This window comes from Gracilinanus agilis, chromosome 2, assembly GCF_016433145.1.
Source record: "Gracilinanus agilis isolate LMUSP501 chromosome 2, AgileGrace, whole genome shotgun sequence".
Taxonomy (NCBI): Eukaryota; Metazoa; Chordata; class Mammalia; order Didelphimorphia; family Didelphidae; genus Gracilinanus; species Gracilinanus agilis.
Window position 1 is genome coordinate 285,838,274 of NC_058131.1, and position 64,056 is coordinate 285,902,329.

General features: G+C 40.5%; 3 protein-coding genes across 3 annotated transcripts in view; 1 reads left to right on the forward strand and 2 right to left on the reverse strand.

Moving 5' to 3' along the window:
* Positions 1-6,356, reverse strand: part of WDR31 (WD repeat domain 31) — an 18,580-nt gene extending 12,224 nt beyond the window's left edge. Inside the window, exons 1-3 of the mRNA XM_044661370.1 lie at positions 6,304-6,356; positions 5,693-5,822; positions 3,244-3,318 (exon numbers count right to left, since the gene is read on the reverse strand). Coding sequence (XP_044517305.1) covers positions 3,244-3,318; positions 5,693-5,822; positions 6,304-6,350 — 252 coding nt within the window. The 5' untranslated portion in view covers positions 6,351-6,356. The remainder of the gene's footprint in view (positions 1-3,243; positions 3,319-5,692; positions 5,823-6,303) is intronic.
* Positions 6,357-23,416: 17,060 nt separating this feature from the next.
* On the forward strand, positions 23,417-39,340 carry BSPRY (B-box and SPRY domain containing). The gene is made up of 6 exons (XM_044661371.1): positions 23,417-23,611; positions 30,047-30,145; positions 31,317-31,547; positions 33,806-33,831; positions 36,698-36,822; positions 37,787-39,340. Exons 1-6 carry the CDS (start codon positions 23,417-23,419, stop codon positions 38,311-38,313), a joined length of 1,203 nt encoding a protein of 400 aa, XP_044517306.1. The 3' UTR covers positions 38,314-39,340.
* Positions 39,341-41,507: 2,167 nt separating this feature from the next.
* Positions 41,508-43,710, reverse strand: HDHD3 (haloacid dehalogenase like hydrolase domain containing 3). The gene is made up of 2 exons (XM_044661372.1): positions 43,641-43,710; positions 41,508-42,460 (listed from the first exon to the last, which is right to left on the reverse strand). The coding sequence occupies exon 2, from the start codon at positions 42,454-42,456 to the stop codon at positions 41,710-41,712; it is 747 nt and encodes a 248-aa protein (XP_044517307.1). The 5' UTR covers positions 42,457-42,460; positions 43,641-43,710; the 3' UTR covers positions 41,508-41,709.
* Between the last annotated feature and the right edge of the window lie 20,346 nt (positions 43,711-64,056).

The window sequence follows — 64,056 nt, forward strand, 5'->3', positions numbered from 1 at the left end:
ATTTTCACAGATAATTGCCATCTAATCCTTCACAATCATAGTTAATTGAGAGGTGCAGAGAATAAGATCCCACTGTGTTGGTTGTTGGTTATGAAAAACGTTCAACATGGTAACAAAACACAGCCTTAAAGGGTCTCCTCTAACAAGGCATTTCCTTTGCACACTTAAAACCCTATTAAGATTTCTGATTGATGAAAACATAGAGATAACTGTCCAACAATCTTCTGATTATTGATATCAAGAAGCATGAAACAGGGACATATATGTATATATATGCATATGTACATTTAATATACACACACATATACAAATAAGTGTGTGCATATGTGCTTCCCAAAGATATTTCCCACAATCATGGAAGATATGATTATGTTGATTATGTAAAGGCCAAATATAAGAAGGATCCCCTATGAGTAGTGAAACCCTCCAAATATGCCTGTCCTCGGATGAAACTGATCTGATTGCATCAAGTCCCAAAATACCACAAAGTTTACATTTAATAAGATTCATAATCATTCAAAAGAGATTGGCCTGGTAATTCATATAAACCCCCCAAAGTGTACAAAGAATGCTTATAGCCAGAGTTGGATGAGCAGGCCATTAATCATTCATCAGCATATGTATGTTGGCTGAGTACTGCAGTTGGATAATGAGCTAGGCACAGAACTGAATGGGAAGAAGAGAGAGGACTAAATTATATCTGGGAAATTGCAAAATGTTTTCATTAATCTGAAGCTATTCCTTGAGACAAAAACCCATCTTCTTGATCCATGAAATCAAAATCACAGATGGAAAAAGGTTGATATAAGTAGCCTATAACATATAGTCTACAATGAATTATGCCCAAGAAGGGGAGTATATCATTAAGGAAATATTTTTATTAGAAAAGTATGTTGGCTATGAAGCAAGAATGAAAGATAACAGATGAAAAACAGAATTCATTAAGAGATGAATAATAGAGTTGCTATAGCAATGTCCATGAAATGTTAAAAAAAAAAAAAGTTCTGGAGGAAGGTCTTTTATGGTTTACTGCAGACTTGGATGGGGACAGGGAACATGAGCAAGAATTGTACAAGATGAGAACACATAGAGGAATTGATATTTGTGCCAACAGAATATCAAACTCCTAAGAGATAAACTGGGAACTTGTTAAGAGACCAGAGGGTCAGTTTTATTCCCTGTCTCTGTATCTTTGTTGACATTGCTCCCTATCTCTCTGCCTGCTGAGATCCTACCAATCCATCCAGATGCATCTGAAATCCTACCTACTTTGTGAAACTTTCTGTTTTTATGCTCTCTTATTTACTTTATTGTATGATGCTTTTAGACATCTCTTGTATTGTTCTCATTTTTAAAATTAAAATTTAAAATTAAAACTCTGTGACCATGTGAATAATGTCAGCTGATTCAGGAAGAATTTCCTCTGTACTTTGATTTGAGAGAGAGTTGGCTCTGTTCTCTCTTGCCCATCACCTGAGCTACTATGAATACAAACAGAAGTCAAATGTTTTATACTTAGCAAAAATAATGGGATGAGTACTATGCTCTTCTGTTCCTGGAAAAGGGACTCACTGTATCAACAAATTTAGAATCTTCCATTATGATTAAACAATCAATTAAGTGGAGGGCTGAGAATTAGCATTTATTAAGTGCCAGGCACTGTGCTAAGTGCTTTACAAATATAATTCCATTTGTCTCTCACGATAACTCTGGAGATCTCCATTTTAGAGATGAGGACACTGAGGTAGACAGAAATTAAGTGATTTGTCCAGGGTTACACAACTAGTGTCTGAGGTTGGATTTGATCTCTGACTTTTGCCCAGCACTCTATCCACTGGACCACTTAGCTGCAAATAAATGCCAATAAACATTTATTAGGTACCCATGATATATCAGGCATTGTCCTGGATCATGGAGATATAAAAAAAAACCCTAAACAGCCCTTGTTCTCTAGGAGCTTATATCCTATTGGAGAAACCACATATACAGATGTGGGAAAGGGATATAGATTTAGATATAGATATACATACATTTAAATGTATACACAATAAATAAATACAAGGTCATTTGTAGGGAGAGGTACTAGCAGCTGGAGGAATCAAGAAAGAAGGTGGTACTTAGGAGAACGTTTAGAAGAAAAACAGATTCTAAAAGTAGAAAGTAAAAAAGGCTGGTATACTTGCAGGAATTGGGGAGAGCCATAGAAAGGCATGGAGATAAGAAAGGACATGTCATGGGGCAGGAACACTAAGATGGTGTTTTGACTGGATAGTGGAGTGAAGAGAAGTAATATATAATAAGACTGGAATGGTTGGTTGGAGACAGGTTATAAGGAACTTTAAATGACAAATGACTACAAGTAATATGGACCTACTAATTCTCTAGTACTAACTAATCTTCTATTAGTTCAGGTATTTTGTTTTTGGCTGAGTTTGGACAAACTCTCATATACAATGACAATTCATCACCACCCACCTGGACTATTTTAATAGTTCACTGGTCCCCCTGCTTCTGTTATCTCTTCTCTAATCCAGTCTCCACACAGCTGCCAAATTGATATTCATAAAACATCTGACCACATATATCACTCTCCTAGGTGAAAATCTTCATTTGTCAGGGTTGGGGGGGGGGAAGGTGTGAGAAAATTTAGAACTCAAAATTGTAAACAATGAAGGTTAAAATTTGTTTTTATATGTAATTGGAAAAAACTTTTAAATTTAAAAAATCTTCATCTGCTTCCTAATTATAACCTATAGGATAAAATGCAAAAATCCTCAGGCTGGTATTTAAAGCCTTTTATATGGTCCCTGCCTGCCTCTCCAGTCTTACTTTCCATTACTTCCTTTCAAAGACTCTACTCTGGTCAAATGGGGCCTGCTAGCTATTTGCTCTATACAACATTCCATCTTTTGCCTCTTCCTTCGCATTTGTGCCTCTGCCAGGGGGTTGTTCATATGTCTAACATATATTCCCTGCCTCCTTCCCTCTGCTGAGCATTCTTCAAAGCATGGCTCAGATCCAACTTCTTTTTCTGATCCCCTCAGCTGATAGTGCTCTCTCTCTCCATCTTAAAAATTATTTTCTGTCTTTATTTATTTGGGTATATAGTGCATGTCCCCCAGGAGAATATAAATTGCAAATACTTTGGAGACAGAGATGGTTTGGTTTTTGCCTTTGTCTCCTCAGAGTCCAGATAGCATCTTGTACATAGTGGGTATTTTTAAATGTTGAAACTGAATATACCTTGGTGATTTCCCCTTCATGTCCTTTGAATTTTTTCAGTAAATCTCCAGATTTCCAGTTGTAGGCTACAACCATCTGCAGAGAGAGTGGTTAGAAATATTTACCTTGACCACAATATTTTAGTTCAAATGAATATAACTATAGTTCACAGGCCTCCAGCCCCTGCCCTTGCATTACTTCTTCTCAGTATCCTTCAACCTCATACCTCTACACTGTGAGTGGTTTCATCCTTTCCTTTGGCACATCATATCACCCTGACTGATTCCATTTAATTTATTTCGCTGTCCTTTCATCACCTTCATTATGATCTCCTATTCATCTCTTCTCTCTGTAGAGGCTAAGCTCAAATATAAAGATCTAATAAAGTAAATTCAAAAGTATTTACAGAAGTTGAGGTTTAATGCATTGGTCTTAAAGAAAATTACTGACATGTCTTGTTTTCACATTCTGGTTTATTATGGATATACTCGCCCCCTCATTCCTACCTGATATTGAATCTCCTTCATAAAAAGCAAAAATAAACAAAATAATGATCATGTTTAATGATGTATATAACATTCTGAACTCTATAGTCTCTCACTTCTCTGCCACAGTTATCTAAAACTGAGATTGGGTATTGTAATTATTAGGGTATAGCTTCCTTTTATTGTTCTTTTCATTTATTTTACTGTAGTTGTTATGTATATTTCTGTCCTAGTTCTTCAAATTCATAATTTTTTCCTAAACAATAACACTATATCATATCTGTAGACCCCAGTTTGTTCAGCCATTCCCTAATGAATGGGCCCCTCCTTTGGATCAACTTCTTTGCTGATACAAAGCAAAATGGTTCAATGCATATTTTTCTTTCTAACTTTATCCTTCTGAGGGCATATACTCAGAAGGTCAAAAGATATAAACAATTTAGTTACTTTTCTTGAAAAAGCCCACATTGTTTTCCAGAAAAATTGTTCATTGAACTTTATTTTTCCTAAACTCTAACTTCTGTCTTAGTATCAATTCTAAGACAGAAGAGTGGCAAGGACTAAGTCCGTGGTGGTGAACCTATGGTAATCATGCCAAAAAGGGCATGCAGAGCCCTCTCTGTGGGCATGCCTACAGACACATGCCAGAATTTCTTATTAGAAAGCCTGAGGGACTTGGGGCAGAGCTATTCCCCTCTCCCTCGCCATGTGCCTGAGGACAGTCCTCACTTCCCTCACCCCTCTGCCCAGCAGCCAATCCCTTCCCCGTCTGGGGTAAGATGCTGGGGGAGGGGCTCACATGCTGCCTGAGGGAGCAGAGCAGTCAGCAGTCTGTTGAGTCTGTGGTAAAGACAATTCCAGTGGTGGGGTTGTAGAGGTGCTAGGTGTGAAGGGAGCCTAGCTCATAGCTTAGCACATAGTTGGAGGGGAACAGAGCTAGAGGGAGCAGAGTGTTTGGGTCACTCTCTTCCTCCTCTCCACATCTGCCTCTCATCATCTGACCCCCTAACCAGCAGACCAATGGGAGCACTTCCTCCCTCCGCCGTCTAGGGTGTAAGTGGGGGGCAGGGCACTCAGCCTCTAGGGGTGGGGAATGGGGCCCAGCACTCCATCTCTAAAAGGCTCACCATCACTGGACTAAGCAATCCGGTGGGATTAAATGATTTGCTTGGGGTCACAAAGCTAGAAAGTATCTGAGGCCATATGTGAATCCAGGTCCCTCTGGAAGTTCACTGGGCTTTTAAGAAAAAGTAAAATTAAGTTGCTAAGGACAACTGTCCTCCATTCATTGTTTAAGAGTAGTAGTCAATCACTTATGCTACAATGGTTGTATGTGTGTACAGGTTGAATGTCTATTAATAAAGTAGTTATGTGCATTAGAAAATAGCAAAAACTATGGAAACAAAGCAGTCACAAGCAAAAAGAAGTAATGGTCCCAGGGGAGTTCTAGAAAAAGGTGTAAATATACTTCCCAAGAGGGAAAGAAGACTATTAATATAGAACAGGTTGAATAATCTAGTTTAGTTAATCAGTGGTTCCTAAATCTAGAACAGCCAATTACGGCTACTTGTTTAAAAATTATTTTTTAAACCTTTACCTTCTGTCATAAAACCAATAATGATATGTACTGTTTCTAAGGCAGAAGAGTGGTAATAGCTAGGCATTGAGGTTAAATAACTTGCCCTGGGTCACACAGCTAGGAAGTGTCAGCAGCCAGATTTGAACCCAAGAACTACTGAGCCATGTAGTTGTACTCTTCCCCCCTCCCCCCCACTTCTTGTGTTTTTTTTTTTAAACCCTTAACTTCTGTGTATTGGCTCATAGGTGGAAGAGTGGTAAGGGTGGGCAATGGGGGTCAAGTGACTTGCCCAGGATCACACAGCCCCCCCACTTCTAATCCTAAACTTTTAAATTCTAATTTTCAGATTATTAACTAGATTTAATCTCAGTCTCAGTCTTGTTACAATTAGTGCAGTTATGTTTACCTTATCTTTTCCTCCTGAAACACAAATAGCTGAATTCAGAGCAGTAATAGAGCTGACAGCATCAGTGTGAGCTGGTTTGTATTCCTGGACCACTTTAATAGAACTATTCTCTTCCAGGTATCCTTCAGTTCTGGCAGAGAGGGGATTCAAATAACAGGGTGAAAAATTTCAGGACAGAGGAAGAAGCTACTGAGACTAAGGGAGTAGCACGGGGAAAGGAATGGTCCAAGATGGGGTGGGGATCCCAGACCAACTAATATAGGAGTACTGAAGCACCAAAAATCTTGGGGGCAGTCAGACACTAAAAGGCTTGCTAGCAACTGGGAATTGTTATTACTCTGTAAATGCCCAGAGAAGCTGAATAAAGAGAAACTTATTAACCCTCAGACAATTTCCCACAAACATTTGCAAGTTCTACTGGCTTAGAAATAGGCACTAGCTATGTCAGACTTACAGGACATTTCTACCTCAGTGGAAACACACCAGTCAGTCCTTCAAAGGATGGTAATTCAGCCTCACTGTCCATCCTCTCTAAATTCTTTTGTTTAATGAAAGGGTGATGTGGCTCTGGGCTGGAACGTTTATAGAGTTAGGGCAAGATCACACTGTACCTGTATTTGTAGGTGTTGTGTTTGATTTTGCTATGGAGCTTCCCCATGGTTGCAAAGTACACTCAGTCAACACCTGTGTCAATACAGCATGCCACTGTTGATATCCTTGAGCCAGCATCCCTGGAAATAAATAGAAATTATGTCACCTGGATATTATAAAATAATTCCACCAGTGATAAAGAAATAAGAGTAGATGGTCAGAAGGCTCACTACTGGGCATCTAGGTTTGTTACAAAGGGTTATAGTGCCTTTTGATTCTTTTTCCACATCAATGACAGAATGAATGACTAATAAATATTTAAGTATCTATTATATTCCAGGAACTATGGGGATGAAGTACAAAGGATGAAACAATATAATCAGTTTTGTTAAAATGCCTGTTTTGAAGATGCAAATTGGGTGGCAGCTAGATGGCTCAGTGGATAGAGCACCAGGGCTGAAGATGAGTGGTACTAGGTTCAAATCTGACCTTGGGCATTTCCTAGCAGGGTGACTGACCCTGGACAAATCACTTAACCCTAAATGCCTAGCCCTTCCTGCTCCTCTGTCTTGGAACCAATAGATTCTAAGACAGGAAGGTAAGGGTTTAAAAAAAAAGCAAATTTATTTCAGTGCAGCTGATATATTAGGAAACATTTTGAACATAATGCAAATTTTGAGTTTGCCTCTGCCCAATTTCTTCAGTAAGAATGATTGAGAATGCAGAAGACGGCATCATTTCACAATAATTCACAAGTGGCAATCCTTCCAAAGTCCACTTTTTTGAGTAAAATTTAGGTCTCTGTCACAGTAAAGTGCCATATTTTTTGTACTCGTGCAGAAAAGGCTGTGGGTGAAGAAGGGCTGGTCCACACCACTTCTTCTGACATAATCTTAGACAGAGACCCTGACTTGCTCCTTGCATGGCCCTCCAAGGGGTGGGGAAGGCATAAAGGGAGTTTAAACAGAAGCCCATGGAAGTGGCCACTATTATAGTATTTACATGTAATTTATTTAATTAAATTATTTAACATGAACAAAATAGTGTTGTTTTAAGTTCCTTTCTTTTTTTTAATGTATTAGCAACCAATTTTTGAGCATTTTGTCCTTAACCCTATTTTCCTTGTAGAATTTATTAAAGAAATTTCATATAGCATGCATGGTGCCATTTCTGTCCAATAATAGTGAAACTGATTGTACCTGTTCTCTATGAGCTTATATTTTAATAATGTTTATATATGTTATATATAATAATGAATTTACAGTCTAATGATGAGGACTATAAATACATATAAAATATAAATAACAGCATATAGCAAATAGCACATATATATCATAAAGTATAAAAATATACATATAGACAAAATAGTTAAATGCAAAGAAAATTCTAATGGAGGTCATTAGCAGTTGAGAAGCACAGGACAGGTTTCATGAAGAATGAGAAGATGGTGCCTGGATTGTATCCTAAAGGAAGTGGGGGCTGCTCTGAGGATGAGGCAAGAGGGGAGAGTGTCCCAAACATGTGGAACAACCAATGTGGAAGCACAGAGATGGGAGAGGAACAGAGAGAAGTTCAATTTGGCTAGAGAACAGAGGGCAAGAACTGGAATGGGAGCCAATAAAGTTCTACAGAATGGGGTCAGGCTACCTAAGGAAAGGAGGATGCTGTTCTTATAATCTAGGCCAGAGAATACCGATGCAGAGAGAATGGGTCAACAATGTCAAATTTAGATGAAGGACTAGGTCTGAGAAAACACCTTTAGGAGAATATTGGTAACTCTGAAGATAGTAGTTTTAGTTGAGAAAATTCAGAAGCCACTTTGCAAAGAGTTACTGAAAGCTGAGTGAGAGGAGAGAGAGGAATTGGGAAGAGCACAGAAATCTTTTTCAAGGTATTTGATTAAGAAATGCTGCTGCTATTCAGTCATGTCCATCTCTTTATGATCCCATTTAGGGTTTTCTTGCCATTTCCTTTTCCAGCTCATTTGACATATGAGGAAACCAAGACAAAGAGAAAAAGGTGAATTGCCAAGGATTATCCAGCTAGTAAGTGTCTGAGGCTTCATTTGAACTCAGGTCTTTCTAACTCCAGGCCTGGACCTCTATCCATTAAGTCATATAGTTGTCCCAAGCTGGTTGAGAAATAGAGGATATAGGATGAGAACTTTAATGGGGTGATAGCTATAGTGAAAGTTTTTTAAGGGTAGTGAAGGCTTAGGCATGTTTGAAGGCAAAAGAGAAGAACCAGTAGATGGGAAATAATTGAAGATTTGGCAGAAAGAGAAAGGAAAGATTGAGGATGTAATCTTCTAGAGAAGATGGGAAGGGATGGAATTAAAAAACCAGTCACCTACTTTCTGACACTCAGATTTCTTGGGAACTGGGAGAACTAAGTAAGCAAAGATAGGGAAATCCTCTTTATTGGGATCTATTCTACACAGCTAAATAAGAAGAAATTCATGAGTAACAGCCCCAAGAGAAAAATCTCTCCTTTGTGGAGATCTACTTATTTCTTCCAGGAAGGACTGTTTGTGGTTAGGAAGCACTCTGCATGTAGCAGATGTTGCCTAAATATTTGCTGAAGTAGACAAGATGTCAGAGCTCCCAGCCTAGCAATACACAGTATTGGTTCTAAGGCAGAAGGTAAGGTTTTTTTAAAATTAAAAATAAATAAGTTGATTGGCAATTAGCAGGGGAAAATATTTTATTTGTAAAAAGTATTTGTAGTGGACAGCTGTGTAGCTCAGTGGATTGAGAGCCAGGCCTAGAGACGGGAGGTCCTGGGTTCAAATTTGGCCTCAGATACTTCTCAGCTGTGTGACCCTGGGCAAGTCACTTAACCCCCATTGCCTAGCCCAGGGGTTGGCAATGTATGGTTCTCGAGCCATATCTGGCTCACCTCCCAACCCGCCAGTCGGGGCAGAGCCCCAGGGGGCCCTTCAGCCCCTGCCCCAGATTCCAGCGCCTTCCGCTTCCATCCTCCTCCTTCCGCAGGTGTTTATGGCTCTCATGGCCAAAAAAGTTGCCCACCATTGTGACTCTTCTGTCTTAGAACCAACATGTAGTTGGTTCTAAGACAGAAGGTAAGGGTTATTAAAAAAAAAAAAAAAAAGCATTTGTGGGCAACTAGGTGACCCAGTGGATAAAATACTAGGCCTAGAATCTTTTTAAGATCGAGGCTCAAAAGCAGCCTCTCATTTTAAATTATCTTTTTATTGCAAAATTATTCTACATATGCTTTTTTAAAGAAACCCTTAACTTCTGTGTATTGGCTCAGAGGATTATAAGCTTCAGGCATTTAGCTGTGTGACCCTGGGCAAATTAATAAACCCTGTTTGCCTCTGTTTATTTATCTGTCAACTGAATTGGAGAAGAAAATGGCAAACCATTACAGTATCTTTGTCAAGAAAATCCCAAATGAGGTCATGAAGAGTCAGACAAGATTGAAAACTGATTGAATAACAAAATTTGTAGGTTGGCCAATGTGGGAATTTGTTTTTCTTGACAATATACTTTGTAACACATTTTGCTTTTCTTGCTTTCTCTCTCTATTTATTTTAGGGGGGGGGGTAGTAGGAAGAGAATGCAGACTTGAAACTAAAATAAACTTTTTTTAAAAAAGCATATGTAGGGGGCAGCTGGGTAGCTCAGCGGATTGAGAGTCAGACCTAGAGATGGGAGGTCCTAGGTTCAAATCTGGCCTCAGACACTTCCCAGCTGTGTGACCCTGGGCAAGTCACTTGACCCCCATTGCCCACCCTTACCACTCTTCCACCTAGGAGCCAATACACAGAAGTTAAGGGTTTTTTTAAAAAAGCATATGTAGAATAATTTTGCAATAAAAAGATAATAACTTAAAATGACTTACCCTAAATCCTACCAGATGTATGGCAAATGAATAGATCTAAAAATTTCCAAAGTTTATTCTAAGAGAAATGATTTGGATATCCCCTTGCTATTCACTGCAATTAATAATAGTATACCTAGTTATTTTCTCTCATTGGCCATATATTTCCATATCAGAAGGAATTATAAGGTAACTTTTCTTTCCAAAATAAAAGAGAACCTTTTGAACTTTGAGATTCATTTCATTTTTTCCAACAATTGGGAAAACTTATAGTAATACAAAATTCTTATGAACAAATGATATGCATAGACACCTTGGAAAAAACTTAGTTGAACCTCCTCATCAATATATCAGGATCTGTCTGTTCATCAAATAGTATGTTCTTTGGAGTCAAGGATTTCCAGCTTTGTGATGATGGTACCTATTTAAAACAATTCACCTATTTAATATTTTTTTATCAGTATGAATAATGTAATGTCAGTGCTGGAAAGGTTCTTAGAGATCATCTAACCCAGTGGTTGCCAAACTTTTTTGGCCTACCGCCCCCTTTCCAGAAAAAAATATTACTTAGCCCCCTGGAAATTAATTTTTTTTAAAATTTTAATAGCAATAAATGGTCATCACCGCCTCCCTGGATCGCTGCAGCACCCACCGGGGGCGGTAGCACCCACTTCGGGAATCATTGATCTAACCCAATCTTTTCATTTTACAGCTGAACAAAGTGAGGCTTACAAAAGAAAAATGATTGCCTAATGTCACACAGTGAGTAAAAGTAAAAGAAAAAAAGTCACAAAAAAAGAGAGAGGTCATATCCCTTGGAGTGACTAATGGAGAGAAAAGGGATGGAGAAGAGGGTATGGAGCCTGATTCTACCCTCCCCCTCCCCCCAAGGAGCCAAGAAACCCAAAAAAGGTGGAGGAAGGGAGGGAGGCTTAAAGATAGAGGTGGTTTGCTCATAGAAATGCAAACTGGAAGTTAGGAATTAAAGGACATCTAATCTTTTAATATTGTGAACTGAAACTAGAAGGGCTCTTGTAGAACCATGGAGCCCAAACCTCTCATTTTACAGATGAAGAAACTAAGGTCCAGAGAAGTTAAGCTGAAGAACTCACAGGTGGCAGAGGCTGGAGGAAGTGGGGGGGAGGGGGAGGCGGAGAAGACCTCTGAGGTCGCCCCTCCGCTGGGGGGAGGGGGTGTGGGAGTGGAGAGGGAATCTTGTAGGTGTCTTACCCCGCTCCCGCCCCCACCCAAGGGGCCCAGTATCTCGGGCTGTGGGTTTCGGTCCCTCCCTCACCCCTAGCCATCCCTAAACGTACTGTGAGGGGCCGAGGCAGGGAGGAGGTCGTGAGTCCGCCGCCTCCAGTCTCCATGCGCACCCGAATCTACTCTTCAAGCCGGGCCTTAGCAACGAGGCGCCGGTTGTTAGGGTGTCGGTGTGTCCATGAAAGGCATCCGGGCGGCAGCGCGAGAGGGGCCAAGGAGGGTTCCGCCCATAGGAAAGGCCCCGCACTAAGTAGCCTTCTCAGGCTCCTCCTTCCAAGGCAACGTTGCTTTCTAGGTGCTCTCTGCGTTCTCCCCGCGCTGTCCCCGGCCCGAGGGGATTCCTGCACCCTCGGAGGCCGCGGCCTTGTGGAAATCTTCTGGCCCTCTAAGACAGATAACCTACACCCACCTGGGAAGGAATGGAGCCGGTGCCTGTTCCATATCCGCCCCCGGACTGGGGTTCGAATTCCACCTCAGATGTCAGAGGCTGTGCTGCTTTGGGCAAAGCTGCCAGGTGGAGCAGTGGTGCTGTGGTTAGAGCGCTGGGCCTGGGTTCAGGTCCGAACTCAAACATTTAACTAGTTGTTTGACCCCTCAATTTCCTCATCTGTAAAATGGGTATGATAGTATTAGTACCTACCTCTCATGGTTGTTGTGAGGCTTAAATGAAATAATATTTGCAAAGTGGCTAAATCATTATGTAAAAGCTATCTATTATTAAGTCACTTAACCCTTCCTGGGCCTCAGTTTTCTCATCTGTACAATGAGCAGGTTGTTCAAGATGGTTTCAGAGGTCTCTTCTAGGCGTATATGATCCTATGATTTTTTTTTCTTAAAAAAAACTTTTGGCAAACATCAAATAAATGGAGCATCTCCATATATAGTAGAACAAGAGGGGATTGATTGTGAAACTGTGAATATTGTTTAAAGCTTGCTTTTCTTTTTAAGTATACTGTATAATATATTCAACATGTACCTTGCAAAGCTGTTCTGCTGGTCTGTGATTCATTCCTTCTGTTTTCTTCTCACTTAGTGGGAGGGGTGTGGGTGTGAAACTCCTATCCTAAATCCCCTTTTCCTCCTAACTCCTGTCCTTTCCAATGGGGAAAAAAGAAGAGAGAATGAAAACTGTACCAAATATGCATAACCAAGCCAAGCCAAAAAAAATCCCACATTGGCCATGTTAAAAAACTATAGATCTCATTCTTCATTTTCATTCAGTCAATTAACATTTCTTAAGTGCCTACTATATGCCAAGCACTGTTCTACATGCTAGGAGTTCAAAGAAAGGTAAAAGACACTCCCTGCTCTCAAGGAATTCACAGTCTAATGAATGAGACAACATATAAGCATCTATAGGCAAACACATATATGTGTGTATATTGTTGTTTAGTTGTTTTTCAGATGTGTTTGACTCTTCCTGAACCCCAATTGAGGTTTTCTTGGCAAAGATACTAGAGTGGTTTGCCTTTTCCTTCATCAGCTCATTTTCTAGATAAGGAAATTGAGGCAAACAAGATTAAGCGACTTGCCAAGGGTCACACAGCTAGTAAATGTCTGAGACTAGATTTGAACTTAGGAAGATGAGTCTTCTTGACTCTAGGACTAGTGCTCTACCCACTTTGCCATGTAGCTACATATATATATACATATACATATCATACACATATATGTAACACGCATGTATCCTTTTATCCAGGATAAATTGGAGATAACAAAGAACAAAGGCATTAGAATTCAGAGGGATGAGGAAAGACTTCCTGTAGAAGGAGGGACTTGAAGGAAGTCTTTAGTCCATTATCCATCTGTCATGACCTCAAGGATATGGACCTCAAGATGGGCAGCACTCTAAAATCATGCTTGATCCTATGATTCTTAAGAGCAGAGACTTTTTGTCTTTGTATCCAGGAAGTCTAGGAGATGGAGGTAAAAAGGAAGGATTGCAGGCAATATACAATGACCAATACAAAGGCACTCTTAGAGAAAGAGTGTCCTGAATGAAGAAAAGAGAGAAGGCCACTTTGGCTATATGAGGGTATGCAAGGGAATAAGTCCATTGCAGCTGGAAAGCTAGGTTGGGGTTGGGCTGTGATGGGCTTTAAAAGCTCAACAGAGGGGGCAACTAGGTGACTCAGTGTTAGAGAAGGAGGCCTGGAGATGGGAAGTCCTGGGTTCAAATCTAGCCTCAACAAAAAATTGGAAAATGAGGGAATGTCCTTCAATTGGGAAATGGCTGAACAATTGTATCTGTTGGTGATGGAATACTACTGTGCTCAAAGGAATAAAGAACTGGAGGAATTCCATGTTAACTGGAAAGACCTCCAGGAATTGATGCAGAGTGAAAGGAGCAGATCCAGGAGAACATTGTACACAGAGACCAATAATACACTGTGGTAAAATCGAATGTAATGGACTTCTGTACTAGCAGCAGTGCAATGATCCAGGACAATTCTGAGGGATTTATGAGAAAGAACGCTATCCACAGTCAGAGGAAGAACTGTGGAAGGAGAAACATAGAAGAAAAACAACTACTTGATCACATGGATCAATGGGGATATGATCAGGGATGTAGAATCTAAACGACCACCCCAGTGCAACTATCAATAATATGGAAATAGGTCTTGATCAATGATACATGTAAAACCCAGTGGAATTGTGCGTAGGCTACAGGGAGGATGGGAGGAGGTTTTGGGGGGAGGAAAGAACATGAATCATGTAACCATGGGAAAATATTCTAAAAAAAAAAAATAAAGAAAAAATAACACTAAAGAAAAAATCTAGCCTCAGACACAGTCTAGCTGTGTGACCCTGGGCAAGTCACCCATCATTTTCTTGTCCTTACTGCTCTTCTGTAGCATTGATTCCAAGATAGAAGGTAAGGATTTAAGAAAAAAAGAAAAGCTAAATAGTAGAATTTGTACGGCATCCTGGAGGCAATAGAAATTCATTTAAGTTGATTAAGGGAATGACATAGAGTGATTAAGAAAAATGACACTGGCAGCAGTGTGTAGGATGGACTGGAGTGGGGAAGAGACCTGAGGTAGAGAGACCAATCAGGAGACTAAGTGCTGGCAAATGAAAAGTGAAAGTAGTCTTTGCCCTCCAGGAACTCACATTCTAATAGGAGAGTCAATGTGTAAATAATTAGGTACCTAGGACCCAGGAGACATATATCTCAAGTAGTTGGAAGGTGATCTCAGAGGGAAGCTGGAAGAGATGTGAGGAGTCTTCAAAAAGGTTAGATTTAAAATGAGTTTTAAAAGGAGTAAAGGAAGCTCAGAGGCGGGGGTGGGGGTGGGGGTTGGGGAGGAGTGGGAAGGTCAAGAATTCCACAACTACCAAGACAAAGATGTGGACATGAGAAATGGAGGGTCTTGTTGGAAGAATAGCAACTGGCCAGTGTAGCATCCATGAAGAGGAATGTTATGTAAAAAGTCTTGGAATAGTAGTAAGAGATCTGGTTATAAGAAGTTTGAAAGGCCAGACAGAGGGGGTCCGCTTCAAAGCTACATTGTGAGGCCAGAAGCAAACTGGTTGAAATCTCCCAAGGCTTTTTTTTTTTTTTAACTCCCAGGGCCATGGCTAATTTATTTGTTCAGATAATCAGGTGGTGCCCATCTTTATTCAACCAGAGAGATTTTCATACCTCACAAAGGGATCAGATCATGGGATGCTACTTGTGTTAACACATTAAAAAAAAATTCCATTACATTCGATTTTACCACAGTGTATTATTGGTCTCTGTGTACAATGTTCTCCTGGATCTGCTCCTTTCACTCTGCATCAATTCCAGTTTGTCACAAAGATGACATTCTATTGTTCTATCAATTGAGCTGAAAGATGGGGAGGAGTGGAGAAATCATACCCCATCTAATTTATATTACCAGGTTACTACTGCTGTAACTCTGACTTATTTTTCCCTTTTTAAAAATTCTTCTTTATGGGGTAGCTAGGTAGCACAGTGGAAAGAGCACCAGGCCTGAAGACAAGAGTTCCTGTGTTCAAATTTGACTTCAGATACTTCCTAACTGAGTGACCCTGGGGAAGTCACTTAACTCTATTTGGCTAGCCCTTACTGTTCTGCCTTAGAATGGATTATCCAGTCTAAGAGGGTTTATTAAAAACAAATAAATCAATAAATGAAATTCTCCCCCAATACCAGCTTCTTCCAACAGCCCTTTCGTGGATTCTTTGGGGTCCTTGAGGAACACAAGTGATGCATGGAGAATTACAAGTTTGGACTAGAAGTCAGAAGACTCAGCTTAGTCCAAGTTCCACCATATCTTATGTGACCCCTTTATAATGGCCTTTTTTTTTTTTCTCATCTATAAAATGAGAGGGCTAGAAAAAAACAATCTATGCTCCCTTCTAATTGGAGAAACAGGTCTCCTTCATTCATATAGTCATGCATTCAATAGATATTTACTGAGCATCTATTATGTGCAAACTGTGAGAAATACAAAGTTCCCCAGGAACCAATGGACCTCATACACTGAAATAAGACCTGTCCAATGAACTATAACCCAAGACAAAAATGCTAGGTTTTGTAAAGAAACATGTAAACCATGTTTCAAGAAAGTAATCCTGTTCCCCTCATCTTTCATTCCTCAAGAGAAATGTTAATGTTCCCCAGATCCTTTGACTGTACTTCAGAGACATTATCTTGGTCACACTCTCCTGGACCTGATCCAGTTTGTTAATGTTTCTTAAGATGGAGGGGCCGGCTCTCTTCCATCGTCTGTAATCCATTATGGGCTTCTCATAGAGCAATCTGGCAATACCCAATGAGTCAACGTAATTTCATTAGTAAGGTCATAGTCTGATTATGATATTAAAAGGAGGAAATGGGGGCAGCTGGATAGAAATCCAGACCTGGAGATGGGAGGTCCTGGGTTCAAATTTGGCCTCAGATACTTCCCAGCTGTGTTGATCCTGGGCAAGTCACTTACCTAGCCCTTACATTCTTTTGCCTTAGAATCAATGCTTACTATTGTTTTTAAGATAGAAGGTAAGGTGTTATTTTTTTTTTTAAAGGAGGAAATGGTCTTTACCCATCTACACATGCCTGAGTACATTTCTCACATGACCCACCCCTCTGCCCAGCAACCCAAAGGGAGCACTTCCTCCCTCCCCTGTCTGGGGTAAGGGGGTGGCTCACATGAGGTGTAAGGGTTGCAGTTTGGGTACTTGGTCTCTAAAAGGTTCACCATCACTGGTCTATACCTACATGAATTTTTTTTTAACATTTAATAATATTTATTTTTTAGAAAAGTTATCATGGTTACATGATTCATGTTCTTACTTTCCCCTTCACCCCTGACTTCCCCCCCACCAAAGCTGATGTGCATTTCCCCTGGTTTTAATATGTCATTGATCAAGACCTATTTCCATATTATTGATAGTTGCATTGGTGTGGTAGTTTCCAGACTACATCCCCAATCATATCCTCCTCAACCCATGTGTTCAAGCAGTTGTTTTTCTTCTGTGTTTCCACTCCTGCAGTTCTTCCCCTGAATGTAAGTAGCATTCTTTCTCATAAGTCCCTCAGAATTGTCCTGGGTCATTGCATTGCTGCTAGTATAGAGGTCCATTACATTCTATTTTACCACAGTATATCAGTCTCTGTGTACAATGTTCTCCTGGTTCTGCTCCTTTCACTCTGCATCAATTCCTGGAGGTCTTTCCAGTTAACATGGAATTCCTCCAGTTTATTATTCCTTTGAGCACAATAGTATTCCATCACCAGCATATACCACAATTTGTTCAGCCATTCCCCAATTGAAGGGCAGACCCTCATTTTCCAGTTTTTTGCCACCACAAAAAGCACAGCTATAAATATTTTCGTACAAGTCTGTTTGTTTATGATCTCTTTGGGGTACAAACCCAACAATGGTATGGCTGGATCAAAGGGCAGGCATTCTTTTATAGCCGTTTGAGCATAGTTCCAAATTGCCATCCAGAATGGTTGGATCAGTTCACAACTCCACCAGCAATGCATTAATGTCCCAATTTGGCCACATCCCCTTCAACATTCATTACTCTCCCCTGCTGTCATTTTAGCCAATTTGCTAGGTGTGAGGTGATACCTCAGAGTTGTTTTGATTTGCATTTCTCTAATTATAAGAGATTTAGAACACTTTCTCATGTGCTTATTGATAGTTTTGATTTCTTTATCTGAAAATTGTCTATTCATGTCCCTTGCCCATTTATCAATTGGGGAATGGCTTGATTTTTCCTACATGAATTTTTGCAATTGCCTTTTTCATAGCAAAAAAGAAGAAAAAACAATCTCTCATTTTGTAACCCTAAATAATATTTTCCAAAATATTTTTTACCATCCTCCCTCATTTTATTGTTCAGGCATTTTTCAGTTTTGTCTGACTCTTTATGACCCCATTTGGGGTTTTCTTAGCAATGATACTGGAATGGTCTTCATTTCCTTCTCCAGCTCATTTGACTGATGAGGAAACTGAGGCAAACAGGATTAAGTCATTTAACCAGGATCACACAGCTAGTAAGTGTCTGAGGTCAGATTTGAATTTAGGAATTACTTCTCTTATAGCTACTACTAAATTAATGTTATCAAGCATAAAAACTGACTTAATTTGGAGGTTAATATCAGCTTTTCAACTTCATTCTTTTCTCCCTGGGTTTTGTCTCATTTCAAATCCCTTTCTCTCTTACAATTTGTTTTAAAATTCTGACCCTCTTTTGTTCAGAGGTTCATACTTTCTGTCTCTGTCTGAATGTGCCTATTCCTGTGAGTTCTCTCTGTTTCCCTATATCAGCCTGGGCTGGAAAAATGGCTCATTGAGATTTTTTTTCTTGGATTAAATAAGAGCACAGTATTTTCTAGATTTCTTTTGAGTAGTTGAGGAAGGGGGACCTTTCTGTAATTTCTTTCTGTTACTTGAACACTCACAAAATCACCATCTGAATTCAGGTCCTAAATAATTCATCTGTTCTCCATCCAATCTAACTTCCAAAGTTAACAAAATGATTTTCCTAAGACACAAGTCTGATCATGTCACATCCCTCCAGAGATGTGCTTGGACCTGCTCAAAGTGGCTCTCAAGGGCCAATTGTTAAATGTTAAGTGTGAGCATGTATACCTTAGGAATCCCCAAGCTATAAATCAGGGTTTGATTGTCTAGACTTAAGAAAATGTTGGAGAAAATGTTCATAATTCAGATTAAATGTAAAAGTGTATAGGTGAGTACTTTTTTGGAGAGCTAGTTGTTAAAAGTTTACCAGCACATCTCTGTCTTCTTTTCCCTGTTCAATAAATTCTAGTGGTTTTCTCTTATGCCTAGGATCAATCATTCTATTCTATAAGGTATTAAAATTTCTTTATGGTCTCTTTCTGCTTTTCCAATCTTCTTACATATTGCTCCCCTGAAGCCATACAGGCCAACTTGCTGTTATGAACATACAAGATCCAAGTTAAAAATAGAATTCAGACAATAGCTGCATGACCCGGGACAAGTCACTTAATCTCTGTCTATCTCAGTTTTGTTCCCTTCCTTTTCACTCATCTCTGTTCCCTTCTATTGGCTGTCCCCCATGTTTGGAATGTACAAGATGAACAATGAATGGATTGTAAAATGTGCCCCCTTGGAAGGAAAAGGATGCCTACATCCAGGAGCCATTCTAGGTCCACTGAAGTAGTAAAGAAGCTAATTGTTAATTAGAAGAAGTTAATTGTGTATAGGTAGAAGAGAGCTGAGAGCTCAGGTTAAGAAGAACTAGGACAGAAATGCTTGTTACTTAGGGTCTAGGAATGGACCCTGAGACCACATTTTTATGAATTGCCATGGTTGCTCTGAAAACAAAAACAAAAACAAAAAATCAAAAGCCTGGTTCGTGGGGTAAGAGAAAGCAAAATGACAACTTGTTTTGGATTTGAGAGGTAGTACAATGTTGTGGAGAGAATCCTGGGCTTGGAGTCAGCAGAGACCAGTGCCTGAACCCAGATTCCAATGTTTATAAAATTGTATGGCCTTGGGCATGTCCCCTGTCCTCCCTGAACCTTGTTTTCTTCTTCTGTAAAATGGAGGTCATAGTCCTTGAAATAGTTGTTTCATAGGCTTACAAAGAGGAAAGTACTTTGCTAACCTTAAATATTTATGTAAATGGAAATTATAATAAAATAGATTGGACCTTTTTATGGGGTGAGCTTTAGTCTGGAAGGATACAATATGTATAAAGGAGAAAGCAAACATTTTATTAAAGGTTTACCATGGGTGTTCTAGGCATTTAGAAGTATCTCCTTTTAGCCTCACAACAACCCCGGGAGGAAGGAGCTATTATTATCTCCATTTAATAGAGGAAACTGAGTCTGGCAAAGGTTATAAGTGCCTTACAGGTAGTAAACGTCAGAGGCCTACTTTGAACTCAGATCTTTTGACTCCATGTCCAGAATTCAATACACTGCACTGCTTAACTGCCTCTATAATAGGAGAGCTTTGGATGTGGCTATGGAGTGTAGGGGGAAAGCATACTATGGTAAAATAGAAAGATCACTGTCTTTGGAGTTGAAAGATCTGAAATCAAGTTTCATATTGATTTCACATTCTTCTGTGTGACTTTGGGCCTACCTCAATTTTTTAAGTTGTAAAATAATTTGAACCACTTCCTTTATAGATGGGTGGCACAGTGAATAGTGATGAGACCACTAGAGTCAGGAAGACTCATCTTCCTGAGTTCAAATGTGGACTTACTTACTAGCTGTGTGACCTTGGGCAAGGCACTTATTCCTGTTAGCCTCAGTTTCCTTATTTATAGAATGAAGGCTTGGGCATTGATCTCTACCATTGAGGAGAGAATCCCATACCAATGGGCTTTGAGATTAGAGTTATATAAATAATTCCTGTCAGGATAATCTGAGTTCAAATGTGAATTCAGACACTTAGCTGTGTGATCCTGGACAAGTCTCTTGACCTTGTTTTGCCTCAGTTTCTTTATCTGTAAAAGAAGAAGGAAATGGCAAACCACTTTAGTATTTTTGCCAAGAAATCCCCAGATGGGACCATAAAGAGTTGTCTGAACAACAACAATGACAACCGTGTAAGTTGTCATGAAGAAAGAGGGCTGTGAACCTTAAAGGGTTTTAAAGATGGAAAATACTTGGGAAGTAGAGTGGAAAAGGGTAAATGGAAATGTGAACAGGATGTTCTGTAGTATATAAAAAGAATTTATCAAGGAAATCCAGGAAAAATGTGATAAATATCTTCCTAGCCACCTATTTTTATCAATTTGAAGAGATTACAGGGAATGGACCTTTGTTTAAATGTCCCTCTCATGGTAGTAGATCTTGCCTGGGGACACACAGAATTCTTCTGATTGATTTCCAGTGACTGGACTGCCTCCAAGATGGTATATATCAGGAGCTCTCAAACTATTTGGTCTCTGGACCCTTTTACTTCAAAAAAATGTTGAGGACTCCAAAGAGTTTTTGTTTATGTGGGTTATAACTGTTGATATTTATGGTATTAGAAATTAAAACTGATAAAAATTCCAAATATTTATTCATTTTAAAACAGCAGTAGTAAATCCCTTACTTCTTAATATATTTTGAATGAAAGATAACCATAATTTCCAAAACAAAAAAATTAGTGAGGAGTGGCATTATTTTATATATTTTTGCAAATCTCTTTAATGTATGGGTTATTAGAAGATAGCTGGATTCTCAAGTCTGCTACTGCATTCAAGCTGTTGTGATATTTTGTTGTAGTTGAAGTATATGAAGAAAATCTGGTCTTACACAGATATGTGGTTGGAAAAGGGAGTATTTAAATAAGCAAATAATATATCATGTATTTTTTAAACCCATACCTTCATTCATAGAATCAATACAGTGTATTGGTTCCACAGCAGAAGAACAATAAGGGCTAGGCAATGGGGGTGAAGTGACTTGCCCAGGATCACATAGCTTAGGTAGTGTTTGAGTCCAAATTTGAACCCAGGACCTCCTGTCTCTAGGTCTGGCTCTCAATCCACTGAGCCATCTCACTGTCTCCTAGCAAATAATATCTTTGCATTATTATTAAGAAAATTGTTTTGAATTTGTGGACCCTCTGGAAGTTTCTTTGAGAACCTCAGGGGTCCTTGGACCACTCTTTTGAGAACCCCTAGCATATAGGTCACTGAGAGCCAGGGGCGAAGGACTCTTATTGGAAGAACAATCCAATTCTATAGCCTAACAAGCTGAATACTGACCCAATTCTGTTCTAGTGTTCTAGTGGGGAATTTTCCTCTTCCTACCAGACTTAAGTGCCTCCTTGGACAGTACTTTCCTTACCCATGCTAGCAGCTCCATCTTTCTCTGTTGGGAAGGGCAGAGTTGTAGGGCAAAGTGACCTACCCTGGCTTAGGGCCTTGCTCAGGATCAGCCTCCACCTGCAGGAATGGGGGGAGGAGAGAGGAATACTCAGGGACACAAGGGGAGGGAAGGGAGTGTGCTCTTTGGAAAGGAAGGCCACCAGTGTGGCTTCTACAGCTGGAAGACTGCAGCCAACTTAGAAGAGGATGAATGGGGAAGGGGGAAGTAGAATATCAATTTACTTCAAGATATCACTATCAGTTGCTCACCAAGTGCAAGTGAAAGGTGAAAAGGGTAATTTTTAAGCAGTGCCTTTATTTTCCAGAGGGAGTCTAATGAATCTAATGGGCCATTGGAGTGATAAATGTTTCTGGGTTTGCTTTTGCTGTTTAATCAGTTGCATCTGATTCTTCATGATCCCATTTGGGGTTTTCTTGGTACATATACTGGAGTGGTTTGCCATTTCCTTCTGTAGGTCATTTGACAGAGGAAGAAACTGAGGCCAGCAAGATTAAAGGACTTGCCCACAGTCACACAGTCAGAATATCTGAAGCCACATTTGAACTCATGTATCCTTGATTTCAGGATCAGAACTCTAATCAGAAATCTAAACAACTGGCTGCCCTTCTCTATTTGTTCAGGGGATCCACTTTCTGTGGAGGATGAAATAAAAGCAAGCCATACCTGGTATCCATATTATACATCGAGTATCTTTGTGAGGAGTTGGGAACCCTATTGCCAATATTTGAGGAAACCTACACAGGAAATTATAACTAAGCTTTATTCTGGAAGTTTTTACAGGATTAACCTTGGCTGGGACCAATGAACCTAAGAACTGAAACTTTGGGTTCAAACTCCAAGATCTGTCTCTTCGAATACAGGGTCCTTTTTTTGCTGGGGGGGGGGTAGGGGTAGGAAGAGGAGGGGTAGGGGAGGAGAAGAGTTGGAACTGGGCCACAGCAGGCAATTGGAAATAATACTAGATTGGGCGTCAGGAGATCTGGGGTCTGACCCACTAACGCTCTTTATGGGCAGCTAGGTGGTACATCTTCCCGAGTTAAAAATCTGGTCTGACACTTTCTAGCTGCGCGACCCTGGGAAAGTCATTTAACTCTGTTTGCCTCAGTTTCCTCATCTGTAAAATAAGCTGGAGAAAGAAATGTCAAACCTCTCCAGAATTTTTGCTAAGTAGATTCCAAATGGGGTTGAGTCTGAAATGACTAAATAGCCCTATTTATAACCTTTTCCATTGGGAGCCTTGGTTTCCTTTGTAAAAACAGGAGTTCTGACTAGGTGATTTCTAAAGTCCTCTCCAAGTCTAGCGCTCTTAAATTCTAGAATTCTAGCGTAAAACCCCGGACTTGGAACTATAAATTGGCTTTCAAGGGTAAGGAACATTTTTCATGGGAAGTCCCTCCGCCCCGGGGCCCATTCTCCCGGAGTGGCGGTCTTGAGGCAGCAGCCAGCCGGAGGGAAGGAGCCAGAGGGGGCACTTTTCCCCGAGGGTGGGCGGCCGGGGCGGGGCCACGAGCAGCCCGAAGTGTCACTCGGCCCGGCCCGAATCTCGCAGCTGAGGGGGAACGGGGCGGTCCCGAGGCTGAGCCCTAGGACAGGGCGGGCCATGGGCACTGGGCCGGAGCCCCGCCCTCCCTCCACCCTCGCCACCTGAGACAGGTGGAGCCGCCGGAGTGGCTGGAGGAGTCATGTCCGAGAAGGAGCCGGACCAGGCGCCCGGGCCCCCGGAGGATTCGGCGCCGCGATGTCCCGAGCACGACCTGGAGCTGAAATGGTTCTGCAGCGCCGAGCGGCGGCTTGTGTGCGCTGGCTGCAAGGGACTGGGGGGCCCCTGCCGAGAGCACCACGTCCGGAGGGCGGAGGAGCGGGCGGAGGAGCTGCGGGTGAGCGCGTCGGACGGGATGGGAGGAAGGAATGGGAGGAAGGAATGGGGCAGTGCGTGGGAGAACCTGAGGCCAGGAGCTCCGCTGCTCGCGCAGCCTGCGCGCTCTCGGGGAGACCCGGGGACTTTGTCTCCCAGGAATGTAATTCTGGTTTGTGTTGACGGACATGGGAGCCCTGGTGGCAGGGGGTGGGGAAGGCTTGAGGAAGAGCATCGGGGCAGTTGGGCAGGGGGGCTGAGTGTGCATGGCTGGTTTTGGAAGGCCGGGGAAGGTCCCTTCGCGCATGTTCTCCGGCGCTCCCAGCCGAGTAGGTGTCTGCCTCCTGCGTTTTCCACCCCCTTCCCCACCCGACTGGAGCTGGGTAAGGGACATCTAGGCATGTTTGAGGTGGAGAGCTTCTGGGAGATGGTGAGGGCTTGGGGGGCGGGGAGAGGTGTAGGAGAAGACTTGGGCATAAGCAGAGGCTGGGGAGTTGGGCAGCTAGCTGCCAGAGACAGGTACTTAGAGAAAGGGGTATGGGGTGGGTGAGAATGGGGGTGGATGGAGGCAAAGCTGTTGAGCAACTACCTTGGTTGAGCTGCTGTTGGTCAGCCTGGGCTCCGGGAGGCAGCAGGACAAGTTCTTCTAACTGATGCTAAAAAAGACCTGAGGTTGGTACACATGCAAACGCCACTCCAAAGCAAAAACTGTTTCCTCCTTCCACATATAGATAGAAGTGTCCACTGTTGGAAAGGAATTTAGAAATCGTCTTCCTTTTAATAAAGCCCCAACTAAAATCCCACAAGAAGCCTTCTCTAACCCCTCTTTCCTTTTAATTATTTCCTATTTGTCCTGTATATAGCTTGCTATATATATATATATATATATATATATATATATATATATATATATATGTTTGTTTGTTTGTTTGTTGGCTACCTATTAGCTTGTAAGTTCCTTGAGGGCAGTCTTACTTTTGTTCCTTTTTCTATCCCCAGCACTTGGCTAGGTATTTAACTAAAAAAAAAAAAAACAACAAATATATATATGTATATATATATATATATACTAGACCAGTCTTCTAATTTTATACATGAGGAAAATGAGGTTCAGAGATGAGGTGACTTGTCCAAGGTCACACATTTGCAGAGATGGTTTGAAATCTCAAGATGGTATTGTGCCAAGAGGTTTCCTGTTGCTTTTTGGAGATTTTTTTTATCCCTTCTTGGCTGCCCTGGGTGTTGGTCTTAACTAGATATCACCTGGATAAACTTGGGTAGGGCAAAATGTAATTGGTACGGCCCCTCCTACCACTCTAGTGACAGCCACCAGCTATGTTATAATAAGGTGAGTGAGGAGTTTGAAGGATCTGGGGGAAAAGACAAGCTTTTTAATCCCCTACTTTATATTAGTTTAACACAACCAGAACAGGTATCCATCCTCTGGGTCAAGGTAGGTTCTCTGGGTGGACCTCTTAGGCTCCAGAGTTGCTGGGGCATTTAGGAGGCTTCTTCAGACTAGATCTGGAAAATAAACTCTTTTCACGATTTTATTCCCTCTTCCATCTTCTAGGTGCCATAGAAACTTAAAGAGGGGCCCCAAAATGTATAGATGGCATCAGAAATTAGCCTTTGGTATTCTCCCCTTAGCTCATTTGAAACTGATTCCAAATGTCTGGGAATTTCCTTATAGTTTGGCTAAATAGGTGTTTTTCTTCTAAACCCCTCTATGCAACCCTAAGGCATTAGAGGCAATCCCTGGAGGCTCTGGTTAAAAGTCTTGCTCAAACAGCTGTTGGGCTCCTACCATAGGATTGTAGGGAAACTTGAAGGGGCCTCAGAAGTCTTTTGGTGCTAGTGGTCCTCTAGCCTCTGCTCTGAAGACCCAAGGCAGCCCATTCCTCTTTTGCATGCCAACATGGCTTTATCTTGAGGAAAATCTATGAGATTATTAAAAGTGCCTGTATTAGTATGTTACTTGTAATAACTTGGGGGAAGTTTTTCCTTTTGGAGTTGTCTCCTTTTAACTTCCTCTCTAGCCATCTATAGATCCTAGTTCTGCCCTCTGGGGCCAACCAAAACAAACCTGTTTCCCCTTTGTGACACTATTCTGATATTTAGTCTGAGATGAAGGTCTCTAAATCCCCCCCCCCCCATTGACCCCCAAGGTACTGCACTTTTGTGTCACTGACTTCTTTGGTAGTACTGTTTTAGCCTATGGACCCCTCCTTAGAATGATATTTTTAAATGCATAAAATAAAATACATAGGATTACAAAGGAAATCAACACTTAAGGAAGACAAAGATGAATTTTTTTTTTCCCATCCAAGTTCATGAACCCTGAGGGTGGGTCCATGGAACTTAGGTCAGGAGCTCCTAATTTGTCACTTCATTAATTAACATTCTGAAATCTTTGAGGGTTGTTTATGTTTTATGGTCATTGTGGAATTTATTCTTATTGTCCTGTATCTTTGCATCAGTTCATATAAGTTGTCCTAAGTTTCTCTGAATTCTTATTTGTTGGTCCAATAATGTTTTATTAGACAATTGAATTTTTTTGCCTTCTGGGTCAGTATTATTGGCAAATGCCTAGCCACTTCACTTTATGGCAGCTAATTTAATTCAATTGAACAAAAACGTATTAATCAACTAATATGTTCCAAGATCCCTATGTCATTATTTGAGTTTCAAAGATTGAAAAAGAATAAAACTTAAGTCCCTGTATTAGGAGCTTAAAATTTAGTAGTAGAAGAGAGGGAGAGGAGCTTTGGAGGAAATATATATTTAGATAAGTGTGATATGATCTGTTAAAGTGATCAGTGTCAGGGGGAGGCCTAATCAAAATGGGAAGGGAGAAAGAAAGATTCACTTTTTTTTTTTTTAAACCCTTACCTTCGGTCTTAGTTCTAAGGCAGAAGAGTGGTAAAGGCTAGGCAATGGGGGTTAACTGACTTGTCCGGGGTCACACAGTTAGGAAATATCTGAGGTAAGATTTGAACCCAGGTTCAAATCCTATCTCTAGGCCTTGTTCTCAATCCACTGAGTGATTCAGGTGCCTCCCCAAAATTTACTTTTAATTGAGGTCAAGTAAGGTGGATATTGTCTCCAGAGGAATTGTACTTCAGTTGGGTTTGAAGGAAGAGAAGACTTTCAACAAGTATAGGGGAGGAGGAAATGCACTAATGAACATTGGTGGGACAAGGGACAAGTCCTTGGTCCCATTGTCTAAGGAAGAGCCCAAGAAGTGTGGTCCTTGTCTGAGAATGGGCTGGCTGGCTGGATTTATTTAAATAGATAGATAGGCAGATGGAGCATCCATTATTTATTTGTTTATTTTGTTGATTAATTAAGAAAATTTTCCATGATTACATGATTCCTATTCTTTCCCTCCCCATCTCCCACCCCCCTCCCATAGCCAATGAGCAATTCCACTGGGTTTTACATGTGTTATTGATCAAGACTTATTTCCATATTGTTGATAGTTGCACTGGGGTGGTTGTTTAGAGTCTACATCCCCAATCATATCCCCATCAATCCGTGTGATCAAGCAGTTGTTTTTCTTCTGTGTTTCTCCTTCCACAGTTCTTTCTCTGTATATGGGTAGCATCCTTTCTCATAAGTCCCTCAGAATTGTCCTGGATCTTTGCACTGCTGCTAGTAGAGAAGTCCATTACATTTGATTGTGCCACAATGTATCCATCTTTGTGTATAAGGTTCTCCAGGTTCTGCTCCTTTCACTCTGCATCAATTCCTGGAGGTCATTCCCATTCACATGGATTCCTCCAGTTCATTATTCCTTTTAGCACAATAGAATTCCATTACTAGCAGATACCACAATTTGTTCAGCTATTCCCCAATTGAAGGCCATCCCCATATTTTCCAATTTTTTGCCACCACAAAGAGCGCAGGTATAAATATTTTTGTATTAGTCTTTTTCCTTATGATCTCTTTGGGGTATAAACCCAGTAGTGGTATGACTGGATCAAAGGGCAGACAGTCTTTTAAAGCTCTTTGGGCATAGTTCCAAATTGCCATCCAGAATGGTTGGGATCAATTCACAACTCCATTAGCAATACATTAATGTCTATTTTGCCACATCCCCTCCAACATTTATTACTTTCCTTTGCTGTCTTGTTAGCCAATCTGCTAAGTGTGAAGTGGTACTTCAGAGTTGTTTTGATTTGCATTTCTAATTTTTAGAGATTTAGAACACTTTTTCATGTGCTTATTGATAGTTTTGATTTCTTTATCTGAAAATTGCCTATTCATGTCTCTTGCCCCTTTATCAATTGGGGAATGGCTTGATTTTTTTTTTTGTACACATTGATTTAGCTCCTTATAAATTTGAGTAATTAGACCTTTATCAGAGGTTTTTGTTATAAAGATTTTTTCCCAATTTGTTGCTTCCCTTCTAATTTTGGTTGCATTGGTTTTGTTTGAACAAAACATTTTTAATTAAATGTAATACAAATTATTTATTTTACATTTTGTAATTTTTTCTAACTCTTGCTTGGTCTTGAAATCTTTCCTTTCCCATAGATCTGACAGGTATACAAATATTATGTGTTCACCTAATTTACTTATGGTTTCCTTCTTTATATTCAAGTCATTCACCCATTCTAAGTTTATCTTGGTGTAGGGTGTAAGATGTTGATCTAAACCTAATATCTTCCATACTGTTTTCCAATTTTCCCAGCAGTTTTTGTCAAATAGTGGATTTTTGTCCCCAAAGCTGGGATCTTTGGGTTTATCATATACTGTCTTGCTGAGGCTATTTACCCCAAGTCTATTCCACTGATCTTCCTTTCTGTCTCTTAGCCAGTACCTTATTGTTTTGATGACTACTGCTTTATAGTACAGTTTAAAATCTGGTTACTGCTAGGCCCCCAGGTGGAACATTTATTAAGTGTTTTTGTTTTTCATTTTTGTCTATAGCTATCCTTGGGGTTTTCTTGGCAAATATCCTGGAATGGTTCTGTTTCCTTCTCCAGTGGATTCTTTTTAAGTATTTACCTTATGCCAAAATACAGTTTTTAGCTGTAAGCTAGTTGCTGCCCTCAAGGACTTTATATTCTAATTGAGAAAGACTATACATAAAGGGAGCTGGAAAGGGGATGGAGAGGTTGGATTATTAGTCAGCCTTTAGAGTGGGCTAGTTGGGGAAGGGGTTTCAAGGCTGGGCCCCTGGGGTTCTGATCCCACAGAGCCCCAAAAGCCAAGAGCTGAGTCTAGGTTACCGTGGGAAGGAAGATGACAGTGATGGCATTAGCAGAAGCAACTGGGAAGTGGCTTGGAGGCCTCTCCCAAGATACAGCAAAATCTGATCTATCTGATCAGATTTTGCGAGGAACAACAACACTGATAGAAGATCACCCAGCTTCAGGCCAAAGATTTCCAAAGAATAACATGAATCTTTCTATTTTTCCTATTCTATCTTTGACCTAAAATTCCCTTAAACCTGCTTTCTCTGAAAGATCCTAGGGATCATAGTTATGTCTAATCCCTTTTGCACATGCTTATAGCTCTTGAGATATTTAAAGATAGTGATCTTGACCACAGTACATCTCTTTATTTACCGTCTAGGTCTCTTTTCATCATATCCTGCCTTGTGCAATTCTCTGGCCTGTTTTGGTCTTGCTTTCTATTTTAGGGAAGAAGGGATCAAACTTTGGTGTTGCTTCTATTGTAAGCACCTACTTTGATGCAGAGACCTTGCCTTCAGGAAGCTTCCTTTTTTATTGCTGGGTGGAAGACAGAACACTTATGATGATGTAAATGTATGTGGGATGAATATTAACAATTCAATTGGGGGTCCTGATCTGAAAAGGCATCTTCTATGAGAGGGAGACTTGTTCTTTGGGATCCTTGAGGTAGAAATGCAGAGTGCCTTGCAGGCAAGGAGGGGACAGTCTGTGTAAGGGCCTCTGGGTGGGAAATGGAATGTCATCTTTGAGGAATAGCAAATTCCCCTGTTTGAAGGGCTTTGGAGTATATATTCTATCCTGGACTAGATTGTTAGCTCCTTCAGGGCAAACAATGTCTTTTATTTTGGGACCCACTTCCTAGAAGGTGCCAGACACAGGCCTTGGTAAAATGCCGACTGGGAAGAGGCAAAACTTTCTGTCTACAGTGTTCTTTGGCATCTTCCAGGCCTCCTTCCCACCCTCCACTCTTCTGGAGCCCAGGACCTATTCCCATCACCTGGACTTGTGAATAGCTGATCAGGGTTCTGGGCTTACTTCTTTTGTAGATTGGCATTTCTACAGGGATCACTGGGCTAAAGAGATGATTTCAGATGGTAGATGGGCTGCTCCTAGAAAAGATTAAAGAAGGAAGGGGAACTGGGCTTGGGAGTAGAGAGAGTATGGGGCCCAGTTAGGTCTGTCATATCTCAGGGTTTAACAGATACATGTGTTATGGAAGCCTCTGCCCCAATCCCAGCTGTTATCTTTTTCAGAACAAGATAGTGGATCAGTGCGAGAAGCTGCAGCTACAGAGTGCTGGCATCACCAAATACATGGCTGAAGTTTTGCCTCGGAAAAACCAAAATGCAGCGGTAACTTTCCCCTCATTTCCTGACCCTTTTCCCAGAAGTAGAACCCTGGGCTCTCCAGACTGGCATTCCATGGAAAGCCAGAGCTCACAGGCTTCTCAGGAACAGTCACACTCTAACATGGGACTTGGTCCCACCACTACCAAGCAGATCTGGATAACATTGGGAAGGAGTATGTCCTTTCTTCCATCTCTGAGCCTTGGTTTTCTTTCCCGTCTGTTAGAGAAGTCCAAATGGTTAGAGGAGTCCAGCCTCTAGTAGTGTCATTCAAACAGGGGTCAAGAGTCTATGGCTATAAAACACCTTGTTTTTAATTATCTTCTTTTAAATGTTAAAAGCATGAATAATTAGAAGTCACAGATAATTCCCCCAGGCTCATGCATTTTGCTAAGTCCTCTACCTCAACACCTTTTTTTTTTTTTTTAAACTACTATGTATTGATTCAAAGGTAGGAGAGCATAAGAGCTAGGCAATGGGGTTTAAATGACTTGCCCAGGGTCACACAGCTAGGAAGTGTCTGAGGCCAGATTTGAACCCAGGACCATCTGTCTCTAGGCCTCTAATCCACTGAGCTACACAGCCACCCCCTTCCCCACCCTTTTAAAATCAGATGCACTCCCCCATATCACTTCTCTTTCATCTTTCCACTCAGGGTTGAATTGTATCCTCAGTAGTGAGAACAGATTGTCAATGAGGCAGCTCTTTTCCCTAATGACAAGGATACCCTCTTGTAAGGCAGCAGAGAGAAGAATCCTAGGATGTTAGAATGGGAAGGAACTTTAGAACATAGAATGTTAGGAAGGGAACCTCAAAAATCGTGTAGTGCAGCTCCTTACATTTTTGTAAATGAGGAAATTGGAGAGGGAATGTGATTTGTCTTGGTTACATGGTGAATTCAATAGAGCATTTATTAAATGCTGGGATTTCTTAAAAGCTTCAGGAGCTTACCTTCTAATGGAAGAAGACAGTGCATAGAGGGAACTGGAAAGGAGGAGTGGGGGTGCCTGGAGAGCAGGAGCTGGCAGCAGAGGAAGGGCTAGAATCCCCTGGTTCTTTAGCACAATAGCAGACTGAGCTGACAGCCAGTCATTCTGCCTGTGACTTACTGGGAATCAAATCCTTTGGGATTTCAGAAAACTTTCCATTGACTCCTTTTCTGATCTGTCCTCTCTAGACCTTGGCCAGTGGGGCCCGGGAGGTAGTGATCCAGCGGCTGGGCCTGGTGAGGAATGTGTGTGAGAGTGAGGAGCAGAGGTTGCTGGAACAGGTACACACAGAGGAGGAACGAGCCCACCAGAGCATCTTGACCCAGCGGTCCCATTGGACCGAGGCCTTACAGAAGCTCAGTACCATCCGCACCAACCTAGTGAGCATGCTCACTGATCTCGACGACCGAAGCCTTGTTGTAAGTCATGGCTGGATGGAGCATGGTTTGTGATACAACCTTCCTTCAGTTCATTTTCGAATGAGAAAGGTGGGAAAAGGAGATGTTGCCATGAAAATTTTTGGGGAACACAAATGTACCCTAAAACTAGGGCCTTTTACAGATTACTTGTCATGGAGTAAATTGGGTCATAAATATGTAATATATCACTTTGCTCTTATAAATATTATGATGTTTGTTATAGAATGAATAGAAAAGCATTTGTGAAGTTTTATTTATTAACATTTGTTAATTATGTGCTGTGCATTGTGCTATTTACAGTGGTTAGAATCATATCTGTGAAGGCTCAGGACAAAAAAAACTAGAAAATTTTTGAGAAAATTTTTTGTTCAGTTTGTCTCAGTAGCTTGGACCCCCTTTCCTTTTCTTTAAACCATTTAGAAAGACATTTTTTTCCTAGTTTTGTTTTTTCTTTTTTAAAACATTTAATTAATTTGTTAATTAATTGTTAATCAAAGTTCTGAAGGTATCTCCCTCCTCTCCTCTCCACATTAGAGAAGGCATTATTTGACAAAAGGATATGTATGTATGTATACATAAAACAATGTCTTACTTATTTTCATTTATCAGTTTTTTCTGTTTCAATTGCTACATATAATGTTCTCTTGGTTCTGCTCATTTTTCATGTAGGTCTTACCAAAATTAACCTGTTCATCATTTCTTATAGTGTGGTGGTATCCCATCACAATCATATGCCATAATTTGTTTAGTCATATCTCAGTTGGTGGGTATCCCTTCAATTTCCAGTTCTTCTGTTTTTTCTCGACTAGGTTTTTATGTCTTTAGTTTGGACCACCACAGGGGACAAGTGGCTTTTTTTTTTTTTTTTTTTTTGGCAGTGGATAGGTACTTGTCCAATCCTTTGCTTAGGAAGAAAGGAATATGGCTAAGGATTTTCAGCATCACTTTTTTCCCTCTAGAAGGGAGAGACAGGCAGAAAGAAGGAAAAAGGATGAAGCATAAGTGAAATTTGTTTAGACATAAGCCTTAGAGGGAAAATGAAACAGGGGTCTCTTGTTCTGAAGTATGGATTGTGGAAGAGGCAGCAATGAAGGCATTTGCCTTTTCTTGCTTAGAATCACAACCGGATGGTTTGGCAAATGTCTCCATTAGTTAATGGACTGTGGTTGGTGCAGTCTTTCAGTTAACAAATATTTGAGCCTGCCAAGTTCTTTTGGTACTGTGGAGGAGATCCATTTATTCATTCAACAAACATTTATTATACAGCCCCCCCCCCAAAAGTACCATGCTAAGCCCTGGGGAAGAAAATTTAAAAAGAGAGTTAAATAGCTCTTGACCTCATGGAGCTTATCACCTAGTAGATGTAATTATATACATATAATTATAATATACAATAATAGTATTTGATGAGTGCCTACAAGAGATGCAAAACAAAAGAAAATGCTTGGTGAGGTTCAAAGAGAGATACTACTGATTAAGGGTATTAGGGAAAGAGTGGAGCAAGAATTATTGGAACTGAGCTTGAAAGAGTCGGAGACAAGCCAACGATGTTTCTGCCTTGGAAGAGCTTGGTCTACCTGGTGAGATGAGCTATAGGAAAAGATAAGGAACACAGGGCATACATATTTAGTAGTATGCTATAGGCAGTGAGTCTTGTAGGAGTTCAGAGCAGGAGGAGATCACTGGGCTGGGGAAAGGAAGGTGGTAGGAAGAGCATACAAATTAGAAGGAAATTTGAGTGATGGGGCAGTATTCAGTATGTAGAGAGGAGTAGGAAGGGCATTTCAGGTGGGGAGCTTAGCTTGGAAAAAAGCCTGCAGGTGGTTAAGGGCAAAAGTGTATTTGGAGGATAGTGAGTAGACCATTTTTGCTGGAGGAGAGGGGTTATGCTCATTTAGGGAAATAGTAAGAAGGAAGGCCAGAAAAGGAGGTTGGAGTCAGATTGTGTGGAGGGCCAGGCTAAAGAATAAAATCTTATATTTTAGATAACAAGGGGTTTATTGGAGGTATAGTTGACCCTTACATTTAGAAGGAGGGGTTATAGAACTCTATAGTCCTCTTCTAGGACCTCTGACTTCTGGTGTCTTTGTCAAGGCCCTTCCTGAGGTCTGAGTTCTGTGGCAATTGATAGGCAAGGAGAAGGATCACTAATTTCTTTATTGCCCCAAGCTGGGTTTAATGTAGCTAGTTCATGACAAAATGCAGAATATTCAGTGTTAAAAAAAGGTCTAACTTGTAAATGTTTTTTCTCTTTACAGCAATCAGAGCGGGAGATTTTTGAGAGGTGAGTCAGTGACTGTTTCCCTCAGCCTGTGTAAACCTGGAGCCAGTCAGGTCAGTTTGGGTCAGTATATGTAGTGTGAAGAATCAACTAGGATGACATGGGGATTCTTACCCTTGTTTTGGAACTAAATTGAGCTACACTGGGTAATCCACTTATTTGTCAGTCTCAGTTTTCTCTTTTATAATAAAATGAACCTAAACTTTAGGTTCTTTCTGACTCTTTATCCCATGAAACTATTTATAAGATAAATGTCAGACTAATGATATCCTTGGTCTCTTCTAGTTCTCAAATCCTGTGAGGCTGCTTCTTTCTTGAGGGCAGTGGTTTTTAGGACAGCAGCACCTAAATAAATTTTCTTTTAGTCTTATGGTCATTCCCAGGTAGGGTTCTTCCACTACCAAATGAGCCCACTCTAAAGAAAATTAAGCAAAACCAAGCAACCCAGAGACAGCATTCCATACTTTCCCCCATCATAATAAGGGGAAGGTGGGAGGAGATACTCTCCTCTCTCTTCTCTGGGGTCAAGACTACCCTGGAGGCTCTTTGTACATCTTCTGTTCAAGACGCTAACTGTTGCTTGGGAGATGCTTGTTTTTCAGTTTAAGAGTTCCAGGCATGATGAGCATAGAAGTTGGTCATATGTTTGGTATATAAAGATGATCCTGAGCCCTGGGGGCTCCCAAAGACTTGGGACTAAATATCTACTTGTCCCTTAGCCATAGGATTGTGTTTGTCTCTTCTTGATGTGCTCCCCACTTGGGTTGTTAGGACAAGGCTTAGAAATTCAGGTACTTTCCTTGCAACGGCTGCCAATTTGAATCTGGATACTTTCTTTTGATACCTCAGTCATCTGTTGAGTGAGGGTGTGAAACAGAAGCAGTAGCTTCTAGTTGTCTTCAAGTGGCTTTCTGGAAACTGCTTGTCAAACTGAGAAATGTCTTCTGTTGTAAGGGAGGTGGGGAAGGACAGGTTGGTGTCTCTTCTTCCCCCACAGGTCTAGGCTGTGACCTGAAACTGTGACACATCCAGCTATTTGAATGTTGTTTTTTCTTTCCCCAAATTAACGTTTTTTAGACCTCTGCTGTGCCTAGCACCCATCTCTCTTCATGAGGGATGGCTTTTAGTCAGGACTGAGAGCTTCTCTCCTGAAGACTCAAGGGCTCCAAAAGAGACTTGAAGGAAGGCTCTATCCCTGCCCCCACCCCAAGCTGGAGGGCTCTGCCCAGTATGAGCAGCTAATTGGAGATGTAGCACTATCAGGAAAAGAGACAGTTCCTCTCTTGTCTTCATTACAAAGAGGCTTTGTTGGTCAGGGACTCAGCAGGAAAGCTGGCTTTGCCCTTATCTAGGGCTCTTGTTGCTTCATTTCTCTTTGGTGTTTTTATTCCCATGTGCGATTCTCTTTTTGAAATCAATTTCTTCCATGCTATTTGAGCTATGGCCATTAAAACTTGAGGTCCCTTAAAAGCTAGGGTGACCCTAATTAATTCAGCAGACTTTCACTAAGCATCAGCTATATGCCAGACATTCTTTTTTGGTGGTGTTGGGGATACAAAGACGAAATGAAATCCCAGGAGTTTATCACTTAGAAGGAGAGAGATGAGTTGGACATGCTTAATTATGATACAAATTAAAATGGAAATGTAAAGGAGAAATCCAAAGAAAGGCCTATGGGAAATTTGAGCTCATAGACTTAGAAACACCATTCAGTCCTATCTCCTCATTTTGGAGATGAGAAAACTGAGGCCTACAGAGGCTACCTCAGCTAGTTGGTGTCTGAGTTGGGATTCATTCTCACTTCTTTCCAGACATCAAGTCCAATGTTCTTTCTATGGCAACAAGCTGCCTCTCTGAGAGATCACTTCCTCAGACAAGCAATGAGCTCCTTATTTAGGGGCTCATTAATAGATTAAGTCTATACCTGGACTCAGCTGGGATTTAGGAGTGTGGCTGTCAGGATTCGCTGTTCCTAGAGTTCCAAGGTGGCAGAATGGGACTATGAAGGAATCCAAAGTCCGTAAGGAAGGTCTGAGAGAACTTCTGTCCTTTGCTTCCAAGTTTTATTCTTCTTCTCTTATCTACCCACCTTCAAATCTCCTATTCATTCAGTTCATTCATTTCAGCTATTCAAGAAGAATAGTGATCTGAATAAACTTAACACACTAAGGTGTAAACCATTAGTAGTCCTATCCCATTTCATATCATCTCTCTATTTGCATTGTAACTCTTAAAAAATTTTTTTTTTAACCCTTATCTTTTATACCATGTATTGGTTCCAAGGCAGAAGAGCGGTTAGGGCTAAGCAATGGGGGTTCAGTGACTTGCCTAGGGTCACCTAGCTAGGAAGCGTCTGAGGTCAGGTTTGAACCCAGGACCTCCCATCTCTAGGCTCTGGCTCAATCCCTTGAACTACCCAGCTGCCCCCCATTGTAACTCTTAATGGGAGCAAAGGAGGAATTTTAGGAAGCACTGGCCTCAGTGTATACATGTATATTGGTAGAGGGAGTTCCACATTCTGAGTTTCTTTCCTGATTAAATCATAAGTCTTGAAGAGGGATTCTCAGGATCGATGAAGTAATACCAGAGGTGGATGCTGTGAAGTCCAAGGCTATATCACTGGGGGATCCCCTAATGAAGGTGTAGGGCAGGTTTCCTATTTCTTACCCCTTTGAAATCTTCAGGGATCTGGTGATGGTGTTAATGTTCCCCTGAAGATCTCTTCCATGAATAGGTAACTGAAGGATCTCTCCTGGACCTGGGGGGCCTTGGGTTTTCTGCTTCATTTCCCCTATGTGGTTCAGGCCCTTTGTCCTTTGCAGAACCTTCTGAAATTTTCAAGGTGACCTTGTGTGTTTTCTTTCATTAGGACTGAGGAAGCTGAGGGAATCTTGGATCCCCAGGAATCTGAGAAGTTAAATTTTAATCAGAAATGTGTGCGGAGCCCATTATTGACCCAGCTCTGGGCATCAGCTGTTCTCTGCTGCCTATCAGGTCAGGATTTTGCTAAAGCCAAATGGGCTTAGAACCATTAATAGAAATCAGTGGGTTCTATGGTTAATATGTTAAAGAGAATTTTGTGGTTGACTTGGCAGGGGACTTGGTTTTCTGGGATTGTAAATCTACTTGCCTGGGGGAGGTTGGATATATAAATCAATGTGGTCATTCCCATATAATCACATTCTTCCTTATCTTTTTGTCTTTGAGCTGTCCCCTGACAGTGTTCCTCCCTGGTCTGGACCCCTACCAGCTCTTGCCTTCAGTCTTGAAAATGCAAAAATATGATAAATTAATATACCTTAAGGAATTATGTGCCCCAGATTTAATGCTATTTCTCTATGAAGTATTAGCTTTTTTTAAACCCTTACCTTTTATCTTAGAATCAATATTGTCAAGGCAGAAGAATGGTAGGGACTGGGCAATGGGGGTTAAGTGACTTGCCAGAGTCACATGGCTAGGAAAGTACCAGATTTTAATAAAGGACTGGGCCTACATCAGGTGAGGTAGTGAGAAGAACTGCATACTGGGAGTCAAAAAACCTGAGTGACTTTGGCCTAGGTTTCAACATTTGCAAAGAGGTCATTGATCAATCAAAAAACATTTATTAAGCCTGGGCGTGTGTGTGTGTGTGTGTGTGTGTGTGTGTGTGTGTGTGTGTGTGTGTGTGTGTGTGTGTTAAAAGGCAAAACCAAAAGGCTCTGCCTTCAAGGAGCTTACATTCTATCCAGGAGGGAGATATGGATAAGTAATTATAGTAATAACTGTCCTCTCTATCCCAGTGGATTGTTATGAGGACCATTAATACATATCCAAAATAAAGTGTTGTCTCTTTGTTACTATTAATTGGGTTTTTGAAGAAGCTGGAAGCTTAGGTGGGAACTCTTGTTTGGGAGTTGGTTATGGTTGGAAAACTCAAAAACAGTTTGGGAATTTTCCTTAAAAACTACATTTCCAACAGGTACTGAGGACATACAGGTGGACGAGAGGACCATCAGTCCCTTTCTCCGACTGTCAGAGGACAGGAAGACCTTAACCTTCAACCCCAAGAAGTCTAAGGCCTATGCAGATGGCCCAGAACGCTTTGACCACTGGCCCAATGCTCTGGCTTCAGCCTCCTTCCAGGGTGGGCTTCATGCCTGGATAGTGAATGTAGAGAACAGCTGTGCTTATAAGGTGGGAGTCTCCTCAAGCCAGCTGCCCCGAAAGGGTTCTGGCAGTGACACCCGCCTTGGCCACAATGCTTTCTCCTGGGTTTTCTCTCGCTATGACCAGGAATTCCGGTTCCTGCACTGTGGCCAGTACCAGCCTTTGGCATTGTTGCGTTGCCCAGACCGCATTGGGGTGTTGTTGGACTTGGCAGCGGGTGAACTGCTGTTCTATGAGCCCACCTCAGGTGCCCTCTTGTGTTCCTATCATGCCCAGTTTGAGGGCCCTATCTTTCCTGTCTTTGCTGTGGCTGACCAGAACATCTCCATTGTTCAGTGATGGGCTTCTCTCATGATGCTCGAAGAGTTCCCTCCTCCTTGGCTCACCCTCAACATCATGGTGCCATGTTTTCCCCATTGTGCATGCCCAGTAGCCATATATCACCTATAACAGATAGTAGTGGGAAGATGGAGCTGAGATGGGTTTTGAAATGGGGTTCCACCTTTTAGGGCCTTGGTGTTGGTGAGGAGCATGCCCTCACCCCTCCAAACCCTCTTTCCCCTATCATTCATTCTTGAAGTACCTGGTATGGGAGGACGGGGAAAGAAGATAAAGGAAAGAACATTTGCCAGAGGTTCAAATGCCTGGGTCCTAGTTTCAGCTCATCACTAACTCATTGTGGGATGTCCAGTAATTTGTTTGATCTTATTAGGCATCAATTTCCTCATGTGTGAGGGTAGATGAGCTGAAGGTGATCATTAGCTCTCAGAGTCAGAGCAAAGTTCACCGACATTAACTAATTTTTGATTCCTCCTGCAGTGACTGCTTATAACTGCTAGGTGTGTGTTTATAGCCCCCTTTCCCTTTTCTTCTGTTTTGGGGACTCACCAGGGTCCACTCTCCCACTTTCTGGATGCTGGGTACTCCTTGGACCCCTACATCCATCTTAGGTTGTTAGGTAGGCTCTCCTACCAGGTGCTAACTTCAGCTGTAGCTCTGGGCCAGTCCTACTGAGAGTGGCTGGTAGTGGATGACTTTCCCTAGCCCAGCCTGATAGATGTCTCCAGTCTTTCACCTTCTCCTGACTCAGTAGGACCCATTCTCTAAGGCTAGGAGTTGGGCACATAAATAAGGAGCCTGAGAGGGGAAAGAGAGGAAGCGTGGATGTCTAATGGCAGGACAGGCTCCTGAGGAAGTGTCTGGCTGTGGGAAACATTTAAATTATTAAAAAGTTTGGGAAAAAAAATTCAAATTCCTGGTTTCTTTTGTCCCTGAACCTTTGCTGGTAATCAAGTATGCCTCATATCCTTTTTTTTTTTTTTTAAATCTTTATTTTCTGTCTTAGTAGCAATTCTTTAAAAAAATTTTTTTTTAATTTAAGACCCTTACCTTTTGTGTTGGAGTCAATACTGTGTATTGGCTCCAAGGCAGAAGAGTGGTAAGGGCTAGGCAATGGGGGTTAAGTGACTTGCCCAGGATCACATAGCTAGGAAGGGTCTGAGGCCAGATTTGAACCTTGGACCTCCCATCTCTAGGCCTGGCTCTCAATACACTGAGCTACCCAGCTGGCCCCCTTAGTAGCAATTCTAAGATAGAAGGTCAAGGGCTGGGCAGTCAGGGTTAAGTGACTTGCCCAAGGTCATATAGTAAGTAAGGATCTGAGGCCAGATTTAAACCCAGGTTCTCTTGATTCCAGAACTGGCACTCTATTATTATCTGTGCCACCTAGTTGCCCTATTTCCTAACCTCATCATCCCCCAGAGCTATCTTAAGAGTTCATTGTACAGTTATTTGTACTAGAAAATGTATGCTTTCTCCACTCCCATATACCTTCTCAAAACTGGAAGAGGGAATGATGGAAAAAACATTGGACTGGGCAGTCAGAAAGTTTGGGGTCTAGTTATGCCTTTGACTTCACGGCATGCTGCCCTTAAGTGAATCACCTCATTGTACTCCTGACCTTAGTTTCCTCATTCATAAGTTAAGTGAAGGGAGGAAGGGATGCTGAGATGCTAGCTGGGCCATTCTTTGGTTCTAGTATGGCAATACTGGCAAAAATGCAACTGTTTACAAATTTTTTAACTTTTATCAACATGGCATTATTGGCCATCAGTATTTGGCAAGAAGATGTCTCTCTTTATGCTTTACAATGGACTAATTTGTTTTTGTAAATTGCCACATATGATGTAGTGGTTTTTTTTTTAAATTTATTTTTTAACATTTATTAATATACATTTTTAACATGTTTGCCTGATTCATACTCCTCTTATCCCCTTCACATGATGTAGTGGTTTTAAAGTTTACAAAGCTCTCTATAGCCCTGCAAGCCGAGTGGTACGAGTATTATCTTCATTTTACAGATGAGGAAATGGGCTCAAAGAGATGAAATGAACTGCCCAGTATTCCATGGTTAATATCAGAGTTGGTATTCAAACCCAGGTTTCCTGACTCCTGAGCCTAGTGTTTTTCTATAGCACTATATTGCCCCTCCTGATAGGTCACATTGGATCTTTGACTTCCCAAATGGGGAACTTCTGGCAGAGCTGAATTGACAAGTCATTTCCTCTGCAGCCAAGTCATGGCCTCTACTCTCAGGAAGTCAGAACTGAATCTACAACCTAGGAAGCTGACATCAGGTGTGGCCCAGCTGGAATAACAGGCTGCCCTTCTCTCCCCAAGGTATCTGCCCCCTGGGGCTTCCTACCCCCCCCCCCCCCACTCCCTCTCTTGCCTTCTGCTACAGGGTCTCTTCCCACCCCTAAATTCAAACCCTTTATGTTCAAGTCTAAACTCAGCCTAGCATTCATTGATTCATTGTCCCTTCTTCCACCCCACTCCTCCCTGTCCTTTGGGTCTGTATTCTATTCCTCCCTCCACACCTTTGGTCTTTCCACTCCTCTGCTTATCCAGACCCCATGCCTCCACAGGGCTTTCCCTGACCACTCCAGTCCACCCAAGGCTCCCTTGTGGGAGCTACTAGCATCCTTCTAGCTTATGGTCCTCATTTGGTACTAATCCCTGTAGCACTTTGTATTGTGATCTAACTGTTGGATGCTCGAGTCTTACTGCCACAGCTGACCATGGCAGGTTCCTAGAGTGAAGACGTACCCCACAAATCAACACCTAGTCCTTGTGCCAAAGGCAAGGTGTGAAACCTGGTGGGGATGTGTGAATAACCTTGGATTGGTAGTCAGAAGACCTGGGTTCAAATCTCCACCCTCCTGCCTACCTCATACCTCTGTGGCCTTTGGCTGAATCTCAGCTTCCTCACCTATAAGATGGGAGGACTGGATGAAATAGTTCCTGAGGTTACTTACCAGGTCTATGTCTAAGGATCCTCTTAACTTGAGGTCCATGAACTTGTTTTTAAATATTTCAATATCATTTGTTTCCTTTGTGAATTTATAGATTTTAAACATGAAAAGGAGGCATAGGTTTTACGAGTTTGCCCAAAACAATAACTGCTTTTTAGACCTCTTCCAGCTCAGCATTCTCTGGTCATGTGGATAAGAAGCAATAAGGAGTCACAATACTTAGTTATTATCATGAACTTTATGGTAGTCATAGGAGCCTGCTATTGAGGCTGAAGGGAGAATAGCTCCCATTTTACCTACAAGGCAAGAATGAGCCAAAGTCTCCCACAGTAGGTGCTGCTGGCTGCAATTTCCATAGCTTTCTCTCATCCAGAAGGCTCAGCTTGAAGGGATTTTACCATCTTACTCTCCCCACCAATCTTCATTGCTTTGTATCTGAGCCCTCTAGGTGGTTAAGGGCAACCAGAAGGTGAGGGAGGGAAGGCAGGATGTGTTCCTTAGGGACAATTCCTGGAAAAGAGTCCTGAGGCTTGGTACCCATCAGCAGGAAGCTGTACATGCCTACCTCTCGAGGTGCCTGGTAATCATTCAGGTAGTGGTCCCCGATGTGGGCTGCCTGGGTGGGCTCTACATCAGCAAGCTGTAAGGCCTGTCGGAAGATCTGTGGGTCTGGTTTGGCCCTGCCAGCTGCCTCAGATGTCAGTATGAAATCAAAGTGTTCCTGGAGACCACAGTGAGCCAGGATGTCCTCTAACCTCTTGTCAAAATTGGACACCACACCTAGTCGAAGGCCCCGTTCACGACACTGCCGAAGAGTAGATTCAGCCCCTTCCAGCAGCTGCCAGCTTTTGGCACTACTGAAATCCTTGTAGAGTTTGTTGGCGATGGGATCGAGGACGTTGGAGTTCTGGATTCCTGCCAGATGGAATGTCTGCAGTACAACATCCAGCCACCATTGTCGGGAGGTGAGGCCTTGACTCAGTCCATAGTTGGGGAACTTCTGGTTCTGGGCCTTGTATGCTTGATGGAAAGCTGATCCAAGGGCTGCTGCCTCCACCTTTAGCCCATGGGCCTGAGCTTCAGCTGCATATCCTTCCCCCACTGGATGACGGAGTCGAAGCAATGTGTCCTTCACATCCCATGTTAGCAGTCGCAGCCTGGGGGCCATTGGCCTAAGATGGAAGCCCAGCAATGGACAAAGAATCAGATATAATCTAATGCTTCATGATCAGGGCCCAGGGGATTAAGATTAAATAGAATGATTCTCAAAGCTGCCCTAACTAAACCTTTCCCCCCTCTTTATTTTAGACTTAGCAAACCAGGTTCTTGCAGTCCAAGTCCTTCAGGGAAATTTTGTGATTCGAGTTCTTTTATTATTTGATAGTTGCTTGAACTTCCAAAAAAAATCTGCAAGTCAGGGATTACAATAATAATTGTCAGGATATATAAATCTGAGGTATAGGATTGGCAATAGCTAGAAATGTTCCTGTGGCCTAGATAAATGCTACAGGGCTTCCCCAAGACTCATCACCCATTGCCTGGGGAGTTAGGCCAGCTCTTGGGCTGATAAAACTGCCAAGAAATAATCCACTCCACTGGTCAGACTGGTTAAACAGGGCTTACATAAACAAGGGATGGGCACTCATTACTGTCTGGTCCAACCTCACAAAGAGCCCTCTGCCTAAGGGTCACATAAATAAATGCACCCCAATTTTGGAGCCAGGTTTCAATAATTTCCTCATATCTGTTTATTCCCTAGAAGGGGCAGACTCCAGTGTCTAGAGTTACTTGGGCCCTAGGTGTGTTATTTCCAAAGGACTGAAGGGTAAATGGAAAGGGATAGTTCTAGGGCTAGAAATGAAAGAGGAAACAAAGTCAAACAATTAGAGAATAGAATTTCAAAATTGGAAGATTATCTAATTTCATTCACTAAATTTATAGACAAGAAAATTGAAGGCCAAGGAGGGAAGGGTCTTTTCCAAGGTCATCTAACGAATAAGGGGTAGCAGCAGGGCTAGAAGTTGGGCCTCCTGTGTTTTCCCCTACATCCACCTCTAGGGTGAGAGGAAGGGTCAAAGACTGCCTGAGGAGGGGAGTCCCGCAGGCCTGACCCTCTTTAACCCCTGCCGGGAAAAGAAGGTCTTATATCGGCATTAGGAATTTGGGAGCCCCAAAGTGGAAAGGAGTTATTGGCAAAGGCCACCTGGGTTACGATCTTTTGGGGAGGCACCAAAGACCCCCGAGTGGCAGGCAGCGTTGGGGGAAGGAGGAGCCCCGGGGATCGCGCGGGCCCTACGCACCCACTGTCACGAGATCAGCCTGGAGGACTGCGTGAGAAGAGAGAAAACTTACCTAGCAGCTCAGCTGGGGAGCCTGGAGTACAGTCGGGGTTGGCAGTGCGCAGGCGCGACTCCTAGGCGGCGGACGCTGCTGGGACTCCTAATCTCGCGTCGCCCTCCCCTTCTTCTTCTTCCCTCTGCAGCGCTCTGCTGGCCTCTAGGGGCGCTGGGTCGCGTGCGTCTTTAGAATCAAAACCTGCGGCCCCGGCCTGGGGATTAACAATGACAGGTAAAACTGGAGGAGACCCTAGAACGCAGCCGTCTCATTTTACTGCTGAGGAAACTGAGGCCCAAGTCATACAGGTAGTTAGAGCTGGCTTCGGCTTCTAGTCTATATTGAAATATGTTTTATACATAGAATATATATAAAAATGCAAAACATACAACTATAGAAATGATACAATATATTTAATAATACAGAGTATATGTAATATACTAATATATAATATATGTGATGTCTATATGAATATACTTTATATATAGAATATATCTATTAAACAAAGTACAGCCATATAATATATAGATATTTAATAATATATATACCAATATTATATAATATATGCAATATGTCTATATATACCTTATACATAGAATAGATTTAAAACATAATATACAGATATATGATATATATAGAGACTTTGTATATTAATATATTATATATAAATATATAATAAAAATCAGTATTGAATATGTAATATGTCTCTATAACATATCTATACACCTGCGTGTATATCTTGACTAGATACAAAATAGATATAAGGGAGTGTTGGGAGGAGTTGCCTTAGAAGCTGGAGGGACTAGGAAAGGCCTTTCTTCTAAGGCACCTATACCTGGCAGCCCTCACTCCAGATTTTGTTTCCTCTGGGCATCTTCCCTCCAGTTGGAAACCTAGGAGCACTGATGATGTTTTCAGATCTCTATGTTGCATGGCTTGACCCCTTCCTGTTTCATAACTAAAGCCTTGAGCCCATCATAGGGGCAGGTGTCTACCTTTTTGCTATGAGTTGTAATAAAAAGATTAGGGTCAGGAGACTTGGACCTTGGGCATATCATTTCATAATTCCTGGCTTCAGTTTCCTCGTCTATAAAACAAAAAGGATAGACTGGATGGAAACAGGGAGGCCCTTTGTATCTAGCATTCTAGTCAATGATTGTTAGGTTTCTGTCTGAAGTTCCTGCACTAGAGACTGAGCTGTCTGTCCTCCCCCAGGCTTTTGGAAATCCCCACAACTGGGCCAAAGGTAACTGAGTAATTCTGGGCACTGGACTTTGCCTGACTTACAAACTGAAGAGATTCTAATTGGCTATGGTCTGCAGCAACACATTTAATTGCTGAAAACTTACTTCCTTGCTTCCAACCCACTTGGAAGTATGGAAAACAGGCTTCCAAACAAGTTTTATTGATTTTTTTTATATCACCCAATTTCCTCCTCCCTTATTCAGAGAACCATCCTATATAACAAAGAATTAAAAAGAAAAAGTATTAAAAGCACTCCAAAAGAACCAATTCATCGACTAAGGCTGACAATGTGTATAGTTCTCCACGACTGTTCTTTACATCTCTAAAAAATAAAAAGAGAGAGGGGCAGCCGGGTGGCTCAGTTGATAGACAGTCAGGCTTGGAGATGGAGACAGAAGGTCCTGGGTTCAAATATGGCTTCCTATACTTCCTAGGCTTTAGAGCCTGGGCAAGTCACTTAATCCCATTGCCCAAGTGATAAGGTTTAAGACAAAAAGTAAGGGTTAAAAAAAAAAAGAAAGAAAAAGTAGGGAGGGAAGTATATTTTCTCATCTTTTCCTGGGCCAAGATAATTGATTCTTATTACATGATTTTCAGTTTCATTAAAAAAATCTTTCCATTTACATTGTTGTAGTCATTGTGTATATTGTTTTTCTGGTTTTGCTTATTTCATATCAGTCATTCTCTAAACTCTTCATATTTAAAATTTTTCATAGTACATCAGCATTTTATTACCTATATGTACTATAATTTGTCTAGTCCCCAAATGATGGGCATTTACTTTTCTAATAACTGTAACTACTGCAGAGCCTTAGGGCCTGGCGTGCTATGCCTTCTCCCTCTCCACTAAAGGACATTTTTGCTTTGGATTCATGCATGGAGAGACTGGATTTAAGCTTGGGATAGATAGCCTGTCTTTTATTTAGATAGGTTAGGTTCCTTTTGCCACATTCTTGTTCTTTATACTTTTACCCCAGAGAAAATTATTTAAAGCTTAGGACTGGCTTATGTATAAGGTTTCCCCGCAAAGTAGAAATAATTAATGAATTAGCTATTTATTTCCTCCACACAAAAAGAAATGATAAAACAAAGACTGACAAGCACACATGGATAGGCACTTAAAACAGGATTCAGTCACATAACTACTGTTATATTCCCCTAAGAACCTGAGACTAAAAGCCATCTATCAGGATATGATGCAATTTTCAGGATCACTGAATAGGCATTTTAAGTCACCTCAGCTCTTCACTGCCTAAAGAAATTCCTTCCAGATCCTTGACTTTTGGCAAGCCCAGCGTTGGTAGTCATTCTCTACACTAAAGGAATTCTCTCCATTGCTAAAGGCAACTCCAATCTAGAACCCACGCTCTCCAGACCACTGGAACTCACAAATTTGCTTCCAAGGCTTGCATGTCCATTAGTTTACCTATTCTTAAAGAAAAAATACAACAGAAGTAGCATCCATTGCCCAAGACTCAGGTCCTAGCTCTTCAAAAAGTAGGGGATTCTGTTTTCTCCAACCATCCTTTAGTAAAACCACATCTCTGAGAGCACAGAAGATGCAAAGTCTGTCTTCACTCACAGTCTCTCCCTTCAAGTCAGAGAGGGCAGTGTAGGCACTATAGACAAACCCTTGAGAGGTTTCCTTTATCTCAAGCTATAGAAAGTGCTAAATGGCTAGTCTGCTTTTCTCCAGCCAATCAGCTCTCAGCAAAGCAATACTTGTTTTCTAATCAACATCCCTTCTAAAAAAAAGATAGCTGCAAAATCAAGTTCCTTTCACTTTAATCAACTTCTGTATTTTGCCTTTCCACTCATCATCTCCTTTGACTCACTGTTGTCCTCAGCTTTTTCCAATTTTGCCTTCATTGGAGTCGTGATTTTCTTAGCTCCTGATGCCTCATGTCTGGCCTTCTTATAGTTAGACCCATTGTCCAACTTTTTATGTGGAAACCTGAAAATTCCTACCTTTTTGTCAGGTATGGCTCTAATATATATAATCACCCAACAGTCCCCAAATGGTTTTTAATTTTTCACTTATAGCCTTCCAAACTTGAAGACAGTCACATATATAAATGATTAGAGGGACCACAATGCCTTGTAGCCATTTTCTTCTCCAGTCAGGGAATGCTCTACCTTCAGACAAGTCCTCTCAACACATCTCCCTGAAGGGCAGTTTTCTAGATACTCAAAATGGTTTGTGTTTCTTTTCAGCATTTTATCTGAGAGACTGTGTGTCTTCTCATCCTGATTTTATCAAGGTTTCTTAAACAAAAAAAATTTTTATGCATCTTTTGGCAGCCAGAGTGTTCTCATATGAAAGGGGCAGAACCTCACGTGTGTATTTTTATATCTAGGTTTTGTGCATCTGTTTTCTTTCCAAAGATAAAAAAGGAATGACAGCTAATCTTTAAAAAAAATTTCATTTTTATTATCATGCAGAACACACTTCTATATTGTTGTAAGAACACACTCATACAAAACCAAAACAAAACCCTAAATACACTGATGTGCAAGATGACTCCACTAGTTCTTTCTCTGGAGGTGAAGAGCAATCCCCCCATCATAAGTTCTTTAGTATTGTCCCAGATCATTGCAGTGCTTAGAGTAGCCAAGTTTCCACAGCTGATCATCATATGATATTGCTGTTAATCTTTTTTAAAAATTGAAACAAGAGTATATTGTATGTGTTATTATCTTGTGACTCTTTAAGTCACATTTGCATCAAATTAAAGAGGACAAGGGAAGGAAAGAAACTGATACTGAGTCACAAGGAGGCATTGTTTCTTCCTGCCCACCTGGCAGAAAACATTTTAACTCAAATAAAGGAGCTTGTGAACAAGTTCTGCTGATATCTGCTCAATCACCCCTCCTTCACACCTTTTACCTTAATTTGTTTAAAAACTTTCATCCTGGTCCCAGACACTTCCTAATTGTAGGACCCTGAGCAAGTCACTTAACCCCCGTTGCCTAGCCCAGTGATGGGCAACCTTTTGAGCTTGGTGTGTCAAAATTTGCAAAAAAAACTGAGCATAACTTGGGTGGTGTGTCACTTCAAGGAAAAAAAATCATAATTTCATGATATTTATAGTTTAAATAACAAAAACATATAATTATAACATGTAACTGTATTTAATAAACCAAAACAGGTAAATGAATGTAGGTAGAATTGTCATCTATAGTGCACAGTGTCTACACTACACTACAGCAAATGTTTCATCCTCGGCATGCAACTCCATACTTCTCTGTATGCGGCCTTGTATCATTGAAAATGGCTAGACTTGTCATAGGTTTGCCATCATTGGCCTAGTCCTTACTGCTCTTGTGTCTTGGAACCAATATATAATATTGATTCTTATATGGAAAGAAAGGTTTAAAATAAACTTTTCATCCCTTTCCTCTTTATTTTTTTTGCTCATTCTTCTTCTTGAATTGCTTCATTTTCTCCAGCTTTCACTCTATTTTCTCTCCCCCCATTCCTTAAAAACTTATTGGGAAGAAAGGGGCATTTAGGGTCAGAGGTGAATAGAATGAGACCAAGGAGGATAGGAAGCCTTTAGAAGTTGCATGCATTGAGAGGAAGATAGTTTTTCAGATTGCCTTGCATTCCAACTTGTATCCCTTGAGACTTAGTTTGAACTGAGACATTTCTTGCTCTCACTAGCACATATGTATTCTCATGAGCTTCATGGCTTTACTTTTAGACAGCCCCTGTGAATGTACATGACCTTTGTGGGGTGCACACACACCTTTTACAGAAGAGAGGTGAGTGGTACCAGGCTCTGAGAGGCACATATTTTCTGTTTCAGCAACAAATGCCTCCAGGAAGCATTTTTTTCAAAGGTTCAGGACAGATTAGGGGAATTTGGACCTACAACTTCTTTTCCTCAGATCTTCCACCTAGGAGGATCATTCTGGGTAAGTATGCCAATTCTAGAACCCCAGGTAGATAGAATTCAGTTAGGTGGCACAGTGGAAAGAGTGCTAGGCATAGAGTTAGGAAGACCTGAGTTTAAATCCAGCCTCAGATGCTTACTGGCTGTTTAGTAACTCTGGCAAATTGCTTGTCCCTGTTTGCCTCAATTTCCTCATCTGTAAAAATGAGCTGGAGAAGGAAATAGTGAACCATTCCAGTATCTTTGCCTAGAAAATCCCAAATGAGGTCACGAAGAATTGGACATGACTGAAAAACAATGACAACAGGCTGTTAGATTTTGGGGGTTAGAGATGGAGAAAGCCCTAGCAATTTGAGAGCAAAATGAGAAGATTATTTTAAGGAAGGAGACTGTATTGCCAAGATGAATGTAAATTCCTAGAGGACAGGGGCAGTTTTTCATTTTTTTCCCTCTATCACACTTAGTAAAGTCTCTTACACATGACAGACACTCCATAAGTATGTGTTAGAAATAATAGATATTTTTCAATGGCCCCTAAAGATTGCTCAAAAGTAAACTGCTTTAATAGGAACATTTAGTCATAGATCACCCTGTGGAAGCCCCATAATGCTTAGGGGAGCTCACTACAATCAGAATAATATTATCTGGAGAATCTCACTATCTGTAGAGAATTCCTGTTCCATTTGAACTTTTACAGGACAGCCTCAGTAACAGCAGGAAATAACTTTGGTGAGCAGATGTTTCTTTGTTGTCGATGACAAGAAAATCATGAAACACAGTTATAATTATGGTCACATCTATCAAAAACTCTTTAATAGAACTTCTTGGTTCAATAAGTTTAATAAGCATTTATTCAAGGGATGATGGTAAGCACAAGTGTTACAATGACAAAAACAACAGTTCCTGTCAATGGGGAGCTTACTTCCTGATGGAAGTGATATAGCATATATGTATGTTTAAGTATACTACAAGGTAGAGACTGATAAGGGTGAGAGAGAGAACTTTGTCAAGAAAACCCCAAATGGGGTCATGAAGAGTCAGGCAGGACTGCAAAATGACAACAACAACAACGATTGCATATATTATCATGAAAATGTTCTGTTGGTCAGTCTGACTTTCCCTTTTATTTCTTTGTTATGAGGGCTAGATCCCTGAGAAGGGAAAGGAAGTAGCATATATTTGGAAATGGAGGTAATGTAAAAATAAAAGATATCAATATGAGAGCAGCAAGGTGGCTCAGTGGATAGAGAGTCAGGCATAGAGACAGGAGGCCCTGGTTTCAAATGTGACCTTTGATACTTCCTAGCTTTGTGACTCTGGGCAAGTCATCTAACCCCTATTGTCTAGCCCTTACTGCTTTTCTGCTTTGGAATCATTGATTCCAAGATGGAAGGTAAGGTTTAAAAAAACATATATCAATATGATTTTTAAGAAACTTCATCCTATAAAAATGTATACAAAAGTTAATAACTTGCTTATTACATAATTAGATCCAGGCCAGAGCTTATTAATTTCTTCTTGGAAGTTATGAGGAAGCTGATAAATTTCTGCATGACTTATTTGTACCTACAAAAAAGGAAATTTTTTTCCTCTGCAAGCAAGCCTGTAGCTATTCTGTTTTTGTACAACTAGAGTGAAAAAAAATTCCTATGATGCTTTTGATCTTTGACAAAAAATAAATAGCTATTCATTTCATGCCTTTTAGGGAAAAGGCCAAGGAGGGAAAGGAAGGAATGCTGGAATCTGGCCCTACTCCCCCTTATCTCACTCAGGAGGTACCTCAGGAAACCTCTGACACCTTAGAAAAACACAGGGATGGGTAGCAGAAGGGAGCTCTGGACAGATAGAAAGACCAAAATGATGGTGTTCCTCTTGGAGGAGAAAGGAAAGGAACTTAAGGAACCCTTCTCAATTCTCCATGCACAGTAAATAGGAACTGTGACATGCTTCTTTGAATCTTAAGAGTCTACAGGAGGGAACAAAAAGGTTGCTCAGTGGATAGAGAGCCAGGCCTAAAGATGGGAGGTCTTAGGTTCAAATCTGGCCTCAGACACTTCCTAGCTGTGTGACCCTGGGCAAGTCACTTAATTCCCATTGCCTAGTCCTTGCCACTCTTCTGCCTTAGAACCAATATATAGTATTGGTTCTAAGATGGAAGGTAAGGGTTTTATTTAAAAAAAGAAAAAAGTCTGCAGGAAATCCTGACCCTTACATCACACATCTAGAACAGGAAGGGATCCTCCCTTGGGAGGATAATGTTCTTGGAGTCAATCCCAACCAGATCAGTTGATTTCAAATGTTGTCTGGGAAAGTCTGATTTCTTTATAAAGGAAAGTCTTGGAAGAGTTCATTGTTCTGTCCTCCAGCCCTCCAATGAAGGGAGAGGCACCCAAGGGTGCTGATGAGGTACTGAATATCGTTACTGAATCGATCTCCTAGATATGAGACTTCAGGTGATAAGTTTATCCTAAGGAAGAGGTGGAGCATGAAATTCTAGGAGTCAAAACAAGCATAGCAGGGCATTTTCTTGACAAAGAAACCACTGGAATGGTTTGCCATTTCCTTCTCCAGATGAAGAAAATGAAGCAAACACCCAGAGTCACAAAGCTAGTAGGTATCTGAGGTCACATTTGAACCTAGGAAGATGAGTCTTCCTGATTCCCCACTAGGCAGTCTATCTACTGTGCCACCTAGCTGTCAAGGTAAATGAAGTTAGTTGGAAAAGTCTGAGTCTTCTTGACTTTATCATTAATTTGTGAAATAGGGGGCATGCACACCTGGTTCTTTGCCTACTAACTGGGAAAACCTCTGATTGGCAGTGGGAAACAGGGTGGGAATAACAGTTTAATTAAACACAAGAGGGCAAAAAGCCCATAAAGGCAGAAAAAAAGTATTAAAAAATGGGGAGGATTACAGAGGCAGACAGAACAGGGGATGGATGGTGAAAGCAGGCATCATGGGAAAAGGATGCAGAGGTGATGAGTCACTTATATAACTAAGAATCAGGAGCCCTTGAGTGGCATGGACTTTTAGGAGATGGAAGAAGGCTTGGGGGACAGGCATTTAAGGTCTCATTTTTCTAAGTTTTTTGGGGGAAACAGAGCAATCTCTATCTGTGCCACCTTGGAGTAAGTTCATGAACAAATCACAGCCATCTCAAAGTTATTGGTAAAACTTCAAAATCATCATCTCAAAGTTATGAGCACATTTGAAATGTGTCTGGAATTTACATAAAACAGGATCAGAACCCAGACCTATAAGAGGGAGATTTAGGGTATTTATAGATATATATTTAAAGTGTGGCCGCCAGGAATCAACAATTCAGGTTGATTCCGTAATTAAATTAGACCCAAGTCAGGACTGGGTTTAAGGTAGTTTATTTACAATTAGGAATGTAAAAGGTAGGGAAATAGAGTGAGGGAGAGGCTAGTCCAGGCCTGCAGAGGCCTGGACGGAGAGAGAAGGTTAAAAGGCTAAATAAATTAGGCTACATAGCCACAAGGCCTAGCAATCAGATAGGCTAGAGCCTACTTAAAGGTAGAGTTTGGAAACGCCAAGGTAGGCCAAGGAAGTCAGCCTAACTTACTCACGTGACCATTCTGAGTAGAAGCTGCCTGAGGTCTCCTCAGAGATCCTTCAGCGCCAAGTTCAAAGTGGGAACTTCTCTTGCAGGAAGTAACCAACATACTTGAAGAGATAGTGTCTCTTGTCACTTCCTGTGGGTCCACCTCTAATTCAAGTGGACAAAATGGCAGCCTCTGCACTGATTTGGACTGCCCAAAGGGCAGCCCCTTGTTTTTGATTTGTTACTTATTGTCACGTGTGGGTAACTCATCTCCCCTCCCCACTAAGGGAGGTGAGGATGACATCATCTCTATGCCTAGGTTAAGTAGAGTTTTGACTATGAATGGGCTAGAGCTAATTCCTTTTACACAGACCACTGTGCTTAGATGGCTTCTGTTGATTCATCCCATATTACCAGGGTGTGAATTTTGGTTAATATGTACAATTTAGTTAATATTTACAATTTTAAAATTATTTTGCTTTGATCTTTGGGACAGTTTGTATGTGACTTCCAGGTTCCACATTGCCATCTTACTTCCTGCTATTGCTCCTTTCTATTGACTACTCATAAATGTACTATATTGTACTGACTGGGGCAGTAGGGGGAGGGGTGGGGGCGGGGAGGAGGATAGTGGTCAGGGAGACCAGAACAAAATGCAATTTTATCTACTTCTATGAAGGGAGAACTTGGTTTGTACTTCCTCAACGTCACACAGTAAGTATCAGAGGCAGAGTCTGAACCCATCTCCTCAGACTCCAATGTATCTGAAGGTTGGAGAATAGAGGGATGTCACCCAGAGGAAGAGAAAAAGAAGGACTCCTGGAGCAGCTAGTAGCTCCAAGGATAGAGAGACAGGACTGTAGATGAGAGGTCCTGGGTTCAAAATTGGCCTGACATTTTCTAGTTTTGTGACTCTGGGCAAGTCACTTAACCCCATTGCCTAGTCCTTACTTCTCTTCTGCCTTGGAACACATTATCACTTTTAAGACAGAAGGTAAAGGTTTAAACTATTTGAATTTTTTCTCCTGAATATCTGAAGCTAAGAAACAAATTTCAGACTTTTCATGAAGAGGAGGGGCTGTGAGCTGTATAGAGGAAGCAGCTGCTTCTCCTGGAAATGATAAAGCAACTGCATCTGTTTGGTCCCTGGGAGATCATTCAGTGAGGTTAGAGGAAGAAAATACTGTAGTGGTGGGCAACTGTCTGCTAAGGGATACTGAGGCAGCTACTTGTCAACATGAAAACACCAATGGGGAAGTCTCTTGTTTTCCATGGGCACATCCAAGCTATGACAAAGATCCTGAGACTTATCACAGCAGGTGACTATTTCTCACTGCTGGAGTTTTATGTGGGTACAAATAATACTAGCAGAAGGAACTTGGACAATTTTCCAAAGATTTTTGAGAACTTCTTTATTTCTATTTAAATTTATTTGTTTGTTGGTTCATTACATTAAAATATCCAAACTTCCTCCCTCACCCCCTACTTCTTCCCTCCAGAGAAGGCATAATTTGATAAAAAGATATATGTTTATATAAAACTATGTCTTATTTCTGTTTACCAGTTCTTTCTCTGGAGCTGGAAATCTGTCTCCTGATTCTTCTGCTTGTTTTTTTCCATGTTATTCATTTTTGCAATAGAGCAATCTTTTGAAACCAAAACCCCAAATCATGTACCCATATAAACAAGTGATAAATCATATGTTTTCTTCTGGATTTCTATTCCCATAGTCCTTTCTCTGAATGTGGATAGTGTTCTTTCTCATAAGTCTCTCAGAATTGTCCTGGATCATTGCATTGCTTTTAGTAGTCTATTACATTTGATTATCCCACATTTCAGTTAATGTGTATGATGTTCTCCTGGTTCTTCTCATTTCACTCCACATCCATTCTTGGAGCTCTTTCCAGTTCTTATAGAAATCAAGCAGTTCATCATTCCTTTTAGCACAACAATATTCCATCACCATCATATACCACAATTTGTTCAGCCATTCCCTAATCAAATGATATCCCCTTATTTTCCAATTTTTTGCTACCACAAAAAGTGGAGAACTCCTTTATTTCTGTTAAAGGTAGCATCATCTCTTCAATTATGAAGGACCACAACCATAACTTCTTATTCTTCCTTACCCTGCCCATCCATTTGGCTGCTCTTGTTTCTGCCTCTATAATATCTCAGCTTTGTCTCCTCTCTATTAATACAACTATTACTCTAATTCAGACCTTTATGTACTCTTAAAAAAAACAACAAACTCTTTCTTAGTATCAGTTCTAAAACACAAGAGTGGTAAGGGTTAGACAATCAGGGTTAAGTGACTTGGCCAGGGTTACATAGCTAAGAAGTGTATGAGGCTAGGTTTGAACTCAGGACCTTCCATCTCCAGGCTTGATGCGCTATCCACTGTGCTACCTACTTGTTTACCTTTATGTACTCTTACTTGTATTGTTGCAATAAGACCTATACCATGCATCGCAGCTGGCAAACCATCCCTGCAGGTTGAGAGTAACTGACAGACCTCAAACTCATCAGTGATTTAGGGGTATGTCTGCCCCAAGCATGGGAAGACTCTCCACAATGGAATGGACAGATGAGAACTATTCATTCCAGTGGTCTTGAAGGCAACTAAAGCAGGCACTGTGGAGCACCAAGAGCGGGGTCAGACATCAAAGATGCCAAGGTCATCTGCTGCATCCTGGGCCATCACCAGTCATCCTGACTTTTGTCCTGCCACTGGACTTGCATGGCTCTGGAAGAGAGAGTGAGTCTGATCACTTTGTGTAACTCTTCCTCACTTACATCCAAACCATGCACAAGTGAAGACATCACTTGTGATGTTATTGATCTTCTAAATGGATAACCAACTCATACATCTATTACAGTAATTCAGACTTTTATGTACTCCTCCCTGCACTGTTGCATTGGCCTGACTGATCTCCTTTCATCAAGTCTTGTCTCTGTCCACACTACTGCTCTGTGATTTTCCTAAAGTGCATATCTGCTCATATCCCTCCTCTCCAGAAGACAGCTCTGGTTTTCCATTCTGGTGGTATTTCCAGGATGAAGGAAGTGACTTTGGCAGCCAGGGCTACATCAGTAAACTCCATTGGCTTCCTGTTGACAGACAAATCAAATAGAAACATGTCTTTTTTAGCTTTCAAAACCCTCTACAACCTGGCCCCAATCTGCCACTTTAACCTTATTACACTCTCATTTTTAACTTTTTGTCTCCCCTTCCTGCATCCAGGGGTCCAGCCAAACTAGCCTTCTGGGTGTTCCTGCCATCTCTGTGCCTTTGTGCTGGCTGTTTCCTCTGTCTGGAATGCACTCCCACTTCCTCTCAGCATCTTAAAATTCCTCATTTCCTTCAAAACTCTGCTCAGGCAACACCTTCTTCACAAAGCCTTTCCTGATGCCTCAGTGGCTAGTTCCCTCCAACAAAATATATCTTGTATTTATTTTGTATATCCTTATTAATGTACATGTTATGTTTTTGTTGATTCCTTTTTCTTTTCAATTATATGTAGAAACAGTTTTTTAACAATTGGTTTCAACAGTTTCAGGTTGGGGGAAAGAAGGGAGAGAGTGAGGTTGGGAGGGTCCGAAGAAGGGAGAGAATTTGAAACCCCAAACTTCAAAAAAAAGAATGTTAAAAATTGTTTTTATATGTAATAGGGAGAAAAATATAATTTTATTTACTTATTTTTTATGTTTTATTTTTACCAATTACATGTAATAAACTTCCATACAAGTTTTCCTAAGTTATATGATCAGATTTATCTTCCTTCCTCCCTTTCCTTCCCCCTCTGGGTGTTGGCATGAGATTCAATCTGGGTTATATATGTATCATCATGCAAAATATATTTCCATATTGTTAATTTTTGTGAATAATCTTATAGACCAAAAACCCCAAAACATAAACCCAAATAAACATTTGAAAAATTGTATGTTTTCATCTGCCTTCTGACTCCAACAGTTCTTTTCTGGGAGGTGGATAGCATTCTTTGTTCTAAGTCCTTCAGAATTGTCCTGGATTGTGTATTGCTGAGAATAGCTAAATCTATCACAATTGATCATTGTTCAATATTGTTGTTACTGTGTACAATATTTTCCTGGTTCTGCTTATTTCACTCTCCATCAGTCCATGAAGGTCTTTCCAACTCTATCTGGTCATTTTGTTCATCATTCCTTATAGCACAATAGTATTCCATTGCCAATATGTACCACAATTTGTTCAGCCATTCCCCAATGAATAGACATCCCCTCAATTTCCAGTTCTTTACCACCACGGAAAGGGCTGATATATTTTTGTACAAGTAGGTCCTTCCCCGCCCCCCCTTTTTTTTATCTCTCAGGGATACAGACCTGTGTAATACAGTAGTATTACTGGATACATAGTTTTATAGCTCTTTGGGCATAGTTCCAAATTGCCCTCCAGAATGGTTGGATCAGTTCCTGACTCCACCAGCAATACATCAGTGTCCCCATTTTGCCACATTGCTTCCAACATCTGTCACTTTCCTTTATTGTCATATTGGCCAGTCTAATGGGTGTAAGGTGGTACATCAGAGTTGTTTTAATTTGCTTTTCTCTAATGAAGAGTGCTTTAAAATTTTTTTAATATGATTATTGATAGCTTTAATTTCTTCATCTGAAAAATGATTATTTATATCCTTTGATCACTTGTCAATTGGGAAATGACTTGTATTATAAATTTGATTTAGTTCTTTATATATTTGAGAAAGCAGACCTTTATCAGAGAAATTTGTTATAAATTCCCCCCCTCCCAGTTTGTTGTTTCCCTTCTATTCTTGGTTGGATTGGTTTTGTTTGTACAAAAACCATTTAATATAAGCAAAATTATTCATTCTACATCCCATATTGTTTTCTATCTCATTTAGTCACAAAATTCTTCCCTTCTTCATAGATCTGACAGGAAATTATTTTGTTTCCCTAATTTACTTATAATATCACTCTCTGGTTCTACAGTATACATCCATTTTGACCTTATATTGATATAGGGTGTGAGATGCTGATCTAAACCTAATTTTTTTGCCATATTCTTTTCCAATTTTCTTGGCAGTTTTTGTCAGATAGTGAGTTCTTTTCATAAAAGCTGGGATCTTTGAGTTTATCAGATACTAGATTGCTGAGATCCTTTACCCCTACTCTATTCCACTGATACCCTCTTTTATTCGTTAGCCAATACCAGATTGTTTTGATGATTACTGCTTAATAGTACAGTTTAAGATCTGGTATTACTAGACCTCCATGCTTCACATTTTTTTCCTTAGTTCCCTTGATATTCTTGATCTTTTGTTCTTCCTGAATTTTGCCATTATTTTTTTCTAGTTCTATAAAATAGTTTTTTAGTTTGTTTGGTATGGTACTGAATAAGTAAATTAATTTAGGTAGGATTATCATTTTTATTATATTAGCTCAACCTACCCATAAGCAATTAATGTTTTTCCAATTGTTTAGATCTAACCTTATTTGTGTGAAGTGTTTTGTAACTGTGTTCATATAATTCCTGCATTTGTCTTGGCAAATAAATTTCCAAGTATTTTATAATGTCTAGAGCAGTGTTGGGCAAACTTTGTAAAGAGGGGGCCAAAGGAAAGGAAATGCTCATCTGTCAGTCTGTTTCTAAGGCAACTCTTTTCAAGTTTCCTTGTATTGTATCCTACTCATTGTATTCATCAGATTAGGAATAATGTCACATGGCTGGATAGAACATTTCAGGGGGCTGCATCTGGCCCACGGGCCATAGTTTGTCCATCATTGGTCTAAAGTGATTTCAAATGGAATTTCTCTTTCTAATTCTTACTGTTGGGCTTTGTTGGAAATATATAGAAATGCTGATGATTTAGGGGTTTATTTGTAATCTCCAACTTTGCTAAAGTCATCAATTATTTCAACTAGTTTTTTAGTTGATTCTCTAGGATTTAAAAAAAATTATTTATTTAGAATATTTTTCCATGGTTCCATGATTCATGTTCTTTTCCTCCTCTCTCCCTAAACTGATGAGCAATTCCACTGGATTATACATGTATCATTGTACAAAACTTATTTCCATGTTATTAATATTTGCAATAGAGTGATCATTTAAAGTAAAAATCCCCAATCATATATCCATTGAACCATGTGATCAATCATATGTTTTTCTTCTGCATTTCTACTCCCACAGTTCTTTCTCTAGATGCAGGGAGTGTTCTTTCTCATAAGTCCCTCAGAATTGTCCTGTATCATAGCATTGCTACTAGTAAAGAAGACCATTACATTTTATTGTGCCACAATGTTTTAGTTTCTGTGTACAATGTTCCCCTGGTTCTGCTCCTTTTGCTCTGCATCAGTTCCTGGAGGTTTTTCCAGTCTACATGGAATTCCTCCAGTTCATCATTCCTTTCAGCACAATAGTATTCCATCACCATCATATACCACAATTTTTTTCAGCCATTCTCCAATTGAGAGACACCCCCTCATTTTCCAAATTTTTGCCACTATAAAAAAGTACAGCTATGAATATTTTTGTACAAGTATTTTCCCTTATTATCTCTTATTAAAAATTTTTTTTTAAACCCTAAGATCTTTTATATATATATATATATATATCCTTCTATATTAATTTTATTTGTTACAGGGCTAGGCAATGGGGGTTAAGTGACTTGCCCAGGGTCACACAGCTAGGAAGTGTCTGAGGCCAGATTTGAACCTAGGACCTCCTGTCTCTAGGCCTGGCTCTCAATCCACTGAGCCATCCAGCTGCCCCCTTTTATTATCTCTTTAGGGTGCAAACCAAGCAGTGATATGGCTGGATCAAATGATAGGCAGTCTTTTAAAGCCCTTTGGGCATAATTCCAAATTGTCTTCCAGAATGGTTGGGTCAATTCACAACTCCACCAGAAGTATATTAGTGTCCTAATTTTGCCACATCCCTCCAACATTTATTATTTTTTACTATCATATAAGTCAATCTACTAGGTATGAGGTGGTACCTCAGCATTGTTTTGATTTGCATTTCTCTAAGTACGAGAGACTTAGAACACTTTTTCATGTGTTTTTTTTTAATATTTCTTTATCTGAAAACTGCCTATTTATGTCCCTTGACCATTTGTCAATTGGGGAATGGCTTGATTTTTTTGTACAATTTATTTAGCTTCTTATAAATTTAGGAAATTAGACCTTTGTCAGAGGCTTTTATTATAAACATTTTTTCCTAATTTGTTGCTTCCTTTCTATTTTTGGTTGCATTGGTTTTGTTTGCACAAAACCTTTTTAATTTAATGTAATCAAAATTATTCATTTTTTGATTTTGTAATATTCTCTTTCTCTTGCTTGGCTTTAAATTCTTTCCTTTCCCATAGATCTGACAGGTATACTATTCTATGTTTGTCCATTTTACTTACAATTTTCCTCTTTATATTTAAATCATTTACCCATTCTGAATTTATCTTGGTATAGGGTGTGAGATGTTGATCTAAACCTAATCTCTCCCATACTGTTTTCCAATTTTCCCAGCAGTTTTTGTCAAATAGTGGATTCTTGTCTCAAAAGCTGGGATCTTTTAGTTTATTAAACAATATCTTGCTGAGGTCATTTACCCCAAGTCTATTCCATTGATCTCCTCTTCTATCTCTTAGCCAGTATAATGTTGTTTTGATGACCACTGCTTTATGGTACAGTTTAAGATCCAGTACTGCTAGGCCACCATCCTTCACATTTTTTTTTCATTAGTTCCCTTTGTAAAGGGGGTAAAATTATTATGGTTGGTTGAATATTAAAAAGGGTGGTCACCAGGAATTGAATAAATATCAATTCCAAATGATTTTTTAGCAATTTATTTATAAATTTTAGGAGAGAGTGAAAGTAGAGAAATGAGAAGAGGACAGAGTAAGAAATCTAGCTTAACGAACTAGATTATGTGTTTAAGTCTTGGTTTTACTCAGGCAGGGCTCCAGAGGCTCCAGCCAGAAAGCCTAAAAGTCAATTAACAAGGGTTTTTAGCCATGAGGTCTCTTCCCAATGAAGGGCCCCTCCAGAGGCTAGTACCTCTAGGGAATCTAAGGAAGGGAGTTAGCCTTTTTTCACTCACCACATGGTAGTTCTAAGGGAGAGATTTAAAAACAGTCTCACCAGGTCCAAGGTCTCAGCCAGAGCTCTTCCAGGTCCAGTTCAAAGCTTAAGAGAGCTCCCTGGAAGTTCTTGCAATTTATCAAGATCATTTCTTTCATCACTTCCTGTGCCTTCCCCCCCATTTCATATGAACCAATTACAACAAAGGCTTTGCTTAGGACTGCCCAAGGGGCAGTCATTAGATTCTGATTCATCACCCACTCTTGCACGTGTGAGTCACAGACCTCCCCCAATTGAGAATTAAGTGGTGGTGTTTACACTTTTGGTGATTAAATCAAGAAATGGGGAAGGTAGGATTAATCCCATTTTTACACCTTGATATTCTTGATCTTTTGTTCTTCCAAAGAACTTTGTTATAATTTTTTCTAATTCTATAAAAAAGTTTCTCCGTAGTTTGATAGGTATGGCACTGAATAAGTAAATTAATTTGGGTAGGATTTTCATTTTTATGATATTAGTTCATCCTACTCATGAGCAATGAATATTTTTCCAATTATTTAGATCTAATTGTAGTTGTGTGAAAAGTGTTTTGTAGTTGTATTCATGTAATTCCTGTGTTTGTCTTGGCAAATAGATTCCTAAATATTTTATATTGTCTAGAGTGATTTTAAATAGAATTTTTCTTTCTAACTTTTCCTGCTGAGTTGCACTGGAAATATATAGAAATGCTGATGATTTATGTGGGTTTATTTTGACCCTGCAACCTTGCTAAAGTTGTTGATATTTCCACTAGCTTTTTAGTTGATTTTCTAGGATTCTTTAAGTAGACGATCATATCATCTGCAAAGAGTGATAATTTAGTCTCCTCATTGCCTACTTTAATCCCTTCTTTTCTAATTGCTACTGCTAGCATTTCTAGTACAATGTTAAATAATAGAGGTAATAATGGGCATCCTTGCTTCATTCCTGATCTTATTAGGAAGGCTTCTAACTTATCCCTATTGTAGATGATACTTGCTGATGGTTTTAGGTAGATACCTCTTATTATTGTAAGGAAAGGCCCTTCTATTACTATGCTTTCTAGTGTTGTTGTTGTTGTTGTTGTTTTTAAATAAACCCTTACCTTCTGTCTTGGAGTCAATACTGTGCATTGATTCCAAGGCAGAAGAGTGGTAAGGGCTAGGCAATGGGGGTCAAGTGACTTGCCCAGGGTCACACAGCTAGGAAGTGTCTGAGGCCAGATTTGGACATAGGACCTCCCGTCTCTAGGCCTGGCTCTCAATCCACTGAGCCACCCAGCTGCTCCCTGTCTTATTGTTTCTTAATGTCTCATGAAGTCATTAACTGCTATTTGTAGAATTCTAATTTTTAAACACTGATTTTCTTCCATGACATTTTGATCTTCCTTTTCCATTTGGTCCAATTCTACTTTTCATGGAATTCTTTTCTTCATTGAAAATTTATTACCTCTTTTTCCAGTAGATCAATTCTGTTTTTTTTAAGAACCTTTTCACTTTATTTAAGAAATTCTTTATTGACTTTTTGTACTTCCTTTTCCATTTGACCAATTTTGCTTTTTAAGCTATTTTCTTTTTCTTCCTTCCTTCCTTTCTCTCTCCCTCTCTTCCTCCCTTACTCTCTTCCTTCCTTCCTTTAGCTTTAAGAGAGAAGATGGATAATGTCAATCCTCCTTCAGGTTGTTGAAGAAAAAGACTGTAAAAAAGCCAACAGAAAAGAGGTTATACTCTCTATCATGTCCTTGTTTCCAGCTTGTTGCACTAGAGATTTTGTAGGACTTGGGTGAGATCTAGGACTGACTCTCTCTCTCTCTCTCTCTCTCTCTCTCTCATTGTTGAACTGAGTTAATGGATTTACAGTGAGAGAGTTCTTTGATTTTGTATTGTCTGGTATATATTCTCCTATGTGTATTTTCTCTGATTTCTGTTTTGCTATTGATTGGATAAATGGATTTCTTTGACAATTCTTTGTGTTCAGGGCAGCTAGGTGGTGTAGTGGCCCTGGAATCAGGAAAATCTGAATCTAGCTATGTGTCCTTGAGCAGGTTACTTAACCCTGTTTACATCAGTTCCTTATCTATTGAATAAGCTAGAGAAGGAAATGGCCAACCACTCTAGTATCTCTGCCAAGAAAACCCTCAAATAGGGTCCCAAAGAAATAGACATGCTTGAAACAACTGAACAACAACGTGTGTTCATTGTGGAAATGGTATTGGTAGAAAGAAAATCAAGCCTTAGATTGAAAGCTTAGGATTCTGCTTCTTTCCTTAAAGGAGTAGTCAGAATTTAACTTGAATCTGAAAATTACTAACAATAAAACTATTACTATTTAAGGAAGCAGATAGATATAATTCTAGTCTGTAGTTCCTTTCTCTGAGTTCAACAGAAAGGCCTCTAGTTCCTCCTGCTTCCCTTTCTGGCAAGAATTAAAGTTTTTCTTATATAGAAGGATGAGGAGGTGGGGGATAAGAAGCTAGAGATATTTATTCTGCCTCTCTTTGATCCACATGACACCCCCAAGCTACATGTGGGGGAAGTCTTTGCCACATTTATATGCCATCTCCCTATTTCATTTGTAAGCTCCTTTTTGTCTAGCTATGAAGTACTTTTGTTTTCCCCTCCTTTTTTTTGGGTTCCTTAAATGTATTCTTAAATATGCTTTAAAATTCCCGACATACTTAATAGATACTTTCTGATTGACTGATACAGGTAGAACCAATTTGGGATGATGGGTGGCATAGTGGATAGAGCACTGGGCCTGATGTGAGGATGTTCTGAGTTTAAAATCTTCCCTCAGACATTTAATAGTTTTATGACTCTGGGTAAGACCCAATTTCCCTCAGTTTCCTCATCTGTCAAATGACCTGGAGAAGGAAATGTGCCATCCCCTCCAATATCTTTGCCAAGAAAATCCCAAATGGGGTTGTGAAGAATTGGATACAACTGAAATGACTCAGCAAGAAAAAAGTACCAATTTGCCAACAGCGTAGTGTTCCGAGATTGTTGAGAAACCCTCATTTCTATGATAGCATAAATATTCAAACCAACTCAATTTTGTATGTGTTAGAACTAATTTTTTTTTACCTTGAAGGGCAAATGAAGGAGGAAATCCATGGGGAAAATTAGGACATTGGAAAACTCGATCATAATTTTCTCATGTACTTCTTTAAAAAAAAAGTTATTTTCCCAATTACATGGAATAACAATTTTCAACATATATTTTCCAAAATTATAAGATTCAAATCATCCTCCTCCCTCTCCTCTCTCTCTCCTCCCAGAGATGGTAAGCAATTTGATTTAGGATATGTGTTCATTCATGCACTTCTTTAAAGGCATAAGGGCAACAGCATCAGCTAATGATAACTACCATTGCTATAGCACTTTAAGATTGGCAAAGCACTTTATGTAAATTATCTCATTTGATACAACAACTCTGAGAAGTAGGTGCTACTATTATCCTCATTTTACCAAAGAGAAAACTAGGGCTGAGAGAGGTTAATTGATTACAGAGCTAGTAAGAGTCTGAAGGATTTTGCCACAGGTTTTCTTTCCTTCCTTCCTTCCTTCCTTCCTTCCTTCCTTCCTTCCTTCCTTCCTTCCTTCCTTCCTTCCTTCCTTCCTTCCTGCCTTCCTTCCTTCCT

What these genes read in the sequence shown, in the direction of transcription:
- BSPRY (XM_044661371.1), top strand. Translation starts at nt 23,417, where the DNA reads ATGTCCGAGAAGGAGCCGGACCAGGCGCCCGGGCCCCCGGAGGATTCG. An exon ending in TCGACGACCGAAGCCTTGTT is followed by an intron (nt 31,548 to 33,805) that starts GTAAGTCATGGC and finishes TTCTCTTTACAG; the next exon opens with CAATCAGAGCGGGAGATTTT. An exon ending in TGTTCTCTGCTGCCTATCAG is followed by an intron (nt 36,823 to 37,786) that starts GTCAGGATTTTG and finishes CATTTCCAACAG; the next exon opens with GTACTGAGGACATACAGGTG.
- HDHD3 (XM_044661372.1), bottom strand. Translation starts at nt 42,456, where the DNA reads ATGGCCCCCAGGCTGCGACTGCTAACATGGGATGTGAAGGACACATTG.